This window comes from Gigantopelta aegis, chromosome 15 (genome assembly GCF_016097555.1).
Source record: "Gigantopelta aegis isolate Gae_Host chromosome 15, Gae_host_genome, whole genome shotgun sequence".
Lineage (NCBI taxonomy): Eukaryota > Metazoa > Mollusca > Gastropoda > Neomphalida > Peltospiridae > Gigantopelta > Gigantopelta aegis.
The window spans coordinates 30,154,512-30,224,932 of record NC_054713.1 but is presented as its reverse complement, the minus strand read 5'-3'; the positions used below and the strand labels follow the sequence as shown (position 1 = coordinate 30,224,932).

Below are 70,421 nucleotides of genomic sequence, written 5' to 3'. Positions count from 1 at the left end.
TATTGTTCATTAGTAATTTCGAAAATCTATACAATTTCAAAGCAAAACCTATTAGGCTATTATTATGCAACTTTGATCACTTAACTTTAAGGCGCTCATTACTCGTGCTAGATAATGTGGTGAACCCCATTGAGACTTCGTAACACAGACACACATCTGCAAGCTTGCACATATACGCACAACGTAACTTCATGCAGTTAAAAATGTTTACGTGCAAAACAATTTTTTTATACAAACAAAAAGGGTACTTGAACATTTTGAGGGAACTTGAAAAAAATGGGGGGGGGGGGGGGGACGCGTCCCCTGGTCCCCCACCTCTAGATCCGCTTCTGTAAACATTCAAAGTAAAGTTTGTTTTATTTAACGACGCCACTAGAGCACTAGAGCACATTGATTTTTAAACTTATCATCGGCTATTGGACGTCAAACATATGGTCATTCTGACACTGTTTTTTAGAGGAAACCCGCTGTCGCCACATAGGCTACTCTTCTACGACAGGCAGCAAGGGATATTTTATTTGCGCTTCCCACAGGCAGGATAGCACAAATCATGGCCTTTGTTGAACCAGTTATGGATCACTGGTCGGTGCAAGTGGTTTACACCTACCAATTGAGCCTTACGGAGCACTCACTCGGGGTTTGGAGTCGACATCTGGATAAAAAATCCCATGCCTCGACTGGGATCCGAACCCAGTACCTACCAGCCTGTAAACCGATGGCCTAACCACTACGCCACCGAGGCCGGTCACATTCAAACAAATCAATCTACGTCGAGCTATTCACGAGATATCTTCTTGATGCATATCATAAACATACACATAAAAATCAATGTAAATCGAGCTACCGATGAGATATCTCCATGATGCGTATCATAAACAAAAACAAAAATCAATCTACGTCGAGCTACTGTTTATATATTTATATGGTTATATAGTGTCAGACAAATGGTTAAAGACAACAGAGATAATTAGAAAAGAAACCCGCTGCTGCTACTCCGTGGGCTACTCTTTTTAATTGGTTGCAAGGACTCTTTTTATATGCATCATCCCACAGGCAGGATAGTAAATACCACAGCCTTTGTTACACCAGTTTTGAAGCACTGGTTGGAATGAGAAATAACCCAATGGGCCCACCAATGGGGATCGAACCTAGACTGACTGCATATCAGGCAAGTGTTTTACCACTGGCTACAACCCACCCGTGAAAAATGTTTTTAAAGTTTATTTTTGACACAACTAGAGAACATTGATTTATTAATCATCTGCTATTGGATGTCAAGTTTGCATTAGTATCAAAAGCATCTTTTACATACACTTTCCCACAAATAGGAAATTAGAATGCTCCTTTGGAAAAGATATTTAAAAAAAAAAAATTATGCTGGAATGTGTGTGTGTGTGGGGGGGGGGGGGGGGAGTTCCAACTTAAATATTAGGGTGTGCTCATATTTTATTTACATAATACCCAAGAGGGAATTATATGTATTGCAATATGGGAAGGTGTGTGTGTGTGTGTGTGTGTGTGTGTACAAAGAATTATGTAATGATTTCAAAACCATGTCATTTTTATTAATCAAATAAACAGAGGCGTGTATGAATGGAGAGAGAGAGAGAGAGAGAGAGAGAGAGAGAGAGAGAGAGAGAGAGAGAGAGAGAGAGGGGCAGAGATACATGTAGAGGGAGAAGAGGGAGATAGAGAGAGGGAAACAGATAGAGAGGGAGGGGAGATAGGAAAGAGGCAGAAGAGAGAGAGAGAGAGGGGGTGGGGGGGGGGGGGGGGAGATATGGAGGATGGTTGCTCCCACTGCAGAAAATGACAAAAATAATCCCTTAATCTGGTTCAGTTAAATCATTTTGAGTCATTCTTATATTCCAAATGAGTGTAATTTTTATTCATAATTCATTTTCAGAGAAATAAGGTTCTTAAATCTGTGGCAATATGCCTTTTAACTACTACAGTATATTTCATGTTTAATAATCAGGATGCAACAAAACCATATATATATGTACACAACCAAGCAAAAGGCAAAAAAATGCCAATATGGTGACAAATTTGTATAATAATCAAGTTTTATATTGTATAATAACCTTTTTAAAAATAAGATAGCAGGTAAATATACAAAATCTAAACGAGTGATTGAAATAAATTTTATTGCATATGTTATATATTATATAATTATACATATTATTCAAAAAGGTCTAGGTGTAAGTTATTCCAAGTCTATATTCCAAAGGTCCATTACTCCAAAGGTCCTAACCCTAACACTGGAGGAAAGCTATGTTGCAAAAGAGAAATAACAAACATTCTGTCCCTACTGGATCCAACCAATTTTCATATCGCCTAAGTTTAAGGGCCATAAATCTGTCAAAAACAGACAATTCCTCATGAAATTCAAACTTGATCTGTAACTCTAAATGATAAAGCTACACACAAAATTGAAGCTCAATATCTTGAAGCATTGCGAAAAATCTGGAAAGCCGTTTATGAGACAACAGTGTGTAGGGGACTAATAAGGGACCACTCACCAATTATATAACATTGTTGGGTTATTAATTATATAACACTGGTATAGGGTATCATGAGATGCACAGACCGGCCTCGGTGGTGTCGTGGTTAAACCATTGGGCATAAGGCTGGTAGGTATAGGGTTTGCAGCCCGGTACTGGCTCCCACCCAAAATGAGTTTTAACGACTCAATGGGTAGGTATAATACCACTACACCCACTTCTCTCTAACTACTACAATAACTCACTGTCCTGGACAGACAGTCCAGATAACTGAGGACAGCGTGGTTGAACCTTAATTGGATATAAGCACGAAAATAAGTTGAAATGAAATGAGATTTTTGTTCATAAAAGCAAAATGTAGCCAGTCATTGCTATTTTTCTCCTTATCAGATAATTTTTTATTGAGTATTTATTATTAATACAAACACACAGAAATACAAACAGAAAATCTAATAGTGGTCAAATTATTTCACTATGGCAGAGCAATAAACCTATTTCACATTCTTACTGTGCATGCGTGAATTGCTAGCAATTCGATATCAAGGAACTTACGTAAGATTACGCAACAGAACACATTGGAAAAGCACTGACAAGCTTTATGTAATTTTTTGAGTTAACGTGGCCTCAGCATCACAAAAGGATACATGGAGGAGTGGGTATTAAAAATGTCAAATTTTGCATTATGAAAATGTTGATTAGCCCTCATTGGACAATTGCTGTGAAATTATATAATATTTATGTCATACATTACTAATGAAGTTTGTGAGTATAGTGAACCTTTGGAATATTGGAATGTTCCCATACAAAATGCATATACAATTTCAAAATTTCAAACACACTTCATTAAATCACAAGCAATACATGACTGGTGAGCTAAAGCAGAGATGTTTATTGTGTACAATAACGTTAATAATATATTGATTAATTATTATATATATATATGACATACCAAGATAACTAAATCACAAACAATACTTGTCGAGTGAGCTAAAAAAATAAAAAAATCTTTTTTTGTTTAAAAACTTTAAACAAATAAATTGCTAAATTATTATATATTCAAGTTGTATGACATGGTCAAAAAAAGAAAAATATTATGCAATACAGAAAATGTAAATAACGAGAGCTCAACCACTTTGAAGTAAAACGATCCAAGTCCTACATGTTCAACATGTTAAAGCCCAAGGTTAAAGTCCAAGTCATTACTATTTCAGCCTATCACAGTCAAGCAATGGCAACTTCCATATAAGCTTTATTTTTGTACAACTCTTCGAACTATCTCATAGACAATATAATCATAAAACAACAGTGTCACACTTTGGTTTATAATTACATTACTGCAATGGTGAGTTCTATTAGGAGTATGAACAACAGTCGGTGACAGTATAGTGTCTTTGATGTATAGTATACAGTGTCTGTGATGTACAGTATACAGTGTCTTTGATGTATAGTATAGTGTCTGTGATGTACAGTATACAGTGTCTGTGATGTACAGTATACAGTGTCTTTGATGTACAGTATACAGTGTCTTTGATTTACAGTATACAGTGTCTTTGATGTACAGTATAATGTCTTTGATGTACAATATAGTGTCTGTGATGTACAGTAGACAGTGTCTGTGATGTACAATAGACAGTGTCTTTGATGTATAGTATAGTGTATTTGATGTATAGTATACAGTGTCTGTGATGTACAGTACACAGTGTCTTTGATGTATAGTATACAGTGTCTGCGATGTACAGTATAGTGTCTGTGATGTATAGTATACAGTGTCTGTGATGTACAGTATAGTGTCTTTGATGTATAGTATACAATGTCTGTGATGTACAGTATACAGTGTCTTTGATGTATAGTATACATGTATATGTATAGTTCTGCATTTTCAGTGTTAGAATGTATTTAAATTTTACTAAATTTCTATATTTTCGGTGTTACAATGTATTTAAATTTTACTCCATTTCTATATTTTCGGTGTTAAAATGTATTTAAATTTTACTCCATTTCTATATTTTCGGTGTTAAAATGTATTTAAATTTTAGAATAGGAGAGTGCATGTTGGAATCAGGGCTAGCTCTGGCAGTCGCCCAATTCGCCAATTGCGAATTTCGAAATCAACTGGCATATTTTATTTTAATGTGGTGAAATAATTTAATGAAATAATCAATAATTTGGTGAAATATTTTTCTGACCCAGAGCCAGCCCTGGGAATGTAGGATTGGAATGTAGTATCTGAATATATTTTAATCAGTGGCGGATCCAGAAAATCCATTTAGGGGGGCCCCAATGACATGAGGCGGAATGCCAATGGAACTTTGGGGGAGGTTTGGAGGGGATCGTAAAAAAAAAAGAGAAAATTAATATATAATAAAATTACAACTGTCACAAAATTTACGGGGTGGGCCGGGCCCCTGGGGGCCCCCTAGATCCGCCTCTGATAATCTAGAGAAATTAAGCTACTCTTATTGCTTCTGGTTTTAACAATTAAATGACAATTCACATATTTATTGTCTGTACAAATTAAAAACAAAACACCAATACTTGAATTTACTGAGCAGGAGGTAGTTCAGTGGTAATTAATTTAAAGCTTTTGATTTCAAGTGCAATAACTAGTAGTGGTTATCTCCCTTGATGGACGGATGTGGCTTTTGTTTTGTGGTATAATTTTTGCTTTGGGGGGGGGGGGGGAAGAGTGTGGGTAAATGGAGACATAAAACTAGTTTTGTACAAAGTAGACATTTAATCATTTATAAATGACCATAATGTCTGGCAAACATATTTATATTTTCATTATTATTACCATACTTTGTGGAGAACAGCTAGAGTACCATTCTCGGCTTGTTGGTATATTCCCCTGGTAACCTGAACAAACCTTCTCCACTTATTTCAATGCCTGTTTATCATAGGTGCAAGCCACAATAAAATATGTCCAATTATGTCCACGTTTAAGACTTACATACATTTAAAATAAATATGTTATAATCACCTTTCATAAATTCTGCCCCCAATATGTGAATCTAACAACTACTGATTATACAGTGTGCTGAGGTGTCGCCCAACATTCCTTTCATTTAAGTTACTTTAAAGTTCATAGCTTCGATATATAAATATTATTTAATGAGTGATAATTACCAGGAGCCTGTATATATATTAACTAAAGATGAATACAGTAAAACCCCTAAAAACCAGACCCTCTGTAAATCAGAATTCTATCAAAACCAGACCCTCTGTAAACCAGAATTCCCTCAAAACTGGACCCTCTGTAAACCAGAATTCCCTCAAAACCAGGCCCTCTGTAAACCAGAATCCCCATAAAACCAGGCCCTCTGTAAACAAGAATTCCCTCAAAATCCAAACATTTTTTAAGGTCCCTTTTTAAATATCATCACAGAAAATAACCTCTCAAAACTGGATACTCCATAAAACCAGATTTTTCTTGGTCCTGTGGGTGTCTGGTTCAGAGACGTTTCACTGTATACAAAGATACATACATCAGACTTAAAAAACGAAAGTCAGTGAATATAAATAAACTGAAATAAATTGTTCATATGCCAGGAATTCCTTCAAAAAACAGAAGGAAATGTTTTATTTAACGATGCACTCCACACATTTTATTTATGGTCATATGGCGTCAGAATTAAAAAACCAGATGTTTTTCATGGTCCTTTTTTATATATATCAGGACCGAAAGTAATATATATATATATAACCCTCTTGAAACCAGATAGCCATTAAAAGTGGACTTTTCACTTGGTCTTATGGGTGTCTGGTTTAGAGGGGTTTCACTGTATTAACAAGTGACTGTATGCAAGTTTTGTTGTGTGGGATGTAACTGAACATGGTAAAAAAACCCACATGTAGGGTAAAATTTACAGAGCTTGCTTTTCTTCAACACAAGTGTTTAAGCTATGTAAATGTATGCAGTTATATATAATAACATATCATTTTGTATGAACCAAAATAACATCAGTAAGAACAAGCATTCTGAGAGTATTGCTAAAGTAATACCCGTCTCCTACCGGGCAACACAAATGTTTGTATCACCTAAGTTCAAGGGCCATAACTCTGTCAAACATGGATAAATGCCTTTTTAGGGGTCAGTTATGGCCCTTGAATATATTCCCATGAAAATCAAACTTGGTCTGGCCATAACTGTCACAAATGGGTAAATGCCCATGAAAGTCAAACTTGGTATGTATCTGTTCATGATAAGGCGATAAACTGAAAGCCATAAAAAAACCTTTACCAGTTTAAAATTGAAATTTCAGAAAAAAACAAGTTCTAACTAAATCAATCCAAAAGAAATAGCCCAAACACAACAATACTGTATGCAGCAAATGATACCCATCTATGGCACGTTTTGGGGGGAACACGCGAAGTAGAGAAAAGCATGCGCCCCATGAACAACCACAACTGCATGTGCAATGAGGGTATGAAAACAGTTTAGACAGCATGTTAGACATCCACAATGATAAAAATATCACTATAGGAATGCCACGACTGACACCTGAACAATGCGAGCGAGCCCTGGGTATGGTACAGATGGGAGCCACCCATGCTCACATCGCAAGAATCTTCGGTTGTTCCCGTGTTGCTATAACGAACTTGATGCAACGTTACAGGCGGACATCAGGCAGACCCAGGGTGACCACGCCCCATGATGACCGGTACTTGCATACCTTGCATCTCCGGAATCGTTTCCTGACAGTGACGTGTTGCTGTAACGAACTTGATGTCATCAGCAACGAATGCCTTAGGTCATAGGGTTTGTCGACAGACAGTGGCCAGGCAACTCGGGGCTTATGGAATAAGGGCTTACAGACCACACAGAGGACAGTTATTGACAACACAACATCGTCGTTCGAGACTGAGATGGGCCCAGACTGTAAGACTTTGGCAGGGACGTGACTGGCAGAGGGTCGTCTTCACTGATGAAAGCCGGTTCTGTTTGTTTAGAGTTGATGGAAGACAGCGTGTTTACCGCAGATGGGGAGAACGGACGGCAGCTTGTTGTGTTCAGGTCGTGCCATATGGTGAAGAGAGTGTCATGGTGTGGGGAGGGATCTGTGGGCAGGAGAGGACATCACTGGTCATCGTTAATGGAAACTGGTCATTGTTAATGGAAACTGGTCATTGTTAATGGATAATTGACAGCTCAGCGTTACATGGATGACATTCTTCGTCCAATTGTCCTACCATTTCTCCAACAGCAATCATGTGGTGTCCTTTATCACCATGACAATGCCAGACCCCATACAGCCAGAATCATACAGAACTTCCTTGGAGCCAACAACATCAATGTGTTGCCGTGGCCTGCATGCTCGCCAGACGTGTCCCTGACAGAACACCTATGGGATGTCATGGATCGTCGTGTTTGACGTCAACACCCTCCAGGCAACCACCAAGAACTGATCCAGGCTCTCCAAGAAGAATGGTGACGAATACCACGTGACCTCATCAGATGACCAACTTTTTCTGTGAGTCAGAGTTTTTGCATGTATTGGGGCATGGGGTGGTCACACATGCTATTAATGCGACTTGTTATTGAACTTTAGCGATTCTCCGTGTGCTCTGCATATTGTCCATGACGTTGAAAGCTTTGGACAACTCTGTCATAATCGGATGCTGTATGACTGTCATTTTTAGTGTTGATTACGTTGACATACTGATCTTTTCAATACATTTTACTTCATGCATCTATCTTTTGTTTTTTGTTATTTTTAAACCAGAGTGATTTAAATCTATGGTACAGTTTGTTTTGGCCTTCAGTTTAGTACACAATTTCAGCTCAATATCTTGTGGCAGTGCAAAAACCAAAAGTCGCCTGTAAGCACTTAGGGACAACAAATCATATTTTATTTTTGGTTACAACAGTAAAATACAAACAATTAGAGGAATGTTAAAAATCTAACAGATAGGTTAAAAAAACAATCACATATTAGTCAAGTTTGTGCTGTCCACAGCCAATGCGCCAGCAGTATATTTACATTAATATCCAACATCTATGAAAAATAAATAACATTTGTGTAAATTGACCAAGTTTTCCTAATTTTTATTCTAATAAAACAAGTTCTGAAAACTGTATACAAAATAAATTTTCAAAAACTGTGCTAGTTAACCTTCACAGAACTCTGACTTGTAAGTATAGCAAGGAAATGTTAACAATATATAAAATAACAGATATACAATTAGAATATATATAAGAATTGTTTCTCATTTTTTAGGAATTTATCGATGTATAAAAGTCACAAATGGTATAAAATTACAAACAGTACAAGAAGTGTACCTTAAAACACTCAAAAATAATTTCTTTCATTCTTACCATCAGCCATGTTCTGTAAATAAGCATAGGAATACATGTATACATACTATTGGATGTTTTGGGTTTTTTTTTTAACAGAATAAAAACAAATAACAACTATATTGTAATTTTTTTTTTTTATAACATGAATATCTCATCCAGTTTCCCTTATTTTTTTAATCGAGAAAACAGGTCACTTCCTTGTTCTATTTTTAAAACGATCACCGAACTGGGTCATTGGGCTTCTCGCCCATCCAGCTAAAAATAGTTGCAATCGATCTTGGTTTTCCATGATGATGTATTTTTATGAGGTTTATGGAAGGATAACGCTTGGTTTTTTAGTGACGTCAGCCAATCAGAATACAGTAAATCATATAAATTCGGAAAGTTTGTAATTATACTTTAATAATAATAATACAATAATATACCTTTATTTGAAAGACGTGCACTATATATTAAAGTTTATTTGGTCATAATGAATTGAAATAAAAACCAAACATTTCATAGAATTAACTATCTCATTTACAATAAATTGACTTGGTGAATAAAGAAATAATTTATGAAGTAACATTTATGATTAATCCAATTCATTAAAAAAAAAATATAATAAAAAATAGATATAATATATATATATTAAAAAAAATAAAAAATTCAATTTATTAAATTTAAAATCTGCAGAAAAAACCCACACACACATTGACAGAAATATTAAAACACATTCAAGGACGGTGTTACTCAGAACTTCTAGAACACGGTAGTCCAACACCCATGGTGATGGCAACAGTTTTTTCATAGCCTGATGGAAAGTCAAAAAAGAAAGAAAAAAAAAGATAAAGATACATATAGAAGTATAGTAGGGCTAGTAGATGTTTTACTATGGCTAGTGGATTTTGAAAATCATTGATCCCATGGCTAGTGGATTTTGAAAATCATTGATCACATGGCTAGTGGATTTTGAAAATCAATGATCCCATGGCTAGTGGATTTTGAAAATCACTGATCCCATGGCTAGTGGATTTTGAAAATCATTGATCCCATGGCTAGTGGATTTTGAAAATCATTGATCACATGGCTAGTGGATTTTGAAAATCACTGATCCCATGGCTAGTGGATTTTGAAAATCACTGATCCCATGGCTAGTGGATTTTGAAAATCACTGATCACATGGCTAATGGATTTTGAAAATCACTGATCCAATGGCTAGTGGATTTTTAGAAAATAACTGATCCCATAGCTAGTGGATTTTTAGAAAATAACTGATCCCATAGCTAGTGGATTTTTAGAAAATCACTGATCCCATGGCTAGTGGATTTTAAAAATCATTGATCCCATGGCTAGTGGATTTTGAAAATCACTGATCACATGGCTAATGGATTTTGAAAATCACTGATCCAATGGCTAGTGGATTTTTAGAAAATAACTGATCCCATAGCTAGTGGATTTTTAGAAAATCACTGATCCCATGGCTAGTGGATTTTAAAAATCATTGATCCCATAGCTAGTGGATTTTAAAAATCATTGATCCCATGGCTAGCAGATTTAGAAAATCATTGATCCCATGGCTAGCAGATTTAGAAAATCATTGATCCCATGGCTAGCAGATTTAGAAAATCATTGATCCCATGGCTAGTGAATTTAAAAAAAAAATCACTGACCCCATGGCTAGTGGATTTTTAGAAAATTCTAGAAGCCCTATATAAATGCCAAACATATCCCTATGACCTTCGGAAAAGTAGCATCTCACCTTCTGATTTTGTCTTGGAGAGACAAAAACTTCAAAACTCTCCCCAGGAGAATATATATTTATTTTGGCCTGCTATTTTAAAAACAATAACAGCAGGTTACATTTTACTTCTTATTTCAAGCCCAGTGTCGATCCGTAACCTTTTCCCCAACACTTAATAACAGAGTAAAACGAAATGGTATACTGTCAAATAATTTTCTCAACTATTATATTGAAATCTTTTGAACACTGGATCCTGATAATATAGAAAGTGTAGCAAATTCACTGAGTTTATGGTTATAAATGCTGTTTGTGATAGCAGACGGTTCCAATGATGTTATAACATCAATAAACGAGATGTCTAGATTGTCACTAGCATAAATAATGTATATAATGTATAATTAAAAATATACCAGCTGCCCTCAAGGGATTCTATACAACATACTGATAAAAAAATATTCACTTTGGGCTTGGGGTTTTAAGACCCCATGCACAAAAGCCTATATTTAAAAAAACAAAAATACCCCCCCACCCCCCCACCCCCCCAAACCATCCTCTCGAACCCTAATATTTGGGTTTGCAATCTTTGGTATTTAAAGTTGAGAAATATGTTAAACATCAATCAGCAGAGGTGAGTTCAAGAGAGTGAGTGATTGCGGTCCCTCACTAGACTGGTTTCTGCACCCAACATTAGATGAATGTGATGTGACAGAAGACATGATACATGTCAAATTGTCAGCAAGCGCTCAGACTTCTGAACACGTCACAGATACATGCATGTGATATAATGACTTCCACAAAGAATATTAGACTAAATGTAAATTACATATAAAAGAAGCATAAAATTACACACATGAAAAAAAATTGGAATGTTGGTACAATTTCAATCATTCTGTTAGTTTGTTCACTGTAGGTTCACCGTCATCCACTTTTCTGAATTTAATTATTGTTGTTCTGTTTCTGCTCAAAGAACATGAAATCCTGAAAAAAGGGGGAAAGTTATAAATACTAATGTAAAAAACTAGTTCAACTAATCAGCTGAACCTCTTGTGACAAATTGGAAAAATTAAATAATATTCTAACAGAAGTAATTTAATCAGCATATACATATATTACAATGCGGAATTTGATTGGTTAATCAAATGCATTTGTTACATAAAAACACAAATTAACATAAAAATTAACAGCAAAATTTGATTGGTTTATTAATGAAGTTAACTTAGTTTTACTTAACATCATCACTAAAACACATTGATTTATTAATGATGGCCTACTGGATATCAAATGTTTGGTCATTTTAATGAATAGGCAGAGCAAACCCACTATATTTTTCTATTATTAGCAAGAGATCTTTTATATGCACCATCCCACAGTCAGGATAGCACATACCATGGCATTTGATATACCAGTCATGGTGCACTGGCTGGAATTAAAAATAGTCCAGTGGGTCCGCTAATGGGGATCTATCACAGACCGAAAATGCCTCAGGCGAGCGCTTTACCACTGAGCTATATCTGGCCCTATATTTACCTGTAAATGTGAATTCCTGACAGGTAGGAGATAAATGAGGTGTAATGGACGTATCTGTGTTAGTAGTGTTATATATACCTCACCAGTGGCAATAGTAATAAATAAGGTGCATCAGGTGTTTTTTTCACCTTGTTGTTGTTGTTTTTCTGGTTTTTGTTCAAATGTTTCGTTGCTGTTGTTTTGCTCTGTTGTTCTTTGCTTTCATATTTTTTTTTATTTTTTTTTCTGACAGGATGTACTCTCTGGATCAGTGCCTGAATGCTAATAAATAGCTAGACAAAACTGGTTTCTTTATGGATGTGCCTCTGACATACCAGTTGTGGAGCACTAGCTGGAATGATTGATCCTTGAAGCGAGTGCTTTACCACTGGGCTATAACCCGCTGCGGTTAATTAACCAAATGTATTTACTGCATAGAAACATGATTTAACATCTGTAAATGTTTAACTCAGGGATTCCATAACTCAGCCGACTCATTATTTAAATGTCTGCATGAAAATAAACAACTTACAATGAGGAAGACAGCTGCCAAGAGAACCGCCTTCATTTTCACATCAAGATCCATTGGAACTGAAAACAAAGCCAAACAATTCACAGCCACCAGCACAACACAACCGAATGAGATTCTGTATAGTGATGCCATTCTTATAAAGTTGTACACAATAACAAATGAAGCATTCTGAGAGTACTATAAAGCAGGGGACAATATTACAAAATCTTAGGTAAACGGAAGTCAGTTCACGTGAATTTTACTCAGGTAACCGATTGTGTGGTTACGTGTCCTGAGTAACCGATTGTTCTCATAACTGATGAGTTTGGCCTACCTAATCCTAAAACACTTGAACTACGGTTCTGTGCTACATTGGTTGTTCAAATGTATTTAAAAACATAAACTGGTTTCCACTTTCGTTACTGCTATATGGTACTTTTAATTTTAGAATGTAATTGTTCACAACATTACCGATTGGTGGTTCTCATGATTTTAAAGTTGTGTAACCGACACGCGAATAGAATAGTTCTTGTGATTTTAAAGTTGCGTAACCGACATGCAAACAGAACAACAGTTCTTGTGATTTTAAAGTTGCGTAACCGACACGCGAACAGAACAACGGTTCTCATGATTTTAAAGTGGCATAACCGACACGTGAACAGAACAACGGTTCTCATGATTTTAAAGTTGCGTAACCGACACGCGAACAGAACAACGGTTCTCGTGAATTATTGTGTGACGTAAAGTAATACATGTACATGTCCCTCCAGGACCCAACAAATTTTTATATCTCAGCCCAACATTTTTAATAGAATTATGACCAGATCATGTTTGACTTTCATGTGAATTTATTCTGGGCCTTATAACTATCAAAAATCATCAAATTCCCAAGAATTCAAAGTAAAACTATACATGATAAAATTACACATTCAGCACAACATCTTAAGGCACTGCAAACAACAAACAAACAAAAAGAGAAAGAAAAAGAAGAGAAAGTGTCTGAATACTATATGTGGAACAGACAAATGGACAGACAAAGACAAAACCTATAGTCCTCTTCAGTGAGAATGGTATGGGACTACATGTACTAACTAATACACCAAAAAATTACAAATACTTAACTGATGTCAGTATACTTTGATCTACCATATTCTATATTTAATACCTTATGACTCTCTTCCTTTTCTCTCAATTTTTGAAGATAAAATATATATATATATATATATATATATCAGGGGTGGGGAAAAGCCCTTTTCTCCCGGTCTGGGACCGATTCTCGATCTCTGAGACCAAAAGAATTTTTTTTAAACGTGTGTTTGCCACTCCCACTTTTGTCATTCTTGTCGGTCCGAAACACCTGTCCATTTCTATTACTGGCACAAATTCTTATCCGTCAAGTGGACCGGCCTGCCCAGACATGATTTAAAATAATAAATAAATAGTGGTCAATATGGCCTGTGTTTCAGACGTCTGTGATTTTAAAGTCTGCCTAAGTATATATCGTCAGTCACTGAAGTCGGACCTACAGTAGTGTCAATCCACAGCCACTAGACTAGACATTAATTTTGTCAAAGTTGCTGAGCCAGTCAAGAGATTAAATGGACGTTAACAATAACACCATTCTTGGTGAGAGAGCCATCAAGGTATTACACTCCAATTAAAACAAAGGACCCAGAGTTTGCAACTGGTTACAATCAACACCTGTCAACACCTATGTACAGAGCTTTGTCACGTCGAGTGTCCCAGTTCAAAGCAAGACTTTTGTGCAATACAAACTGCTTGAAATAGCATAAAATATACTGAAATAATCTATAAATGTATTTATTGTTGACTGTTCAATGTAGTCTATCCAATAATTATAAAGGATTTTAAAATTAACAAAAGGTTTCCAATTTTTTGTTAACAAGTGGGAGTAAGCAGAACAGCTACATGTACTGGTTATCTCAAGAGCCAGTAAAAGTCAAATTTCATCCAATCAGTGATGACATTATTAATCTCTTTGTCTAAACATGTGCTAACTCAGGCTGTCAAACGCTTCAATGGTGCGATCTTTTATTAATTTTCAGGACACAGTACTGAATACTGGTACTTTTTATACATATATGGGATTTAAATTCATAACTTTTATTCCTTTTTTTATATTATTTATTCCATTATGTAAAATATATACAATTTGTGGGTTTTTCCCCCCCCCCCCCCCACTCGAATCACTAATGTGATAAAAAAAAGTTATTATTTTTATTCCATTCTTTTCCCCCCTCTTCCCCCCCCCCCCGTTAATGATGACATCAAGCAGGACCGATTGATCATTTTATTTTTCCCCACCCCTGATATATATATATATATATATATATATATATAAACCACTTTATTATAAAATTTGACGACTTAGAAACGATGATTCAACGGGGGGGGTTTTTCCAGCAAAGAGTAAATATGAAACAAACTTGATGAAAATATAAATGTCTTACATGTAACACCAAAGTTGTCAGCATCAGTAAACATCTCTTTAATTAGCCCAGTCCACTGTTTACTGATCTTACCAACCTCTGTACTCTCATCTTTAGAGAAAACCTGAAAGTATAGAGAATAAACACTACTCAGTCATCTTACCAACAGACTTAAAGGTTGTTTAGTATAACGACACCACTAGAGCACATTTATTAACCATCGGCTATTGGAGATCAAGCATATAGTAATAATAATAATAATAATAATAATAATAATAATAAAATCTTTATTTATAGAAGGTAACTCAGTTAGTTCTAGACTATTCTCCCCTGAGGCCTTCTTACTAATTATAACAATAATTTCAACATACATGTAATTATAGTCATCAGAGGAAACCATCTACATTTTTCCTAATGCAGCAATGGATCTTTTACATGCACTTTCTCACAGACAGGAAAGCATGTATCATGGCCTTTGACCAGTTGTGGTGCACTGGTTGGAACGAGAAAAAAAACAGTCAGTTGAATGGATCCACTGAGGTGGTTTGATTCTGCGATGCAAGCACCTCAAGCGAGCACTCTACCAATAGAGATGTGCAATATTAATGGTATACTGATATATCATGCAAAAAATGATAACCCTACTGAATATATAATTATTTAAAAAGTATGTGGACTATAACTTTTATATTTCACACCCATTACTATATGGCTATTTGCCATGTTCAGTGAAAATATTCGGCCCATAGGTCAAATATTGTTAAAATAGCAACATCTTCAAAATTGTATGCAAAAAAATGCAATGTCAGACAGCATGGGAATAAGTGCAATGAGCGTCACATTGTTTTTACTTACAATTCTAAAGTACGTACTCTGGCTGGGTAAATATTGTAACGAAAACAATAAGAGCTAAATTTACGAAGCCTGTTTTTTTTAAACACAGATGATTAAGCATAGTAACTGTATGTAGTTACACGCGTGTAAAACATAAACAGGTGATTAAGCATAGTAACTGTATGTAGTTACACGCGCGTAAGACATACACAAGTGTTTTAAGCATTGTCAATGTATGTAGTTACACGCGTGTAAGACATAAACATGTGTTTAAGCATAGTAACTGTATGTAGTTACACGCGCGTAAGACATAAAGATGTGTTTAAGCATAGTAACTGTATGTAGTTACACGCGTATAAGACAAACAGGTGTTTAAGCATTGTAAATGTATGTAGTCACACACACGTAGAAGACATAAACAGGTGTTTAAGCATTGTAAATGTATGTAGTTACACGCGTGTAAGACATAAACATGTGTTTAAGCATAGTAACTGTATGTAGTTACACGCGCGTAAGACATAAAGATGTGTTTAAGCATAGTAACTGTATGTAGTTACACGCGTATAAGACAAACAGGTGTTTAAGCATTGTAAATGTATGTAGTCACACACACGTAGAAGACATAAACAGGTGTTTAAGCATTGTAAATGTATGTAGTTACACACGTATAAGACATAAACAGGTGATTAAGCAAAGTAACTGTATGTAGTTACACGCGCGTAAGACATAAACATGTGTTTAAGCATAGTAACTGTATGTAGTTACACGCGTGTAAGACATAAACATGTGTTTAAGCATTGAAAATGTATGTAGTTACATGTGTGTAAGACATAAACAAGTGTTTAAGCATTGTAAATGTATGTAGTTACACGCGTATAAGACAAACAGGTGTTTAAGCATAGTAACTGTATGTAGTTACACATGTAGAAGACAAACAGGTGTTTAAGCATTGTAAATGTATGTAGTTACACACGTATAAGACATAAACAGGTGATTAAGCAAAGTAACTGTATGTAGTTACACGCGCGTAAGACATAAACATGTGTTTAAGCATAGTAACTGTATGTAGTTACACGCGTGTAAGACATAAACATGTGTTTAAGCATTGAAAATGTATGTAGTTACATGTGTGTAAGACATAAACAAGTGTTTAAGCATTATAAATGTAAGTAGTTACACGCGTATAAGACAAACAGGTGTTTAAGCATAGTAACTGTATGTAGTTACACATGTAGAAGACAAACAGGTGTTTAAGCATTGTAAATGTATGTAGTTACACACGTGTAAGACACAAACATGTGTTTAAGCATTGTAAATGTATGTAGTTACACGCGTGTAAGACATAAACAGGTGTTTAAGCATAGTAACTGTATGTAGTTACACGCGTGTAAGACATAAACAGGTGTTTAAGCATTGTAACTGTATGTAGTCACACACGTGCAAGACACAAACAGGTGTTTAAGCATTGTAAATGTATGCAGTTACATGTACATGTATAAGACATAAACATGTGTTTAAGCATTGTAACTGTATGTAGTTTCATTCATATAAGATATAAACAGGTGTTTAAGCATTGAAAATGTGTGTAGTTACACGCATGTAAGACATAAACAGGCTTAGTAAACTTAAATCTTTATATATTTTTTAACAACACCACTAGAGCACATTGATTTATTAATCAACGGCTATTAGATGTCAAACATCTGGTAATTCTCATATATAGTCTTAGAGGAAACTAATTACTTTTTTTTCATTAGTAACAATAAAGGGATCTTTTACATGCACCATCCAACAAACAGAATAGCACATACCATGGCCTTTCATTTACCAGTCGTGGGGCACTGGCTGGAACGAGAAATAGCCCAATGGGCCCACTGACGGGGATCAATCCCAGACCGATCGCGCATCAAGAGAGCTCTTTACCACTGAGCTACATCCATCCCGCTCCTATATGTAAGTAAAGTTTCGACCTGAAAGTTTCATAATTTCCTTCAAATTTTCCCATAAAAACAAAAACTTTCCCCGAGACTTAAAACCATACATGTGATTGTTTCTGCCACATCCCCTGTGTGTTTCTTACATTGAATTCCTGATCCCAGGTGCAGCAAGGTCCCTGACAAATACAGCATGGGCCCTTAATCTGGAGAATCATATTCATGTCAGCATCAAGAAGTGCATACCGTGGTTCCCAGCAGCTTCCCCTGAAACAAACAAGTTACTCTTTTATTATATAATACTCAAGTCTTTGTTTTAATATGTAACACGTAAGTCTTTCTTTTATGATATAATACTCAAGTTTTTGTTTTAATAATATATAATACACAACATTTTGTTTTAATATGTAATTCACAAGTGTTTCTTTTAATAAATAATAGTAAATTTTTTGTTATAATATATAATACCATATGTAATACATTGATAAGTCTTTCTTTTAATATATATTAATCATGTTTTTGTTTTAATATGTAATGCATACATGTATGACCTTTTTTTAATATTCTTAATACAAAAGACTTATTTTTAATATGTAATACAAAAGTCATATTTAAATAAGTAATACACAAGTCTTTGTTTTAACATGTAATTAACAAGTCTTTGTTTTCATATGTAATACATTTATAAGTATTTCTTTTAATATACAATATGCATGTTTTTGTATAAATATGTAATACACAAAACTTTGTTTTAATAGTTCTTAATTCAAAAAACTTAATTTTAATCTGCAATATATGACACATATAAAATGTAATACATGTCTTTATTTTAATATGTAATACACAAGTGATATCTATAAATATGTAATACACAAGTCTTTGTTTTAATATGTAATACACAAGTCTTTATTTTAATATGTAATACAGAAATGATATCTAAACATGTAATACACAAGTCTTTGTTTTAATATGCAATACATTCTTCTGCATGACAAAAACTAGTTGAGAGGTGTTATGTTGATAAATGTATAATTCTGTACCTTTCAATTTTTAAATATCACCATTATATTACATTAACATGATTATACTCTATTAAACTGCAATGACATGTCCCATAAAGCTGACTAATGTATAGGTGTATGGACAAACTTACATCTGTCTGACATATCCGATTGGGTGTCCCACAGGCGACTCAACGGTCAGGAAGTGAGCACAGCAATCAATCCCAGCACACCAGGGACAACCCGCACAACACTTGAACTCCCTCTGTACTCGGATCACCTCCTAGAATATACAAGATAAACAATAAAAACAGCACAACACTTGAACTCCCTCTGTACTCGGATAATCTCCTAGAATATACAAGATAAATAATAAAAACAGCACAACACTTGAACTCCCTCTGTACTCTGATCACCTCTTAGAATATACAAGATAAACAATAAAAACAGCACAACACTTGAACTCCCTCTGTACTTGGATCACCTCCTAGAATACACAAGATAAACAATAAAAACAGCACAACACTTGAACTCCCTCTGTACTCGGATAACCTCCTAGAATACACAAGATAAACAATAAAAACAGCACAACACTTGAACTCCCTTTGTACTCGGATAACCTCCTAGAATACACAAGATAAACAATAAAAACAGCACAACACTTGAACTCCCTCTGTACTCGGATCACCTCTTAGAATATACAAGATAAACAATAAAAACAGCACAACACTTGAACTCCCTCTGTACACGGATCACCTCCTAGAAACACACAAGATAAATAATAAAAACAGCACAACACTTGAACTCCCTCTGTACACGGATCACTTCCTAGAAACACACAAGATAAATAATAAAAACAGCACAACACTTGAACTCCCTCTGTACTGGGATAAACTCCTAGAATACACAAGATAAATACTAAAAACAGCACAACACTTGAACTCCCTCTGTTCTGAGATAACCTCCTAGAATACAGAAGATAAATACTAAAAACAGCACAACACTTGAACTCCCTCTGTACCGGGATAACCTCCTAGAATACACAAGATAAATAATAAAAACAGCACAACACTTGAACTCCCTCTGTACTCGGATCACCTCCTAGAATACACAAGATAAATAATAAAAACAGCACAACACTTGAACTCCCTCTCTACTCAGATCACCTCCTAGAAACACACAAGATAAATAATAAAAACAGCACAACACTTGAACTCTCTCTGTACTTGGATAACCTCCTAGAGTACACAAGTTAAATAATAAAAACAGCACAACACTTGAACTTCCTCCCTACTCGGATCACCTCCTAGAAACACACAAGATAAATAATAAAAAGAGCACAACACTTGAACTCCCTGTGTACTCGGATCACCTCATAGAAACACACAAGATAAATAATAAAAACAGCACAACACTTGAACTCCCTCTGTACTCAGAAACACACAAGATAAATAATAAAAACAGCACAACACTTGAACTCCCTCTGTACTCAGAAACACAAGATAAATAATAAAAACAGCACAACACGTGAACTCCCTCTGTACTCGGATCACCTCCTAGAATACACAAGACCAATAATAAAAACAGCACAACACTTGAACTCCCTCTGTACTCAGAAACACACAAGATAAATAATAAAAACAGCACAACATGTGAACTCCCTCTGTACTCGGATCACCTCCTAGAATACACAAGATAAATAATAAAAACAGCACAACACTTGAACTTCCTCTGTACTCGGATCACCTCATAGAAACACACAAGATAAATAATAAAAACAGCACAACACTTGAACTCCCTCTGTACACGGATCACCTCATAGAAACACACAAGATAAAAATAATAAAAAGAGCACAACACTTGAACTCCCTCTCTACTTGGATAACCTCAAAGAAACACAAGAATTCTGTGGAATTGAAAATCTTGTCTACCATAAATTGACCGGTGAATAAAGAAAAGTTTGACTCATTTGTTTCATAAACGTGAAATGGAATATACTTTTATAAGTTGTGGTTTTATAACAAATAAAATTAAAAAATAAAATTCTAATGCATTCAGTCGCATTATTTTGTACTGTAAACATTGGACCATTATGTCATGACATCACTGACATTACTTCATGTAATGCACATCGGGTGGGTCCATTGGAGCTATTTCTCGTCCTAGCCAGTGCACCATGACTGGTATATATCAACGGCTGTGGTATGTGCTATCCTGCCTGTGGGATTGTGCATATAAAAGATCCTTTGCTACTAATGGAAAAATATAGCAGGTTTCCTCTCTAAGAACAAGAACAAGTTTATTCAATATTACGGCCATAGGCCCAAAATACACACAAAAAACCACATATATTTTTTCGCATGCAAGTGGTTAACTTACAAAACATCATCACTTAGCTTTCTTATTACAGATACCCGATATAAAAACAATGACAAAAAATTATACAGCAATAGTTCATTTGTAGAAGACATCAGCTTCACAAAAATAATCGAGTAATACATGTAGTTGGTCTTCAATAAAAAAAACCTCATCATTATTTCTACCAAAATGGCACCATCTTTGTTCATAGGTTATATTGTTAAATTTGCCAGTGTCTACAGCTAATCCAAAGTTACTGCATCTAAACTTTGACAGGGCCCTTTTGACATGTACCGCAAAGTTAAGTTGCAAGTACCGTTCGATATTCAAAAGAGATTTATATGTCAAAATAGCCAAATGTTGACATCCAACAGTTAATGATTAATAAATCAATGTGCCTCTAGTGGTGTCATTAAAGAAAACAAACAAACAAACTATGGGTACTTCATTAATTTAGTTGAGTATATAACACACCTGTCCCATGTTGTCAGTGATATGCATAATAAATCCTCGCTGTGGTCCACAACACTGTCTAGTGCACATATCAGATTCTGAAATAAGCAAAGAGAGATGGTAAACACTTTAAAACCAGCACACCGCTTGTAACTTCTGATACTCAAATAAGGACTGCATGTTTGTCATCTTTGGTGAATTTATTGATGTATCAGATTCTGAAATAAGCAAAGAGAGACGGTAAACAGTTTGAAACCAGCACACTTCTTGTAAGTTCTGATATTCAAATATGGACTGCATGTTTGTCATTTTTGATGAATTTATTGATGTACTAGTCACAATTTTTACACAAAATGTTTGACTATTAAAGAGACTTCCTGAGTTTGCTGCCATTGTTATATGTTTACGACTAACAGATCCCGTTTGATGACTAACATTACACGTTAAAGATATTTTCCTGTTTATAATATTAAAGATATTTTCCTGTTTATAATATTAAAGATATTTTCCTGTTTATAATATTAAAGATATTTTCCTGTTTATAATATTAAAAATAGTTATATGTTTATAATATTAAAGATTTTTTCCTGTTTATAATATTAAAGATTTTTTCCTGTTTATAATATTAAAGATATTTTCCTGTTTAGAATATAAGGACATGTATCTGTATAAATTAGGGGATAACCCTACGCGTTAGCGGAGCCAATAAAACGGTAAATCTGCTACTGTAACACCACCGATATACGTACGCAAATCAGAAAACACAGTAGGGTTATCCCTATTCTAATTAAACTGTTTGCTGGTTGATTTTAAATAGGAAATTGTCACATTTGTAGTAAGAATAAGCCTATAAATGTCACCAGCTGGTGACGTCATTAGGCAGCCCATTAACAGACAATGGGTGGTCGGACAGTTAGCGGCTCGAACATAGATATGTAATTTGACATACTTAATCTGCTCTCATGATTAGATAATGACTAATAAAGAATAACATGTTCATTTCTGACATAAAAACTTCTCAGTATTTAACGACTTCTGTACGTAATATGAACGCTACAGAAATTGTCTTTATGACGTCATTACAAAACAACCCTGTTCCTCGCTTAACCTATGACATATTTCTGCCAGAAAATTTGCGACTGGTATATCGGTGATTTTACCACCTGAAATTTTTAGCAGGGATCCAATCAGATTCGTTCTTACAAATGTGTTGAATTAGAATACGGGGTTTGTTGTCATTTCTAATGTAAAAATTTGTAGTAGCCAAAACCCGAGTTTACATTCCAGTCATTTCTGTACGTATGGAAAAATATATTAGGAAGAATATCATTAAAAGATTACTGCAAACATAAGCACTGTTTAACATACAGTAAAGTACATTTATAATGAACATGCTTTGAACAAAGTGATCGTAAAGTCCCGTTTATCTCCATATATTATATTAACATTTGTTAATATGTACAATATGAACTACTGCTATAACAAACTAACTATCATGGTCCCTTCCGGTTCGTTATAAGAGTAATTTACTGTATTAAAGATATTTTCATGTAAGTATGTGTACATGTATACATGTATATACACAACTGGTGTAACAAAGACCATGGTATGTACTATCCTGTCTGTGGGATGGTGCATATAAAAGATCCCTTGCTGCTAATGGAAAAGAGTAGCCCATGCAGTGGCGAAAGCGGGTTTCCTCTCTCAATATCTGTGTGGTCCTTAACCATACATGTATGTCTGATGCCATATAACCGTAAATAAAATGTGTTGAGTGCATCATTAAATAAAACATTTCCTTCCTTCCTTCCTGTATAAATAAGGGGTTCGTTGTCTTTCTAGTGTTTGTAGTAGCCCAAACCTGATTTTACATTCCAGTCATTTCGTATGTATGGAAAAATATAATATACTATGTACATATGTATTAAGAAGAAAATCAACAATGACTACTGATGTAACCATTAGCACACGAATGAAAACACATTAAATCTACACACACTGGTAAATTCTAAACAAGAAACTATCTTTACTATGTACGTTAGTTGTAGTTGCTAAACTGATTCTGCCAATGAGAAACATCTTACATTTATGGCTACGAACTCAGGACAGTCTCTTTATTCACTGATCATTTCACACAAAACATTACAAACAATTCTAACAATTACAAACAACTTATTTAGTTAAAAATACTCATAACTCAGTTTTAAACATCCTTTCCATATGACCTGTTTTATGTAATAATGTCCCATTTGACTTAATGACATCATTTTCTGAAGTTTATTGAAGGATAACATTCAGGTTTTATTTTGCACAATGTCGTCCCAATAAGTATAGAGTAAACAGTGTCGTAGCTAGGATTTTTTGTCGGGGGGTGGGAGGTGTGGGTGTGGGGGGCAACTGAGTAGTTAATAGTCTAAAATTCCTTAAATGGTTAAGAAGAGAATTTTCTTTAAGTTTCTATAATTTATTCCGGATTTTTTCCCCCACCGCTAGCTATGGTCCTGGTAAATTGTATTACAGTGGAAAGTTTACGGCTGATAAACCTTTTTTCTCCTATGCCTGCAGTACCCCAGAAAGAGCCCATCTCAGATAGAAGCCACTGATAATACATTGTCTTACATATTCCTTTGAGAAAACCGTGTGTCATATTTATGGTATCACACATTGATCTCCAATATATGTTGCAGACTGATTTAAAGACATTCGATTGGCTGTCAAATCCATCAATTTTTAATTATTGACACCAGTTGCCATCTATGATAAGTACAGGGATGTGAGAGGGGCTGGAACAAAAAATCTTACTGCGGCCCGGAGACCAGGGGCCACTCAAGGGCCCCTGAAGGAAAACTGTTGTTTGCAACCCATGGAACTGTCAAACATTGCATTCAATGCTAACAAATCTAAACTGGTTATAACTTATAATACAAGGCACACATCATAAACTTGAAACTGTGAAAATATGCAAATGAACCTCGTGTAGTCAACAATAATGAACATCATGTTTTTGGGTTTTTTAGACGAAATGGAAAAGTGCGTTTATGCGTTTCCACATAGCTCTCACATCCCTGTATGTATTTCAACCAGGTTGAAAACTGGCAGGTGCCCAGTCACCCAAAACCATGTTTATTTCCCTTACCTTCTGCTGCAAAATACACCTGCTGACCCAGATTGTTGACAACTTTGTATTTGTTAGCAGTTTCCCACCCAGTAACCACTGAAAAAATAACAGCAAATACAATTAATACACAGAAATGTTTGCACAGCACTTTTTTAACCACTGGCTATATTAAGCATGTAACACTACTCATTATTGTAAAACATAGTAAAACATAGTCTGTAGAGAAGACATTAATAATTTTACTCACTATCCAAATCTGAGTTACACTGTAAGCTGCATTAGTGATCAGTTATAATCACGACACCACCGAGGCCAGTCAGTCTGCAGAGAAGACATTAATAATTTTACTCACTATCCAAATCTGAGTTACACTGCAAGTTGCATTAGTGATCAATTATAATCAGAAGAGCAGGACATAGCCCAGTGGTAAAACGCTCGCTTGATGTGCGGTCGGTTTGGGATTGACCCCCGTCAGTGGACCCATTGAGTTATTTCTCATTACGGCCAGTACACCAGAACTGGTATATCAAAGGCTGTGGCACATGCTATCCTGTCTGTGGGACTGTGCATATAAAAGATCCCTTGCTACTAATGGAAAAATGTAGGTTTTTTTTCTCTAAGACTATATGTCAAAAATACCCAATGTTTGACATCCAATTGCCAATGATTAACAAATCAATGTGCTCTAGTTGTGTTGTTAAACAAAACAAAAGGAAACTAATATTGAACAGGTATTAAAGGTACAATTTGTGATTTATAGAGTTTATTCAGGTGTACATGACACGACGTGCTTGGTTCTAATGATTCAAATCCTTCTTAAATTTTATACATTTCCAAACCATCACATAATCAATAATCAAAAGGTGACTGGTTGGTACAAACCAATTATAACAGACGATGAAATTCCAACAGACTGCCAATATGAAGTTTCACTTTCTGATTTATGAGTTGGACAATTTCAAGTCTGTTTTGTTTAATGACACCACTAGCAGCGATAGAAATAACCAGAATTTTTTATTTGTCCACCGGACAAGCACATTGCTAAATCTACTTGTCCAGTAATATTTTCACTTGTCAAAAGTTTTATTTTATTCAAGTACAAGGACTGTAGTTTTGCTCAAAATGAAACTGCACTGAACATTTGACTTGTCCGCTGGACAACCATTGATGTACATCTTGCTTGTCCAAGCAAATATTCACTCATCAAGATAAACGGACACGTGCTTATTTCGAACACTGACTAGAGCATATTGATTTATTAATCATCGGCTATTAAATAATTTTGACGTTTTTCCCTTATAAGCAAGGGATCTTTTATATGCACTATCCCACAGACATGACAGCACATACCACAGCCTTTGATATATCAGTCATGGTGCACTGGCTGAAACGAGAAATAGCCCAATGAATCCACCAATGGGGATCGATCCTAGACTGAAAGCACATTAAATTTTATGACTAGAATTACAATTAACAATAACTATCAAAATACAAGACAAAACAGACACAACATCAAACTGTCTGTCTCAATCTCTACCTCTGTCGCTCTGTCTCTATCTCACTTTCTGTCTGTCATGTTCTCTCCCTCCCTCCCTCCCTCCCTCCATCTCTCTTGTTTGTATTAGAAAAATTACACCATCACATCATTAAAAGTATTTGTTACAATTAAATGAAATGTCTTGCCTACCATAAATGTTTTCGATGCACTGGGATGAACATGCATAGGTGCAACTATGAACCAAGTTTGAATGACCTGGGACTTTTAGTTTATGAAAAATTTATCTAAATGTGAAACTTTAATGTTAAACTTTAACACAAAAGTTGCCACAGTTAATGCTGCCATGGGAAAAGTAATATCTATATCTCACCTTTTAACTGCGTAAAAGTGAGACCCCAAAAAATTAAATAATAAAAAAAAAGAAATAAAAAAATGCACCTACTTTCGAGAAGTTCCACCTGTTGCTTGACGAGCAGCTGGTCTACTTGTGTGAGATACTCCAAGCCTGGCGGACAACCGGAAATCGCCTCAGGCTGATTCATCCACTTGACAGGTTGTCCAGATTGTCCAGGCATTGGTTGCACTGGTGTGCAAAAGAAAGGAATGTTTTATTAATGACTTATTGGAACGTTTTATTTAATGACACACTCAACACATTTTAATTTCAAAAGGTTATATGGTGTTGAACATATGATTAAGGATACACAGGTAATGAGATAATGAAAGAGGAAATCCATTGCCGGAATGCACTGGGCTACTCCTTTTTGATTAGCATCAAGTGATTTTTTTACATGCAGCATTCCACAGACAGGATAGTACATACCACAGCCTTTGTTACCGTACATCAGTTGTGGAGCACTCTGGAACGAGAAATAGCCCATGGGCCCACCAGCGGGGATCGATCCTAGACTGACCGCACATTGGGCAAGTGCTTTACCATTGGGCTAGATTCCTCCCTAATTCATATTGATACATCATATTTAATCACTTGGTTGAAACAAGTTGATACCAAATTTTACCTATCTATCCTTTTATATTTCCTTGGTTATTATTTTTATTTGGTTTTTCTTCTGATTATTCTTCTTACTACAGTGAAACCCCTCTAAACCGGACACCCTCAGGACCAAGTAAAAAGTCTGGTTTTAAGAGGAATCTGGTTTAGAGAGGTTCTATTCTGTACAGATATTTAAAAAGTCTGGTTTTTAGGGAATTCCAGTTAACAAAGGGTCTGGTTGTGAGAGGTTTCACTGTATATAAATACAGTGCTGTCCGGTGTATCGGCGCACCTAAACATTCAAAGACCATTTTCTATGTGACAACTGTGAAATACTTAATAAAATGTGTCTCTCACCAATGAAGCAGTGCATAATCTGACATACACTACAAATTGTTTTACGTCTGTAGTAAATAATTTTTTTTAAATTGTGCATAAATGTAAACAACCCCTTGTATATAAAATGATTTGCATGTCTGGTGATTCAGCGCAGTAGATGTGGATCGTTGACCCCACTATTTATAGACTGCTCATGACCTCACTCGATCTGTAGCCCATAAACGCTACACTACTGTCCCAGGATTATTTTAGTACTTTTTTGTTTTGTCTTGTTAAAAATCACACATGACACATTGGTTTCGGGATCGTTTTTTTGCGTGGCACAGTTTGTCATTACTGCAGACGGATGTTTATTGTTATGCATGCCTAAGATCCCTAAATGGATTTGTTTTCTCGGGTAGGATGTGCGCACACGTGGATCTTATTTTGCTTTTATTTTTTGTAACAATGTGACAATTAATTGTGAACTGGACTGACTGTCAAGTAAGGTGTTAAAACTTTCATTTTGTTTTCAGTTTTCTGAATTTTCCTTTTCAGTTTAAAAAAAAGTACTTAAAGGGACACACCCTAGTTACGGCTAGTTGTTAACCATTACGGCGTTGTTTTTCACTATTAAACCCATTTTTTTCACAAATAAAATTGCACTTTACTTACCATTTATTATTTAGGATATACATATCCATTCACCTGAAGTGTTTTTTGGTAATCCTGTTAATCCTGGTGTTTGTAATACCACAAAATGCATTTTTCGTATTTCTGAAAACGGACGCACGTTTGAGAAAAAAACGTTGGGCAGACAAGGTCTAATCTATTTTTAGACGGAATATTTCCATTTCAATGTCATAGACGTTGGTATACCACGTGACCGTTATCATTTTGGTTCGGTTTGTTTTCTCGTGCATGGTTCGCGCAATCAACATCCGATTTGTTGTTGTTCATTTGTGAGATTTTTCTTGATCTAAGTGTGTTACAGGTTTGTAGATTAACCAAATTATAATTTATTTTCGCTGGATGGAACTAGGGTGTGCGGCTTTAAGCGAAAAAAAAATTATACTGTTTACTATATACAATTTAAAAAAAAATTTAAATGCTGGGAAAGGTGTTTTTTGGACTGGTTTTAACATTCTTAATATCAATAAGGCTGAACTGCTTCACATTTATACACGAAAACACGTGAATGAATTTTTTTTTTTTATTATGATATAATTATTGATAATTCTAAAAAAAATTAATTTCACCATTAACAATAAATATGTTCATACTTGATTTGCTAAAAAAAACCCGACAACATGACAACTTCCTTAGCATAGTTAAGCAAAATACCAAGTGTACCGAATCACCGCATGTACCGAATCACTGGACGCACCAATACACCGGACATGGCTGTATATTAATCACCAATACTAGTGTTACTTATAATGGAATGTCAGGAACATTACTTATGGATAGGCGTGATATGAGGCCATATTTACTTTATCTTTTCATGGTAAAATACTAGGGTGTTTTACGAAAATCATAATTTACATTGAAGTATTTTTGTTGTCTAGCCAATCGTACTGTAGAATTATAATTGGCTGGACGATGAAAACAGTTTTTCTAGAATCTCGTGCTTTTTTTTTTTAATTCAGTTTGAGAAGTGTTCTCTCTTCACTTTGAATTTGGCTAACAAATGTGTTTGTATTTTTATTATTTGAATTTGCATGTGCTTGCTTCCAAGTGTGTTAAACTTTATTATCATCATTTGTGTAAAAGATTGAATATTTGGGTATGCAATGGGTATGGGACAGTTTTGGCATGCATGCTTCCATAAGAAAACTGTTCAAGCATGCCTGTCATGGGCATAAACTCTGACTTCGCCAGAGAGTTCTTTGCCATGAAAGTCAAACTTGATATATAACAGTACATGCTAAAGCTATACACAAAGTTTCAGCTCAATATCTCTAGGCATTGTGGAAAAAAACATCAGGACGAACAGACAGACAGACAGACGGATGGACGGACAGAGATGAAACCTATAGTTTCCTCCGTTTCGACCAGTAGGAGACTAATAATAATACACTGGTCTCCAAAGTTTTCTTGAATTACAAGAAAAAGAATAATTTCTGACAGTTAACATATTTCAAAACTCGACTAACTTTGAGGTTGACCCTGGGTATACTGCTGGTTCTGATACTGATATCCTTGAGGTGGTGCTCCATATTGGCCTGGCGGTGCTCCGTATTGGCCTGGCGGTGCTCCATATTGGCCTGGTGGTGCTCCATATTGGCCTGGTGGAGCCCCATAACCAGCTTGTGGGTTAGAACCTGTTGAATAGTAAATATACAGTATTGTTAGAATATTTAAGGGTGCAAAAACTAATTATATAAAGAGTTACGGGTATGGCAATTTCATTCTTTCTTTTAAACCTAGGAGAGTGACAACAAACATGAAGGGTTCACTTCTGTCTACTTGTTCCCTATCTATTTGCTGTCAGTAATAAATAAAAACTATTACAAAATAATATTATAGAGTTGGTCCTGAGTCTGCATCCATTGTAAGATGTTTTAGATTAACAGACCCTTTTTGATGACTAAAATGTCTTGTTCAGAGTACCAGAGGGCGGGATTTAGCTCAGTCGGTTGAGTGCTTGCTTGAGGTGGATCCATTCAGCTGATCGTGTTTTTTCTCATTCCAACCAGTGTACCACAACTGGATAAAGGCCGTGGTACATGTATGTGCTTTTTTGTCTGTGGGAAAGTGCATATAAAAGATCCCTTGCTGCTTATGGAAAAATGTAGCGGGTTTCCTCTAATGACTACGAGTCAGAATTACCAAATGTGCTCCAGTGGTGTCATTAAACAAAAGAAACTTCTTGTTCAGAGTACCAGTGTCTGCATAGCTAATGTGTATGCAGTTGTGTGCTAATGTTTGTAGCAGTCAACTAGAGCAAAATTATTAATTCATCTTCGGCTATTGAATATGCCAAACATTCTGTAATTCTGACATATATAGTCTTAGAGGAAAAAAAGAAAGAAATGTTTTATTTAACGACACACTCAACACATTTTATTTACAGTTATATGGCGTCAGACATACATTTGTATGGTTAAGGACCACACAGATATTGAGAGGAAACCCGCTATCGCCACTTCATGGGCTACTCTTTTCAATTAGCAGCAAGGGATCTTTTATATGCACCATCCCACAGACAGGATAGCACATACCACGACCTTTGATATATCAGTCATAGTCTCAGAGGAATCCCGCTACATTTTCCCATTAGTAGCAAGGGATCTTTTATATGCACTTTCCCAGACAGGACAGCACATACCACTGCATTTAATACAAGAGTCACTGGTTGAGATGGCAAAAATTAATGGATCCACTGAGGTGTTTCAGTCCTACCACCCAAACATCTCAAGCATCAAGTGTTTTACACAAGGGCGTTTTTCCCGCACCCAATTACTGGTCAGATTCTGGCTATGTTGGAAAATAACCCAAAAGATCCACTGATAGGATGTTTTGCATGAAATGCCATCTTCCCAACCATACTGTGACAGTAAAGTAAAGTAAAGTTTGTTTTATTTAATGACACCACTAGAGCAAATTGATTTTTTATCTTTATCGGCTATTGGACGTCAAACATATGGTCATTCTGACAATGTTTTTTTTTAGAGGAAACCCACTGTCGCACATAGGCTACTCTTTTATGACAGGCAGCAAGGGATCTTTTATTTGCACTTCCCACAGGCAGGATAGCACAAACCATGGCCTTTGTTGAACCAGTTATGGATCACTGGTAGGTGTAAGTGGTTTTCAGGCTTTCAAGCAAGATTTTGTGAAAAATAAGGGCTTTTTTAAGGGCAAAATTCTTAAAAAATAAGGGCTATTTTTAGGAATTTTTAGGAATTTTTTGACAAAAATAAGGACTGAAATTCAATAATCAATATAAAAGAAAAACATTCTGTACTCACCTCCAGGGAGACCATAAATACAAAAGCTAATTACCAACTCAGAAGAACATGCCAATGGTCATCAACAGCGATATTCAGCATATCAATACAACCAGATTAAAGTAATCTGATATGGTGCAAATCCATGCTGAATATGATGCTGATAACCACCAAGATGTCTTCTGAGAAATACATTAATTCAACATATTCATTATCTGAAAGTATATTAAGGCTAGATTTAATTAATTCCAACACTTATTTTATGTTGCATTTATCAAAAAATTTCAAAATTTAGGATTTTCACCAAAATTTTTGGGCTTTTTAGGATTTTGAAGCTTTAATAAGGAATATTAGGGCTGCTGTCCAAAAATAAGGAAAATTAGGAAAATAAGGGCCCGCTTGCAAGCCTGGGTTTTACACCTACCCATTGAGCCTTGCGGAGCATTCACTCAGGGTTTGGAGTCGGTATCTGGATTAAAAATCCCATGCCTCGACTGGGATCCGAACCCAGTACTTACCAGCCTGTAGACCGATAGCCTAACCACAATGCCACCGAGGCCGGTATACTGTGACAGTGTCTCCCTCCCACATAAACTTAAATAAACAGGAATATCAAACACTTTAAGTGTGCAAATCAACCAGAAAAATGTTCTCTTTTAGGATCCATCCATGGGTTTGTTTCATAGGCTATTGTTTATTTTGGAGCAGAGTTGTTGTTACTGGGTTTTCTTTGGGAGGGTACAGTTGTTGTGGGGGTTTTATTTTTTAAATATTTGTTTTTTTGTTTTTCCTGCCACATACACTAATAATTATGTGTATAGCAATGTCTTCATTTTAGCATGTTGGATATCTACCTATCTTAAATAATCAGCATGCAAGACTAACATAAATATGTTTGTACAAATATTTTGATGTAAATAAAACAAGTACTGTTACTAGGTAGATGTTTTTAGGTTAAATTATATATTTAGATGTTATTACAGCAAAATTTACACTTTATAATGCAATGTATATCAGGGGTGGCACAGAGTGAAAAATAGTGGTACGTCGGCTCGAGGTTGCCTGACTCCTTTCAAATTCACCTGTTTGAAAAGCAGTGTTTGTATGTTTAAATAAAATAATGATAATTAACGTGAGGCGAGATTGCAGCTTTAAAAACCCAAAAATTTCCATGCAAGAAAACCAAAACAATCAGGGTGGGTGACATCTCTTATATTTGTCAATTATAACAAAACGCAATATTTCAGCAACTTAATTTTTACATGTATCATTCTTTATTTTTAAACCCACGTATGTGGGCGTTTATGATGCCATGCATAAATTTCAGCTGAAGATCCACAAACAACTGCTTGCTGTTAGCTGAATGCACCGGAACTGGAGAGTGGTTAGGGGACGTAACTCTGCCTAATTTTCCTTGCTAGTTTGTAATAGAGGCTACATGTATAAGGCCCTGGTAGAGACATTTACAGGTAATGGAAAGAAATGTTTATATATATATATATATATTTAGAGAATAACTAACGAGCTATGAGGAATTACGGATTATCTGTCCCGAGTGAATTAATGGTGTAAACCCGAGCCTCTGGCGAGGGTTTTACAGCATTAATTCACGAGGGACAGATAATCCGTAATTCCTCGTAGTGAGTTGGTTATTCTCTTTATTATCCATTGTCAATCTTTAACGATTTTAAAAGTATATTTACGTTGTCGCTGCTGTAACAACTAACAAGCTCTACCAGCCATAACAATATATTCAACGTGCCGTTACCGGTGCACACCCAACAGTATCCACCAAAGAATAGTTCCAAAAAAACCCAGTCAAAATAATAAAATAATTTTTTTTTAAACATTTGTACATATATTTTGATTTTTAATTCCCTAAATGTTCGTATCGTAGAAAAATATTTGAAGTTCGTAGTAATAGTTTGACCGATGAATGGAATCATGAATGAACATAAAGTGGTCCCGGCAGTATGTAATTGCCAATCAAATCTTGTCTTTTTAAAGCCAGCCAATCAGTGACTGTAGAAGCAATCTGCACACTGTGCAGAGATCGAAAAAATATTACCCCGTATATTTGAGCCCATATGGGTAATAAATATATATATTAAATATTCAGTGTATATAAACAAACATTTCTTTCCATTATTATATATATATATATATATAAAATATATATATAATGATATAATGACACCTTAGCATACTCATCTGATGACATTTTGACAGTCGACAGAGAGAGAGAGAGAGAGAGAGAGAGAGAGAGAGAGAGAGAGTAAGAGAGAGAGAGAGAGAGAGAGAGAGAGAGAGAGAGAGAGAGAGAGAGAGAGAGAGAGAGAGAGAGAGAGAGAGAGAGAGAGAGAGAGAGAGAGAGAGAGAGAGAGAGAGAGAGAGAGAGAGAGAGAGAGAGAGTAAGAGAGAGAGAGAGACAGAGACATAGACATAGAGACAGATATAGAGCAAGAGAGAGAGATTAGAGAAGCGGTGGGGGAGAAAAAGGGATTTTACATGCACTGGAACAGAAAAAACCCCACCACCAGTCCAGGGCAATTATCCCATCGCACTTCAGGTGAGCACTTTACCACCTACATTGTAGCTATATCATCCCCCATTTACAGGAATGGCTGTGCATCCTGAGAAATAATGCTATGTGTACATTACCATATCCTGGTGGGCCCTGGCCCTGTGGTTGACTGGCAATAGGTTGTGACATTTTCTAGTCTTAGCAGTGCAACGATCTGAAAGATAAAATAAACATTAATTTACACACTGGGCGAGCAGAACATTTCACCAAATCATCTACAAAATGTCAAAAATGCCAGAAAACCAGTTATTTTCCAACAAAATATGAATCAATACATGAAATTATTTTGCAAAATCATAAAATTACATTAAAATATGCCAGTTGTCTTTACAATTTTCAATTTGGAGAGTCATATGACATTCTATGATTATACTAACTAACAGAGCTATAGTCCAGAAATTATAACACTGAGAAGAGGTGGAGCATACACATGTAGCTCTTTGTATGCCTAATTGATACAGCTTAAATTTCAACACAGTGGAGAAAAACTATTTACTGGTACTACAATGTATGTACATGTTAGATACTGATCAGAATGAACCATATAGATATCATAATCACAACATTCTAAATATACCTACTTCGTATAATCAAATCAATGACTGACAGAGCATCTAGAAAATGAGAGGTCTTAAATATGGAATAAATATTATGTAGGTATTAACTTAATTGACAAAAGAATTAATTGTCAGTTATTTTTTTTATTTTTTTTAATATTGCAGGGGTTAAAAAATCCCATCGCCCGACGCCCATGCCAAGTGGAATTTTCATGTCGGGCAAGTAATTATGTTAACTGCATATGCCCGATGACAAGTGATTAATGTAACACCTAAAACCTTTATTATTTTTTTTTACAAATATCGGTAAAACCTTTGCAAAGAGTTCCGATCATAGCTCTATAAGGAGAACTAACCCTAAATACTGGAATGATCGAAACTCTTGCCAATGTGTTGACACACCAAAATGGAAAACAATGTGTTCAAAAGTTCGATAACAACTTTAAAGTTATTCCCCTTTTACTATCGACTAAGATCGATAATTTCCGCCACTAAACGTTCGACTGAATTCATACAAATAATTGGTTCGATGATCTTCAAACTTAGAAATAACATCCAATACACTTTACAGCTTATATAAAAATAAAGTATACATGCCTTGTGTGTGCAATCATAATGTTTAATCTTTGCAAACATGGTAAATGAGGTGGGATACAGTTTAAAATTGTCATATCAATTCAAATTAAATTAGATGTTAACATGGTTCCGGAATCTGCTCTTTGCAAATGAACAGAGGCGTAAAGCAAGTTTATAATTTCCGAGTTCACTTGAACAGAGCCTAAATATTATGAACTGTATTCTTATAAAAGTTGCAAGACATTTTAGTTTAGATATAATAAACCTTGTAGCAGAAAATACATGTTTGTGTACTTAATGGGTTTTTTTCAGTACTTTACAAATGTAAATCTACGTTCATTAGCCCTATGTCATAATCGTGAAGGTGCGATGCCCTCTAAGCATACATGAATAATTTTGTTCTGCTTTATTAATAGTTTTTAACAAACAAATTATGCTCAATAAGTTAAAAATACAAGGCTGCAATCGATGTACACCCCCTCCCGGCTGTTGTTTACCAAGCCTGCACTATTTAAAAACATTTGAAAAGTAACAGAGCCCATGTTTACTTTGAGCCCAGTTTTCTCAGCTATTAACAGGGTGAAAACACCCCAGAGAAGTGTTTTGAGGCACAAAATGTTAAATAATATACACACAATAATGACACATGGGCCAAAATCCCTAAAAAAATTTGAACCCATGCCAGCCATAAAAGAATGGCTCACGAGTGGAAAGGGATCTCACAACATCTACGGCCATACAAGTGGTCACTAAGGCATACATCGACACAATAATTATATTTAGATGAAAAAGTGGACACTACCAAACAAATAACAAAGTTTAAATCAACAAATGGACACTATTTAAAAAATAAAGTTTAAATCAATAAATAGAGAAGAGAGTTGATACTACTGGATAGACATATACATTAATTACTTCCTGGGTAAGTGTTGTAACCTGTTGGCAAAATTCTTTATTTGTGCAGTTAAACCAATTACTTTCAAGATTATTACACTATTAAGCATTGTATTAAATTAAATAGTAACACAATTGGTTGCCTTAACAAGTATGGGCAAGTGGAAAAATATATGGGGCAAGTGAATATCTGACAGGCACTTGCCCTGTGGCAAGTAATTTGTTGGAACATTTTTGAACCCCTGTATTGATTAGCAACAACAGTTGATCAGTTGAAAATTGAATAGCAATTACTATTTAATGTTTTAGAAGTGTATTACATGATCTCCGAAATTTGAAGAAAAAAAATTCCGTTATTGTCTACAAATTTTATTAAATAGTTTATATGGTAGAAACAACAGAACACCTCACACAAAACAGAAAATTCATGAAACATCAATATTTTTAATGATATCTCAAAGCCATACAGTGATATATCATGGCCATACAGCGATATACCATGGCCATACAGTGATATAACATGGCCATACAGCGATATTTCATGGCCATACAGTGATATAACATGGCCATACAGCGATATTTCATGGCCATACAGTGATATTTCATGGCCAAACAGCGATATCTCATGACCAAATAGCGATATGCATGGCCATACAGTGATATATCATGGCCATACAGTGATATAGTGATATTTCATGGCCATACAATGATATAGTGATATTTCATGGCCATACAGTGATATAGTGATATTTCATGGCCATACAGTGATATAGTGATATTTCATGGCCATATACAGTGATATTTCATGGCCATACAGCGATATTTCATGGCCATACAGTGATATTTCATGGCCATGGCATACAGTGATATATCATGGCCATACAGTGATATCGCATGACCAAACAGCGATATCTCATGACCAAATAGCGATATCGCATGGCCATACAGTGATATTTCATGGCCATACAGTGATATTTCATGGCCATACAGTGATATTTCATGGCCATGGCATACAGTGATATCTCATGGCCATATACAGCGATATTGCATGTCCATACAGTGATATATCATGGCCATACAGTGATATATCATGGCCATACAGTGATATTTCATGGCCAAACAGCGATATCTCATGACCAAATAGCGATATTGCATAGCCAAACAGAGATATCCCATTGCCATACAGCGATATTTCATAGCTAAACAGAGATATTCCATTGCCATACAGCAATATCTCATGGCCATACAGCGATATCTCATGGCCATACAGCGATATCTCATGGCCATACAGTGATATTTCAAAACCATACAGTGATATCTCATGGCCATACAGTGATATCTCATGGCCATACAGTGATATCTCAAAGCCATACAGTGATATATCATGGCCATACAGTGATATCGCATGGCCATACAGTGATATCTCATGGCCATACAGTGATATCTCAAGGCCATACAGTGATATTTCATGGCCATACAGTGATATCTCATGACCATACAGTGATATCGCATGACCATACAGTGATATCTCATGACCATACAGTGATATCGCATGACCATACAGTGATATCTCATGACCATACAGTGATATCTCAAAGCCATACAGTGATATTTCATGGCCATACAGTGATATATCATGGCCATACAGTGATATCTCATGGCCATACAGCGATATCTCATGGCCATACAACGATATCTCATGACCACACAGTGATATCTCATGGTCACACAGGGATATCTAATGGCTATACAGTGATATCTAATGGCTATACAGTGATATCTCATGGCCATACAGCGATGTCTAATAGCCGTACAGCAATATCTAATGGCCATATAGCAATATCTAATGACCATACAATGCACACCCATAAATCAGATGTGTCAGATGATCAATAGTCTCACAACACAACCTCAGCTAAACCTGGTTTTTTTAAATGAGCACGCCATGTCAGCATAGTAAACAAAATTCAGCTTAGATTACATATATACTGTCCTCGAGATAAAAGCATAATGGAGTGGCTTGGTGTTTAAGTATTGCACAAAAAAACCCTGCTCAACTTACATGCCCTCTTTTCAAAGTTGGAAGAAACTATAGAGCAGAACTGAATATTTATCACGTCCGGGTTTTAGTTTGAAATTCAACAGATGGCTGTGGAATCATTTTATATATAAAATTGTTTACAGAAGTGTGTTAGAATCTTTTAAATTCAATCCAGAATTAATTTTAATGTGTTTAAAACATTTTGCTTGTTATACAATAAATAAAGTTTGTTTTGCTTAAGGACACCACTAGAGCACATTGAATTATTAATCATCAGCTATTGCATGGATATCAAACATTTGGTAATTCTGACTTATAGTCTTAGAGAGGAAACCCGCTACATGTTTCTAATGCTGCAAGGGATCTTTTATATGCACTTTCCCACAGACAGGATAGCACATATTATACCACAGCCTTCGATATACCAGTTATGGTGCACTGGCTGAATAGCCCACTGAGCCCACCGATGGGGATCGATCCTAAACTGACCACGCATCAAGCGAGCGCTTTACCACTGGACTACATCCTGCCCCTTGTTGTACAAAGTATAAAATATACTTACCTTGATATTAGCATTCTGTTGTGATCTTACCTTGATATTAGCATTCTGTTGTGATCTTACACAAAGCTCTTTACACTGTTGTTGAGGTTTTTTGTTTTGTTTTTACATAATTATATGTTTTATTTTTAATTTAATCTTATTCATGAATATACCTTTGTTTGTCACCCAATAGCTGATGCATATTTGTGTGCAGGCGTGTCGTTAAACAGTCAGTCATTCATTCATATACAACTAGGAAGTATTAAGAACATAAAAGACTAGCATATACAGTGAAACTCTTTAAAACTGGACCCTCTGTAAAGTGGAAGTCCCTCAAAGCCCGACAATTTTCACAGTCCCTATTTAAATATTAGAACACAACAAAACCTCTCTAAAGCAGGTTCCCTTTAAAACTGGAGTTTTTACTTCGTCCTGAGGGTGTCCAGTTTAATGGGGTTTCACTGTAGTAAAATAATACTTGGCCAAGTGCAGAGTGATTTTGATGCAATGATAAATATCAGAAACAACAATTTATAAATAGCCATGGGTCGACCGTCTAACAATTAGATAAAGTTAAAAGTTAAAGTCTGTTATGTTTAACAACATCACTAGAGCACACTGATTTATTAATCGGCTAGTGGATCTGACAATTACATAGTCTTGGAATTGTTAACCCCAGGGTGCACATTGGAAAGAATTTTGGCTTTGTAAATTTTTACATATATATTAAGAGAGTATTTCCTTGAAAATTATTCAAAAGTGGTTAATTTAAAGAAAAATTTATAAACTAAATATTAAATGTTGTAACCACTTTGCATGAAATTGAGCAAATGGCTAATTTGGCAAGAATTGATAAATTACATGTAGATTTATGTTTCTGCTTATATTAAAAATCAGGCATACAATCTTTTGTGAAATTGATCCCAGGTCATTACACTGACTTAAATATCGACGTACTGCTTCAGAGCAAATTATGTGACCAGGGCCGTAGCTAGAGGGTGGGGGCAAAAAAAATCCAGAAAAAATTATAGAAACTTAAAGAAAATTCTCTTTGACTATTAACTACTATTAACTACCCCCCCCCCCCCCCCCCAACAAAACATCCTAGCTACGGCCCTGGTGACATATTACAATATGTTATGGAAAGGGTGCGGGTGTTTGTCAAGAAATATTTTTTTAAATGTAATTTATATTCATAAACTTTAAAACAGGCATGCGTGGACAAGTTTTCTATTATAGATGTTTTGCTTATTTCATGATGTATTTAAAACTAATGAAACATATGTACACGTACAAAAAGTACAAATAAAATCTATTTAGATTGTGCTAATTACAGTGAAACTGGGAGAGAGAGCGGTGTGTGTGTATGTATGTGTGTGTATGTATGTGTGTGTGTGTGTGTGTGTGTGTGTGCATGTGCGTGACAAAGAGTGTTGTGTAATTTTCGTAGGAACAATATCTAAATTTGTGGCAATATTCTCTAATAGGGGGCAAAAGCCATCTTTTTGTATGAATATATAGTAGAACAGAAAAAAAACAACCCCAAAAACATTCGTATTTTTTTCCTCAAATGTGTGTGTGTGTGTGTGTGTGTGTGTGACTGTAGATGTGTGTGTGACTGTAGATGTGTGTGTGACTGTAGATACGTGTGTGGGGGGAAGCAGAGGCCCCACATGTTCCTACATGCCCGATTTTAGAGAGTGGTCTCATTGTTACAAGAGGTGAGACATAGCCCAGTGGTAAAGCACTCGCTTGATGCACAGTTGATTTAGGATTGATCCCCATTGGTGGGCCCAATGGGCTATTTCTCGTTCCTGCCAGTGCATCACGACTGGTATATCAAAGGCTGTGGGATGGTGCATATAAAAGACCTCTTGCTACTAATGAAAAATTGTATCGAGTTTCCTCTCTAAGACTATATGTCAAAACATTTGACATCTAATAGCCCATGATTAAACAGTCAATGTGCTGTATAGTGTTTTCGTTAAACAAAAACAAAAAACAAACATTGTTACACAACATTATATGTGAAGGGAGGGCCAAAGTTTACCAGACCAGACCCTAAAAGGGACATTCCTGTGTTTGCTGCAATGTTTAAGATGTTATCGACTAACAGACTTTTTAACAGCTGTAATTACCGGGTACATGTACATATCAAATATATTTTTCTGTATAAAATATTAGTGGCTGTATATTAAACATGTTTTTGGTCGTTCTAATATTTGTACTAGGTTAAATTTCATTTTATTTCCTAAAAATAATTTTTTTGTACGTATGAAATTATTTGAAGACAAAATCCAGTTTGCACTTCTTACAAATATTAAGACGACCGAAAACATATTGAATATACAGACACTGATACTTTAAACAAGAAAATATGTTTAATATGTAAGTTTAATGTTAGAAATAATTTATTAGTCGGAATCATCTTACAATGCAGCAAACTCAGGAATGTCCCTTTAAATTGAGGTTATAATTAAATAAGAGCCTGGGAAGCCATACAGTTCAGATTTCTAACAATTGTGTCAGTGAAGTAATTAGCAGCTAGTTTGTACAACAACTTTGTCCAAAGATTTTAGTCTGTAAAAAGTACGGTCAGTCTAGGATCGGTACCTGTCACTGTCAGTGGGGCCTATTGGGCTATTTTTTTTGCTCTGGCCAGTGCATCACAACTGGTATATCAAAGCATGTGGTATAGCTAGGCTATAGCTATCGTGTCTGTAGGATGGTGCATATAAAAGATCCTGTGCTACTAATGAAAAAAATGTAGCCAATTTCCTCTCTAAGACTTTGTCAGAATTAGTATGTGTGACATTCAATAGGCTGATGGGCGAGACATAGCCTAGTGGTAAAGCGCTCGCTTGATGTGTGGTCAGTCTGGGAGCAATCCCCATCGGTGAGCTGTTTCTCGTTACAGCCAATGCTCCACAACTGGTGTAACAAAGGCTGTGGCATGTACTATCCTGTCTGGGGGATGGTGCATATAAGAAGATCCCTTGCTGCTAATTGAAAAGAGTAGCCCACGAAGTGGTTACAGCGGGTTTAATCCTCTCTCAATATATGTGTGGTCCTTAACCATATGTCTGACATCATATAACCACAAATAAAATGTGTTGAGTGCATCGCTAAATAAAAACATTTCCTTCCTTCCTTTCCTTCTAATAGGCTATGATTAAACAAAAGAAACTTTAATTTTATTACTGAATTACCAAATGTTTAACATCCAATAGCCGATGATTAATAAATCAATGTGCTCTAGTGGTGTCATTAAACAAAACAAACTTTAACTTTGTCAGAATTACCAAATGTTTAACATCCAATAGTCAATGATTAATAAAAAGAAAAAGAAAGAAATGTTTTATTTAATGACGCACTCAACACATTTTATTTACGGTTATATGGCGTCAGACATATGGTTAAGCACCACACAGATTTTGAGAGGAAACCCGCTGTCGCCACTACATGGGCTGCTCTTTCTGATTAGCTGCAAGGGATCTTTTATTTGCACTTTCCCACAGGCAGGATAGCACAAACCATGGCCTTTGTTGAACCAGTTATGGATCACTGGTCGGTGCAAGTGGTTTACACCCACCCATTGAGCCTTGTGGAGCACTCACTCAGGGTTTGGAGTCGGTATCTGGATTAAAAATCCCATGCCTTGACTGGGATCCGAACCCAGTACCTACCAGCCTGTAGACCAATGGCCTAACCATGACGCCACCAAGGCCAGTCCAATGATTAATAAATCAATGTGCTCTAGTGGTGTCATTAAACAAAACAAAACTTTTAACTGGCAGATGAGTGGAAGTACAAGTCACAGGATCGAATCTCCTCAGTGGATCCACTGAGCTCTTTGGATATTTTTTTCTCGTTCCAACCATTGCACCACAACTGGCCAAAGGCCATGATATGTGGTTTCCTGTCTGTGGGGAAAATGCATATACAGGATTCCTTGCTGCCAATGGAAAAAATGTAGTGGGTTTCCTCTGATGACTACGAGTCAGAATTACCTAATGGGTGACCTCCAATAGCCAATGATTAATAAATCAATGTGCTCTAGTGGTGTCTTTAAACAAAACAAAAAACTGTTAACTGCTTTAGGGGTCTTCCTCCAGAAAGAAAATGGGTCAAGTTAGCGTTAGGATTAAGAAAATCATACAGTAATGATAAAGAGTAATTAAGTTTGTCAAAAGGTTAACTTAAACTAATAAAATCTGCAAAAAAAAAATGGCTATGGCACCATGCCCATTTTACCTCTGCTAGTGACAGACGAGTGGCAGTTCAAAGAAACAGGAACACAAAAATGGAAAACGTTGAAACAACACTTCTGACTTCACTTGCCTTGGTCACTTACTTGTACGTCCACAGCGGACTACTTAACAACGCTGACACTGTAAACAAAAACGTGTATTTCAAACTTTAGTTTGTCAAGAACATATACGCCTACTTACATTCACCTGTCTTCCTAATAATTACTGTTACGCAATATTTGTTATAGTTTGGCAATCAATTTATAACAAATGTTGCCTTCTGCTTTCGTTTTCTCTGTTATTTCCTCCACCTTTCTGAGCATTAGCTATTATAAACTAAAAGCAAGCGCAAGTGAACTAAATTATATACACTATACAGTGCAGTTATATGTGGTGACTCGTGACCATTATTGGGGGACCAAAGTTTAATGGTGGATTTTAGAAGAGAAACAAAATAGCCCCCGTGTACCTCGCGAAAGTTCCGGCTAACTCCACTTGAGGGCCAAATCCATGATTGCCACCCGGGCCATAATAAAAATCGGAAATCGTCCTATTTCGCGAGTTAGAATCATGAATAATGTATTTCTTCAATTTATTTCCGTGTTTATATCCAATTATGGTTCAAGCACGCTGTCCTGGGCACATATCTCAGCTATCTGGGTTGTCTGTCCAGGACAGTGGGTTAGTTGTTAGTTGGTTAATGAGAGAGAAAAGGATGTAGTGGCCTTACACCTACCCATTGAACCCTGAAGAACTCTCTAGGGGTTGGAGCCGGTACCGGGCTGCGAACCCTGCCCAGCAAGCATGCATCGTCGGCCCGCTGTTGGCGAATGGTCGGACATGAGCGGCTACCATCGGCACATTTTTCCTGCAGCGGCCCGCTGTTGGCCCGACGTAAGCGCGATGACAATATTTTCTGTGACTACATCAACACTAATTTACCATCGGGTATTAATTATAATCATGTAAATATATCCATAGTTTGTTTTAATTAAGAAAAAAGAACTAAATATATTTTTTTGCCTACAGCGGGCCTACGTCGGCCCGACGTTGGAGCGATGACAATATTTTCTGTGGTCAGATCAACACTAATTTACCATCGGATATAAATAATAATGTAGAGCAATATATTTGTTTCTCCACATTTTGTTTGAATTACAAATAAAAAAGCTTATAACATGTGTTTGCCTACATGTAGGCCTACAGCGGCCCGCTGTTGGCCCAACGTTGGCGCAATGATATTTTCCATGGCTAGTACAAGACTAATTTACCATCAGAAATAATAATTATGTACAGATCTGTCCATATTTTGCTTGAATTACAAAAAAATAATAAATAAAAAAAGATTTTAAAAAGTTGCCTACAGTGGCCTGCCGTCAGCCATACATTGGTGCAATGACAATATTTTCAGTGACTAAGATCAACATTAATTTACCTGGATATAAATAATAATTATGTAGATATATGTCTATATTTTGTTAGACTTAACTTGTTTTAATAAAATTTTAAAAAGCATGCACACAACAGCTCATCATAAAGAAATTTTGCCCACAGCGGCCCACTGTTGGCCCAACGTAGGGCCAGATCAACCATCGCTGATAAAGAAATTTTGCCTGTTGTTGGGACTGCTGCAGAACAAGTGTTCGTTATGAATGGTGTAGAATACTGAGATTAAGCTTGCCACCTTAGGCTTTATGGTGCAAATTCAAAGTGTAAATTATATATAATTCTGTTTTTAAAACAAATGTCTTTACACTATTGTGTGGTTCGCCAGACAGCGGAGGAATACAACATAAATAGGAAACAAGATGGCGGCGTCCATTCAAGATATTTGAATTTATAAGTTAAAATGCCAAGTTCTTTTCATCACGCACGTGGAATATGTCTAGCATACATGAAGACTGATTTTGTAAGTATCTGACTACATGTAGCACCTATTTTTTTAAATCTTAGCAGTTCATGTTTTCATTTTAAACTGATCATTGTCGGATTTTCCAAAACATTGATTGCGCTTTTTCAAATTTCAGTTAAAAAATTTTTTTTTACTAATATAGTAATAATCCTTTGTCTGATGAATTTATTTGATGTACGTCAATGCATGGTGGATAGCTATTTCATTTAGTATAAAGACAAGTACTAAAAGTTTAAAATAGTGCTAATTATAGTAATTTAGTCAGAAAAATGTTTCGATTTTTTATTTAATATATTTTTTTTGTTTGACAGGTAAAAAACGAATATATAAATAGATGTCTTTCGTTGTACTCAATAACTGTTTACAAATATCAGTTACTACAACTGCTCCTATTGCCTTGGGGTTTTAATTAGCACTAATGTGTGAAGTCCATTAATTACAGGTAGTCTGTGGGAAGTCTGCCAGATAAGACAGGTACAAAGTGATCAGGCTAGCACCACCTCTTAGTCTATAGAATTTTTATTACCCCAATTAGCAGCTTAATCCCTTTGTAAGTGGTTATCCTAGGACTTGCTGTGTGTGTGAATTGCAGAATGTTGCTGTTACAGAATGTAAGAAAGCATTTACTCATATTGTAAGTCAAAAACTACAAGATCAGTATATATACAAGCTTGGAATGATAATTTAAATTCATATCCGAAATGTTCCACATACAGAATTTTCAAATTGACTCTTTCATGCGAACATTATCTTCTATATTTACCTGAAAAACTGCGAACAATATATTGTCGATTCAGGACTTGTAATCACTATCTACCAATTGAAACTGGCCAATGGCAAAATATCGATAGACAAGAACGAAAATGTCCTCTCTGTAACACCACTTTAAGTGATGAATATCATTATTTATTTGAGTGTACATATTTCTCCAATGAAAGATTCATATATATCTAAAAAAATATTATTATGACAGACCCAATACTTATAAATTCTGTCAATTATTTAATTCGAAAAAGCTATCAACGACAAAGAAATTATGTATGTTCCTAAATGTGATTAACTCTGTTCTCAAAAATATCTATACAGCATAATTATAGACAATACGTAATGGTTAAAATCTAAAATATACTACTGTTTATAACACTGTTATATTATTATACCTATTGTTATATTATGTGTATATCGTGTGTGTATGTATATATATATATTTGTCAAGCGTTTACTGCAGCCGTCTGTATAATGTTTGTAAACCACCTCAATGCATCACCATTTGGTGATCTGAGTTGAATAAAGTTCTGTTCTGTTCTGTTACATAAATGATTGCACTTCTTTTAATTAAAATAGATGTGATGTTGTAAAAGTTGGTTTGAATGTACAGTGGCACAAATGTCCCTCCATTACTGGTCACCATGACTGAATTTATATAATTTAAAAAAAAGAAAGAATAGTATAACTCATTAATATATATCTACTTCCAAGCTATTAGTTGATTATATGGATTAAAAAAATTAAAACATTCAGTGTTTCTGCCATAATCTTTTTTTTGGGGTATGGCGCTATGGAATTGAATGCAACCACAGTCAACAAGGGGTATGGAGGGCCTCTCCCGGAAAGAAAATAGGTTAGGGTTAAGAAAAGCATACAGTAATGATAAGAATAATTAATTTTGTCAAAAGGTTAACTTAAAAAAAAAAAAATCTGCCAAAAATTTGTGTATGGCATCATACCCATTTTACCCTCTGGCAGAAACCCAGACATTAATTTACTTTTACATAATTTTATTTAGAAAATTCATGGGTTTTTTTGGTAATCGAGGGACATCACAATTATATTTTAATTACGTATCTATAATATTTAAAAGTGAACGATTTAGCTAAATAATTTGGACTCTAGTACAAATTTTCAACAAAAAAAAAGTTATTTATTTTTGACAAAAAGTAACTCTTGTTGAAGTCTAAAATACAATTTGTTAAAATAGCCATAACTTTTGAATGGCTTGGTATATTTTAGAACTGTCAACAGTTTTTGGAACTAGACATAATTACATGTAAATAGCTAAGTTATTGAATTCACAAATAATTTATTTTCTCCAATGTGGAATTTGTTTGATCTTGCTTGCCCTTAAGCATTATTGTTAATATAAAGTATACAGTAAAATACATTTAAACTGTATCTACATGTATCTCATAGTTTTTGACATGCAATAATATTTGTCTTTTCTCCCCCATTTTCTTCAGAGAGTGTTTGCTTGAATCCAGAGACAAACATAATGGTATGAAGCATCTTCCCATGGAATTACCATTCTGCATGTCTTACTGAAGTATTTATCATTTCTGTAAGTGGCTCTGTCTTTGCTGTTTTACTGCATATTTCATTATGGCATGTTTTGTTTTTTAAATTTGATTAGAAACTTAATGTACTAGTTTAACTATTTAGAATCATATAGCAATATTGAACAAAATGTTTGAGTCCAAAGTTTGAGCCCTGACGTTTAATTATAGTTTGTTGGATTCAGTGGGGTTTTTAACATTCAAATATGCATATTTATAAAGACAATTCCTCATGCTAATATTACATTTTTCTATAGTTATTTGTATGATTGCTGACACTTGGGAATAAAAAAATCAGCTTAACCCATTTACGAGATACACAAAATTAAATTCAAGTAACCCATTGTCTTTTGTGTAACCCATTATACCCATATAAACAGATGTTCATGCAGATAAAAAATAGGTTATGCAAAATTAGATTTGCAAATGAAACCATCATTACCACAAATAATAATATTGTTTTTAAATTTAAAGATATTTTAAGTCCATTAATCCATTTTATAGCTGTCCTTTAATAAATGTTCACCAGATATAGAATTACAAAGAATAAATGCTTCTCAATGAAATGGTATTTTTACATAATTTGTGCATGTATACCTTGTGATATTTGTTTGAATGCTAATCCCTCATTGATAATTAAGGTACAATGTATGGTGTTAATATTTAAGTTATTAATTATTAGTAAACCTATGAAAGTGCATAATTTTTACTAAGTGAGGCTTTGGTATCAACTTGTTTAGGTCAAATGACATTTATAGTTAATGGTAATAGTCACCTTTAATTTCATCTTCATCTGTTATTTCATGTCTTAATAACATCAGTGCATGTTCAACTTTTATATACCCAAAGGTCTGATTTGTTGAACTCAGACACAGTACATCATCATGTTTGTACAATAAACACAATCATTAATTTGTTTGAACATAGTATTATAATTTTTACATTTTAAGAATTAATCTTCCTACATGCATTTGTTACTCATTGGGAGCTGGATGTAGCCCAGTGGTAAAACACTCACTTGATGTGCAGTCAGTTTGGGATTGATGCATTTATTACTCACTGGGAGCTGGATGTAGCCCAGTGGTAAAACACTCACTTGATGTGCAGTCAGTTTGGGATTGATGCATTTATTACTCACTGGGAGCTGGATGTAGCCCAGTGGTAAAACACTCACTTGATGTGCAGTCAGTTTGGGATTGATGCATTTATTACTCACTGGGAGCTGGATGTAGCCCAGTGGTAAAACACTCACTTGATGTGCAGTCAGTTTGGGATTGATGCATTTATTACTCACTGGGAGCTGGATGTAGCCCAGTGGTAAAACACTCACTTGATGTGCAGTCAGTTTGAGATTGATGCATGTATTACTCACTGGGAGCTGGATGTAGCCCTGTGGTAAAACACTCACTTGATGTGCAGTCAGGTTGGATTGATGCATTTATTACTCATTGGGAGCTGGATGTAGCCCAGTGGTAAAACACTCACTTGATGTGCAGTCAGTTTGGATTGATGCATTTATTACTCATTGGGAGCTGGATGTAGCCCAGTGGTAAAACACTCACTTGATGTGCAGTCAGTTTGGATTGATGCATGTATTACTCATTGGGAGCTGGATGTAGCCCAGTGGTAAAACACTCACTTGATGTGCAGTCAGTTTGGGATTGATGCATTTGTTACTCATTGGGAGTTGGATGTAGCCCAGTGGTAAAACACTCACTTGATGTGCAGTCAGTTTGGGATTGATGCATTTATTACTCATTGGGAGCTGGATGTAGCCCAGTGGTAAAACACTCACTTGATGTGCAGTCAGTTTGGGATTGATGCATTTGTTACTCATTGGGAGCTGGATGTAGCCCTGTGGTAAAACACTCACTTGATGTGCAGTCAGTTTGGGATTGATGCATTTGTTACTCATTGGGAGCTGGATGTAGCCCAGTGGTAAAACACTCACTTGATGTGCAGTCAGTTTGGGATTGATGCATTTGTTACTCATTGGGAGCTGGATGTAACCCAGTGGTAAAACACTCACTTGATGTGCAGTCATTTGGGATTGATGCATGTATTACTCATTGGGAGCTGGATGTAGCCCAGTGGTAAAACACTCACTTGATGTGCAGTCAGTTTGGGATTGATGCATTTATTACTCATTGGGAGCTGGATGTAGCCCTGTGGTAAAACACTCACTTGATGTGCAGTCAGTTTGGGATTGATGCATTTATTACTCATTGGGAGCTGGATGTAGCACAGTGGTAAAACACTCACTTGATGTGCAGTCAGTTTGGGATTGATGCATTTGTTACTCATTGGGAGCTGGATGTAGCCCAGTGGTAAAACACCCACTTGATGTGCAGTCAGTTTGGGATTGATGCATTTGTTACTCATTGGGAGCTGGATGTAGCCCAGTGGTAAAACACTCACTTGATGTGCAGTCAGTTTGGGATTGATGCATTTATTACTCATTGGGAGCTGGATGTAGCCCAGTGGTAAAACACTCACTTGATGTGCAGTCAGTTTGGGATTGATGCATTTGTTACTCATTGGGAGCTGGATGTAGCCCAGTGGTAAAACACTCACTTGATGTGCAGTCAGTTTGGGATTGATGCATTTGTTACTCATTGGGAGCTGGATGTAGCACAGTGGTAAAACACTCACTTGATGTGCAGTCAGTTTGGGATTGATGCATTTGTTACTCATTGGGAGCTGGATGTAGCCCAGTGGTAAAACACCCACTTGATGTGCAGTCAGTTTGGGATTGATGCATTTGTTACTCATTGGGAGCTGGATGTAGCCCAGTGGTAAAACACTCACTTGATGTGAGTCAGTTTGGGATTGATGCATTTATTACTCATTGGGAGCTGGATGTAGCCCAGTGGTAAAACACTCACTTGATGTGCAGTCAGTTTGGGATTGATGCATTTGTTACTCATTGGGAGCTGGATGTAGCCCAGTGGTAAAACACTCACTTGATGTGCAGTCAGTTTGGGATTGATGCATTTGTTACTCATTGGGAGCTGGATGTAGGCCTGTGGTAAAACACTCACTTGATGTGCAGTCAGTTTGGGATTGATGCATGTATTACTCATTGGGAGCTGGATGTAGCCCAGTGGTAAAACACTCACTTGATGTGCAGTCAGTTTGGGATTGATGCATTTGTTACTCATTGGGAGCTGGATGTAGCCCAGTGGTAAAACACTCACTTGATGTGCAGTCAGTTTGGGATTGATGCATTTATTACTCATTGGGAGCTGGATGTAGCCCAGTGGTAAAACACTCACTTGATGTGCAGTCAGTTTGGGATTGATGCATTTGTTACTCATTGGGAGCTGGATGTAGCCCTGTGGTAAAACACTCACTTGATGTGCAGTCAGTTTGGGATTGATGCATTTGTTACTCATTGGGAGCTGGATGTAACCCAGTGGTAAAACACTCACTTGATGTGCAGTCATTTGGGATTGATGCATTTATTACTCACTGGGAGCTGGATGTAGCCCAGTGGTAAAACACTCACTTGATGTGCAGTCAGTTTGGGATTGATGCATTTATTACTCACTGGGAGCTGGATGTAGCCCAGTGGTAAAACACTCACTTGATGTGCAGTCAGTTTGGGATTGATGCATTTGTTACTCATTGGGAGCTGGATGTAACCCAGTGGTAAAACACTCACTTGATGTGCAGTCATTTGGGATTGATGCATGTATTACTCATTGGGAGCTGGATGTAGCCCAGTGGTAAAACACTCACTTGATGTGCAGTCAGTTTGGGATTGATGCATTTATTACTCATTGGGAGCTGGATGTAGCCCAGTGGTAAAACACTCACTTGATGTGCAGTCAGTTTGGGATTGATGCATTTGTTACTCATTGGGAGCTGGATGTAGCCCAGTGGTAAAACACTCACTTGATGTGCAGTCAGTTTGGGATTGATGCATTTGTTACTCATTGGGAGCTGGATGTAGCCCAGTGGTAAAACACCCACTTGATGTGCAGTCAGTTTGGGATTGATGCATTTGTTACTCATTGGGAGCTGGATGTAGCCCAGTGGTAAAACACTCACTTGATGTGCAGTCAGTTTGGGATTGATGCATTTGTTACTCATTGGGAGCTGGATGTAGCCCAGTGGTAAAACACTCACTTGATGTGCAGTCAGTTTGGGATTGATGCATTTGTTACTCATTGGGAGCTGGATGTAGCCCAGTGGTAAAACACTCACTTGATGTGCAGTCAGTTTGGGATTGATGCATTTGTTACTCATTGGGAGCTGGATGTAGCACAGTGGTAAAACACTCACTTGATGTGCAGTCAGTTTGGGATTGATGCATTTGTTACTCATTGGGAGCTGGATGTAGCCCAGTGGTAAAACACCCACTTGATGTGCAGTCAGTTTGGGATTGATGCATTTGTTACTCATTGGGAGCTGGATGTAGCCCAGTGGTAAAACACTCACTTGATGTGCAGTCAGTTTGGGATTGATGCATTTATTACTCATTGGGAGCTGGATGTAGCCCAGTGGTAAAACACTCACTTGATGTGCAGTCAGTTTGGGATTGATGCATTTGTTACTCATTGGGAGCTGGATGTAGCCCAGTGGTAAAACACTCACTTGATGTGCAGTCAGTTTGGGATTGATGCATTTGTTACTCATTGGGAGCTGGATGTAGGCCTGTGGTAAAACACTCACTTGATGTGCAGTCAGTTTGGGATTGATGCATGTATTACTCATTGGGAGCTGGATGTAGCCCAGTGGTAAAACACTCACTTGATGTGCAGTCAGTTTGGGATTGATGCATTTGTTACTCATTGGGAGCTGGATGTAGCCCAGTGGTAAAACACTCACTTGATGTGCAGTCAGTTTGGGATTGATGCATTTATTACTCATTGGGAGCTGGATGTAGCCCAGTGGTAAAACACTCACTTGATGTGCAGTCAGTTTGGGATTGATGCATTTGTTACTCATTGGGAGCTGGATGTAGCCCTGTGGTAAAACACTCACTTGATGTGCAGTCAGTTTGGGATTGATGCATTTGTTACTCATTGGGAGCTGGATGTAACCCAGTGGTAAAACACTCACTTGATGTGCAGTCATTTGGGATTGATGCATTTATTACTCACTGGGAGCTGGATGTAGCCCAGTGGTAAAACACTCACTTGATGTGCAGTCAGTTTGGGATTGATGCATTTATTACTCACTGGGAGCTGGATGTAGCCCAGTGGTAAAACACTCACTTGATGTGCAGTCAGTTTGAGATTGATGCATGTATTACTCATTGGGAGCTGGATGTAGCCCTGTGGTAAAACACTCACTTGATGTGCAGTCAGTTTGGATTGATGCATTTATTACTCATTGGGAGCTGGATGTAGCCCAGTGGTAAAACACTCACTTGATGTGCAGTCAGTTTGGATTGATGCATGTATTACTCATTGGGAGCTGGATGTAGCCCAGTGGTAAAACACTCACTTGATGTGCAGTCAGTTTGGGATTGATGCATTTGTTACTCATTGGGAGTTGGATGTAGCCCAGTGGTAAAACACTCACTTGATGTGCAGTCAGTTTGGGATTGATGCATTTATTACTCATTGGGAGCTGGATGTAGCCCAGTGGTAAAACACTCACTTGATGTGCAGTCAGTTTGGGATTGATGCATTTGTTACTCATTGGGAGCTGGATGTAGCCCTGTGGTAAAACACTCACTTGATGTGCAGTCAGTTTGGGATTGATGCATTTGTTACTCATTGGGAGCTGGATGTAGCCCAGTGGTAAAACACTCACTTGATGTGCAGTCAGTTTGGGATTGATGCATTTGTTACTCATTGGGAGCTGGATGTAACCCAGTGGTAAAACACTCACTTGATGTGCAGTCATTTGGGATTGATGCATGTATTACTCATTGGGAGCTGGATGTAGCCCAGTGGTAAAACACTCACTTGATGTGCAGTCAGTTTGGGATTGATGCATTTATTACTCATTGGGAGCTGGATGTAGCCCTGTGGTAAAACACTCACTTGATGTGCAGTCAGTTTGGGATTGATGCATTTATTACTCATTGGGAGCTGGATGTAGCCCAGTGGTAAAACACTCACTTGATGTGCAGTCAGTTTGGGATTGATGCATTTATTACTCATTGGGAGCTGGATGTAGCACAGTGGTAAAACACTCACTTGATGTGCAGTCAGTTTGGGATTGATGCATTTGTTACTCATTGGGAGCTGGATGTAGCCCAGTGGTAAAACACCCACTTGATGTGCAGTCAGTTTGGGATTGATACATTTGTTACTCATTGGGAGCTGGATGTAGCCCAGTGGTAAAACACTCACTTGATGTGCAGTCAGTTTGGGATTGACGCATTTATTACTCATTGGGAGCTGGATGTAGCCCAGTGGTAAAACACTCACTTGATGTGCAGTCAGTTTGGGATTGATGCATTTGTTACTCATTGGGAGCTGGATGTAGCCCTGTGGTAAAACACTCACTTGATGTGCAATCAGTTTGGGATTGATGCATTTGTTACTCATTGGGAGCTGGATGTAGCCCAGTGGTAAAACACTCACTTGATGTGCAGTCAGTTTGGGATTGATGCATTTGTTACTCATTGGGAGCTGGATGTAGGCCTGTGGTAAAACACTCACTTGATGTGCAGTCAGTTTGGGATTGATGCATGTATTACTCATTGGGAGCTGGATGTAGCCCAGTGGTAAAACACTCACTTGATGTGCAGTCAGTTTGGGATTGATGCATTTGTTACTCATTGGGAGCTGGATGTAGCCCAGTGGTAAAACACTCACTTGATGTGCAGTCAGTTTGGGATTGATGCATTTATTACTCATTGGGAGCTGGATGTAGCCCAGTGGTAAAACACTCACTTGATGTGCAGTCAGTTTGGATTGATGCATTTATTACTCATTGGGAGCTGGATGTAGCCCAGTGGTAAAACACTCACTTGATGTGCAGTCAGTTTGGGATTGATGCATTTATTACTCACTGGGAGCTGGATGTAGCCCTGTGGTAAAACACTCACTTGATGTGCAGTCAGTTTGGGATTGATGCATTTATTACTCATTGGGAGCTGGATGTAGCCCAGTGGTAAAACACTCACTTGATGTGCAGTCAGTTTGGGATTGATACATTTGTTACTCATTGGGAGCTGGATGTAGCCCAGTGGTAAAACACTCACTTGATGTGCAGTCAGTTTGGGATTGATGCATTTATTACTCATTGGGAGCTGGGTGTAGCCCTGTGGTAAAACACTCACTTGATGTGCAGTCCGTTTGGGATTGATGCATTTATTACTCATTGGGAGCTGGATGTAGCCCTGTGGTAAAACACTCACTTGATGTGCAGTCCGTTTGGGATTGATGCATTTATTACTCATTGGGAGCTGGATGTAGCCCTGTGGTAAAACACTCACTTGATGTGCAGTCAGTTTGGGATTGATGCATTTATTACTCATTGGGAGCTGGATGTAGCCCAGTGGTAAAACACTCACTTGATGTGCAGTCAGTTTGGGATTGATGCATTTATTACTCATTGGGAGCTGGATGTAGCACAGTGGTAAAACACTCACTTGATGTGCAGTCAGTTTGGGATTGATGCCCATCGGTGGGCCCATTGGACTATTCCTTGCTCCAGCTAGAGCACCACGACTGGTATATCAAAGGCTGTGGTATGTGCTATCCTGTCTGGGATGGAGCATACAAAAGATCCCTTGCTACGAAATAACTAATGGAAAAATGTAGCAAGGTTCCTCTAAGACTGTCAAAATTAACAAATGTTTGACACTGGCCAGTAGCCAATCATTGATAAATGAATGTGCTCTAGTAGTATCGTTAAACAAAACAAATTTGAACAAACTTAACTTATTACTAATTAGAGATATATCATGTTTGTAGTTGGGTTGTGGGTTTGTTTTTAGGCACATGTATGTAAATCAGATGAATTATGCAGTATTTAAACATGATCGCAAAATCCATAGTGATACATGTACATAATATCATGTATTATATCCATTAATACAACTGTATTTTTTCTGTTATATTTCAGAGGTCATTTCCATAGTCTGAAGTCATTTAAAAGAATCAAAAAGTGGTTTTGAACTTCCATTGTTCCAATGTCAGAAATGATAGGGATAAAAAGACACATTAAATACACTATATTTAACTGAATTTCCTAAAATAAAATTAATGTTTTAAATATATGGCTTTTGTTTTCTGTGATAATTACTAATATTGATGTCTGTCTAATTGTGGACTGACATATACTGTTTTATGCTTGTTTACTGACATGAGCCTCTTGTGGTCTGGTAATATGTTTGCAGTGTATGATGATATTATATCATATTCATATTTGTATATTTGAGAATCTTTTTATATGATATTTATATTTGCTGATGTTGGGCTGGCATTGACTCGACATTGGTTGATGTCTCCCAACAACAGGCCACTTTCATATGGATGAGCAAAATGGATTGGCAACAAATACTGTTCATGACTACCATTCTGACAATCAACAGCGGGCCAATATTGGCAACCGACAATGCCGATGGTGGGCCGTCGATGGGCCGACATCTATTTGATGTTGGGCAACGTTGATCCACTTTTGTATGGGCTGATGTTGGCAACTGACAGCATGCCAATGATTGAGTCGATGGTGGGCTATTGATAGGCTGACATCGGTTTAATGTCATTAACCGACAGCGGGCCGACATTGGCAACAGACAAAATGCCAGTGGTTGAGCCTATGGTGGGCCGTTGATGGGCCGACATCTATTCAGTGTTGTTTGCCAACAATGGCCCACTTTGTATGGATGAGTGAAAAGGACTATGGGCTGATGTTGGCAACCGACAGCATATGTCAACGATTGAGTCGATGGCGGGCCATCGATGGGCCGATATCGGCTTAATGTCGGCAACCGACAGCGGACCACTTCCGTACCGACGAGCAAAAAAGACCGGTCCGACATCGGCAACCGACAGCGAGCCAACGATTCAGTTGACGATGGGCCATCGATGGCCCGATGTAAAAGGTCTGCTGGGTGCGAACTCTGCGAAGACCGATGGCTTAACCACTGCGCCACCGACAGTCAAACTCGCAGGCACCAATCAGTTTGTTAACTAAACACCCATTAAAAAGTAATGTGTTCATACCGTGATAGATGCCACTCAGTTGAAATGGATTGGGGGGGGGGGGGGGGGGGGGGGTAGGCTGTCTTAACGATATTCGGTGACTAATGACAAAAGTTAAGGCTTTGACCATGTATGGTGCATAACTATAGTGTAAATTATTCCTATCACAGTTATAACAACCTGTGTTTACTGTACCAGATACCTCTCAAACATGGTTTTTATACGAACATTGCTAATATTTTATCCTTACAATGTTATGTACAGAAACCTATTGCGTTTAAATACAAAGAAACTGTGTGTAAATATAACACAGGTTGTATTTGTTTATCTTATGCTCAATACAACAAGTCTGTAATGAGGGGTTCGAAGACGTTTATTCCGGACTATTTTAAAACCCTATAAATAAAACAAATATATTCTTAACCTTCTGACTACTGCAGGCGAGATATCTCGCCCGACGTCACGTCAGTCGATATACTGTACACTGTACACAGTGCATTCCCCAATTCATATTTCCCGCCGTTTTGCACACGACACTCACCGGAAACGGAAATATAATTAAATAAAAAAGATTTTTTTTCAAAATGGTGGTTTTTGTTTTGATTTTTTCAATTGAAAATACATTGAAATTTTGAGTTCAAAAAGTGGTTTTCGGCAAGTATTTTCGCTTGACAACAATGGCGGCACGTCGCGGTAATTTTCAGGGATCGATAGCTGATTGTAACAGCTTATTTGATAATAAATTTGATCGTTTTACCAACAAGGAAAATTACCAAATATTGCAATATGAATCGTAGTTCGGTTTTTTTTAAAAATTCTGGTCAGAAAACCACTGTTATCGGGAATAATGGGCATAAATACTGGACAGCTGGCCACAAATGCCCGTAAGTAAACGCAACATTTTCGATTTTTTGCCTAATTTTAATCACCATTAGCCGATCTAAAATAATAAAAATTACAAAAAAAGACACGAAAATAATACTTACCGATTCATATATGAACTTTATTTCATGTATTTATGAAACATTTAAGTGAATATATGTGAGTAAAAATTATAAACTTGTACCCACTCAACGTGGTTTTTGTTAAAAATTAATCCAGTAGTCTAAAGGTTAAATACATATACGATATTAATACTCATATATATAATTTATATGTACTTCTGGTAAGTATTCATATATTTACATATTCACATATACAGGTTAACTGCTTAAAATAATACAATATCACAATATATCTCATACACTAAATTTCATCAGTCTACAATCATAGAATGACATATTTACTAGTATTATACATGGTTAAATAAATACAACATAACACTTGGTTCATATTTTAATACAATATTACTAACACAACATAACATGATGTGCGTATATCATCACAATAACATAAATACACATCATTTGATAAAATGTCATATTCAAGTTTATACACTCTTGTAATATTAGTATATTACTAATAACATACATAATAATAAATAAACAAAACCTAATGTATAATTGAGTCCATAACTTATCTTTGGGACAAAGGTTAGCCTGGTGTAAAACTGAAAATACTGTGCAACAACTTCCAAGAACACTCAAGATCACAAACAGCAGCAGAATGAAGCAGTTTGGGTGTTTCACATAAAATAAAGACTCTTATCAAAAGCCAAGCTGGAACAACCAGTAAGAAGAAAAGACACCTGCAGATTGAGACAAACTCAGCTTCTATCAGTAATGCAGAAACAATAGAAAGACAAGCTATTATAGCCAGATTGAGAAGAAACAGAAGAATAAACAAGTTAAAACTTCAAGCTTGGATACTGAGTTTGAATTACATTTAGACTTGTATTTAGAATTAGTTTATACTATTTTATGACAATAAAAGTGTTAAAAACCTAATTTTAGTGTTAGTTATGTTTATAATATTTTATGACAATAAAATTTTAAAAACCTAACTGTTGTTTATAAAAACTATATACACATTCTGCTACATAAACACATAGAAACAAACTTTAACTTTCATTCCACTTGTATAGATCGAAAGGAAACTATTTTACACAGTAGATTAAAGGGACATACCCTGGTTTTTAAACTCTAAGGCATAATTTTCACCTAGACCCAAGCTTCAACCTGTAAAAATGGACACTATATTTTGTTAATTTACAAACCTGTAACAAATTTTAATACAACAGAGTGAACCAAGAGTCTGTGATGTTGAAATACACTTAAAAATATACTAAAACGTGACTCCATAACCGTTACTTCTCAGACGTACGTGCGTTTTTAAAAATATTAAAAAAATTCATTTTGTGGTATTCCAAACACCAGGATGTCAAGAAACACTTCGGTTGTACGGAAATGGATAATCTTAACAATAAAATATAAGTAATGTTTGATTTCAGTGATCATAAACGGTTCTTAGTAGTGAAAAATGTGCCTTAATGTTTAAAAACTAGGGTATGTCCCTTTAAGACACGCTTGTAACGCTTGTAGTACGGTACTTTAAATGCTGATTTATATCTCTGTGAACTTTGTACTGAACCCTCTTGTAATTGTGGATACTGCTATAAGTGCCGCTACCAAGGTAAGAATAACTTTGATGAAACAAATTGGTAAAAATGTTACATTATTTCATGAATTTATACTAACAATTATAAAAATAGTGGTGTTGTTAAATAAAACAAACTTTAACTTTTTGATATACAAGTTGTAGGTCACTGGTTGTTTAACGACTCCACTAGAGCACATTGATTTATTAATCATCGGCTATTGCATGTCAAACATCTGGTAATTCTGACTCGTAGTCATAAGAGGAAACCCGCTACATTTTTCCTAATATAACAAGGGATCTTTTATATGCACTTTCCCACAGACAGGATAGCACATACCACGGCTCTTGACCAATTGTGGTGCACTGGTTGGGATGACCGGCCTCGGTGGCGTCGTGGTTAGGCCATCGGTCTACAGGCTGGTAGGTACTGGATTCGGATCCCAGTTGAGGCATGGGATTTTTAATCCGGATACCGACTCCAAACCTTGAGTGAGTGCTCCGCAAGGCTCAATTGGTAGGTGTAAACCACTTGCACCGACCAGTGATCCATAACTGGTTCAACAAAGGCCATGGTTTGTGCTATCCTGCCTGTGGGAAGCGCAAATAAAAGATCATTTGCTGCCTGTCGTAAGAGTAGCCTATGTGGCGACAGCGGGTTTCCTCTAAAAACCAGTGTCAGAATGACCATATGTTTGACGTCCAATAGCTGATGATAAGATAAAAAATCAGTGTGCTCTAGTGGCGTCGTTAAATAAAACAAACTTTACTTTGGTTGGGACGAGAAATAGCCACCGACAGGGATCGATCCTAGGCGAGCACTTTACCGTTGAGCTACGTCCTGCCCCAGTATTGGATGGAGAAGAAGTTTGTTTTGTTTAACGACACCACTAGAGCATATTGATTAATTAATCATCGTCTATTGGATGTCAAACTTTTGGTAATTCTGACTCGTAGTCATCAGAGGAAACCCTCTACATGTTTTCTAATGCAGCATGGTATCTTTTATATGCACTTTCCCACAGACAGGAAAGCACATACCACGGCATTTGTCCAGTTGTGGTACACTGGTTGTGACGAGACAAAACCCACTCAGTTGCAAGGATCCACCGAGGTGGTTCGATCCTGCGACGCAAACACCTCAAGCAAGCACTCAATCAACTGAGCTAAATCCCGACCCTTCCTAAATACGTTACCACACGAAAATACAGTTCGGCTTTATTTCGCATATTGGGCTGTCGGTTTTCTTCGTGCAGTGTTGGTACTGGTAAACAACATGTAAATTTAAAGGCAATATTTTACTCGAGAAATATCAAACTAAAGTTCTGTGGAATCAGATGTAACAAAACAAATGTGTATTTTTGATACATTAGCTGGAGACCATAAATTGTGAATGTTAAAATGCCGATTTTATTACATAGATCTTCATCTAGCTGTTATTCCTAGTCTGGGCTTATTCCAACCATGCGGTTGTGTTTTAAGAACGTTACGATAGCTCTCCCCTCCCTCGTCCCCCTGGGGGTACGATCAACGTGCTTGGCCGTTTGGTCAAGTACCGTGTTCACAACATGACGGAACGCGGCTATTGTCACTCTTATATACGGGGGCAAGGACGTAGCCTAGTGGTAAGGCGTTCGCTTAATGCGCGGTCGGTCTGAGATCGATCCCCGTTGTGGGCCCATTGGGCTATTTCTCGCTCCAGCCAGTGCACCACGACTGGTATATCAAAGGCCGTGGTATGCGTTATCCCCACTGTGGGATGGTGCATATAAAAGATCCATTGCTGCTAATCGGAAAGAGTAGCCCATGAAGTGGCGACAGCGGGTTTCCTTTCTCAATATCTGTGTGGTCCTTAACCATATGTCCGACGTCATATAACTGTAAATAAAATGTGTTGAGTGCGTTAAAGAAAACAAACTTTTTAATATATTTCTCGAATTTGACATCTTGTTTTGAAGTTTTTATAACATAGATTTTATAGATAGGTCGGACTCGGGATAGGCGTGTTCGAAACCCTAGTGGTATATGGACACGTTAAACTAGCTATCTATCTATCTATAGATTTTAAACTACTATAGATTTCATACTATATACTGTACTACAAGTTATTTATTTCTCAGCCGAATGATTTCAAAATTGCAACCAAAAAATAGTGTGTGTGTTGTTGTTTTTTGTGGGGGGTTTTCAAAAACACTTTTACTTTTCTTCTTACGTCAAACCAAACTGAAATTATTTACAAAAAAAAATGTTGATGGTTGGGACGGACTATATAGTAACATTCCTATTATTTAAATGGACAAAATGTTTCCTCGTTAACACTTATACGGCAAAATTACCAAATGTTTGACATCCGATAGCCGTTGATTACTAATTAATGTGCTCTAGTGGTGACATTAAGAAAAAAAACCACGACGCCACCGAGGCCGGTAAAACATCTTACAATGCAACAAACTCAGTAATGTCTTTTTAATACGAACAAAAGAAGAGTTAGTGCGTTTGTTTTGTTTAACGATACCATTAGAACACAATGATTTATTAACTATCGGCTATTGGATTTCAAACATTTGGTAATTCTGACATATAGTCTTAGAATGGAAATCCGCTACATTTTTCGATTAATAGCAAGGGATCTTTTATATTCATCATCCCACAAACAGGATAGAAAATACCACGACCTTTGATATACCAGTTGTTGTGCACTGGCTGGAACTAAAAATAGTCCAATAAACACATTTTATTTACGGTTATATGGCGTCCGACATATGGTTAAGGACCACTCAGATATTGAGAGAGGAAACCTGCTGTCACCACTTCATGGGCTACTCTTTTCTGTCAGCAGAAAGGGATCTTTTATATGCGCCCTCCCATACACAGGATTGGACATACCACGGCCTTTGATATACCAGTCGTCGGGCACTGGTTGAAACGAGAAATAGCCTTATGTGCCCACCGTTGGGGATATATCCCAGTCCGACTGCTCATCAGGCGAGCGCTTTACCACTGGGCTACGTCATTTCTCTGTTGGAAAGAAAAAAGAAAGAAGTGTTTTATTTAACGACACACTCAACACATTTTATTTACGGTTATATGGCGTCAGACATATGGTTAAGGACCACACAGATTTTTTTTAGAGGAAACCCCGCTGTCGCCACATAGGCTACTCTTTTACGACAGGCAGCAAGGGATCTTCTATTTGCGCTTCCCACAGGCAGGATAGCACAAACCATGGCCTTTGTTGAACCAGTTATGGATCACTGGTCGGTGCAAGTGGTTTACACCTACCCATTGAGCCTTGCGGAGCACTCACTCAGGGTTTGGAGTCGGTATCTGGATTAAAAATGCCATGCCTCGACTGGGATCGGAACCCAGTACCTACCAGCCTGTAGACCGATGGCCTGCCACGACACCACCGAGGCCGGTTTCTCTGTTGGAGTCACGTAATTATCATACGCTCGCGCGCACAAACACACACACAAATAAGAAGAAATAATAATAATAATAATAATAAATAATAATAATAATAATAATAATAAATTAATTAACTAATTGAGCAAAAAATAAAAAAAACCTACTAAATGTTGTAGGTCTCAAGTACGCAACGCACACACATCACCTCCACCCCACACCACTAGAGCACATTGGTTTATTAATCATCGTCTATTGAATGTTAAACATTTGGTAATGTTGACATATAATATTAGAGAGGAAACTCGCTACACCTTTCCATTAGTAGCAAGAGATATATTATATGCACTATCCCACAGACAGGAAAGCACATACCACGGCTTTTGATATACTAGTCGTGGTGACATCTATTTATTACATCTTATTATATAACTTATTACACACCAGGGTAAGATATTGCTCATGTCATAACAATCACTCAATATATCTAACTAGGGGCGAGGCGTAGCCCAGTGGTACAGCGCTCGCTTGATGCGCGGTCGGTTTTGGATCGATCCCTGTCAGTGGGCCCATTGGGCTATTTCTAGCTCCAGCCAGTGCACCACGACTGGTACATCAAAGGCCATGGTATGTGCTATCCTGTCTATTGGATGGTGCATATAAAAGATCTATTGCTGCCAATCGAAAAGAGTAGCCCATGAAGTGGCGACAGCGGGTTTCCTCCTTCAATATCTGTGTGGTCCTCAACCATATGTCTGACGCCATATAACCGTAAATAAAATGTGTTGAGTGCGTCGTTAAATAAACCATTTCTTTCAATCTAAAATGTGCAATATCGGCGTGACGTAGATCGCTTGCTGACCCAGTTCGTAGACAAATAACGTGTAGTAGGTCTCGCCATCTGCTTACTTCTGCGTTGCATTTTGTTTGTAGCTGGTTTGTAATAAATAAAATACTAAACTAACTTGCCTGTCATACCATTTGTATGAAACTCGTGAACAGTGTTCACTCTTTCATAAAAATGGTATGACAGGCAAAAAAGTAAGGGAACCTGAAATATTAATGTTAATATCAACTATTAGACTGAACATACGTTTTGACCGCAGACATTCTAGTAAAGAACATTCAGGTCTGTTTATCAACACACCAAAACACATTCCATAGTTTGCACATGCATCACGCAGTTGTCTCGTACACCTGCGTGGGGTGTCATTCTCGATTTTAACAATTTTCAGGAAGGTCATCTGATCACTGTGAAACATTATTTCTGTCAATCTTTTTTCATTCTGTTGATCATGCAGTTGTTATTGTTTTGTTTTTAGTAATTTTTATTGTTTGAATTTGCGATTTACTCATAAAAAACCGTCAACTTTCAAATTTCACTTCTGACCCCAATCGTCCTTCAAGATTTTTGGTGGTCATAAAACCTACTGTAATACTGAACTACCGGTTGTAATGTTTACCCAATTAATTCACTATTATCATATAACCATTCCCCACAGCTAATATACTTTACCATTTTGGCAATTGTAAATTCTTATTAGAGTTCCCCTACGTTTTTTGAAGAGTACATATGTAAAATTACATTAATTTATGAGCAACTTCTTGCTACTATGAGAGTTCGTTTTTTTCATTTCAATTTCGTGCTTGTACCCAATTAAGGTTAAAGCACGCTGCCCTGTGTCCACGACAGTGCAATAGAGGTTGGCGATTAGTGAGCGAGAAGGTGGTGTAGTGGACGTTTACCTATGCGTTCAGTCGTTAACATCGATGTGGATGGTAACCGGTTCCAGGATGCGAACCCAGTACCACAACCGATTCTTGATTTTGAGTCAGGTTCTGCACCATCTATATTACCAGTTGGTGAAATAAAATAATATAATTAGGTATAAAAAATAAAAACATTATATTGTTCATAAACATTTATTATAATTCAAAACAAAAACGATATTGGTCCAATCAGAGGCTACCAAAGAATAGCAACGACCATTGCGTAACGGAACTCCTCTTGTTTAATGTAAACACATCTAGCTACGACGATAGATTGCGTAACGGAACTCCTCTTGTTTAACGTAAACACATCTAGCTACGACGATAGATTGCGTAACGGAACTCCTCTTGTTTAACGTAAACACATCTAGCTACGACGATAGATTGCGTAACGGAACTCCTCTTGTTTAACGTAAACACATCTAGCTACGACGATAGATTGCGTAACGGAACTCCTCTTGTTTAACGTAAACACATCTAGCTACGACGATAGAGAATATAACGTAACTCCTCTTGTTTAACGTAAACACATCTAGCTACGACGATAGAGAATATAACGGAACTCCTCTTGTTTAACGTAAACACATCTAGCTACGACGATAGAGAATATAACGTAACTTCTCTTGTTTTAACAACATAAAACAATCTACCAACCCTGAGATAAATACATAAATAACCAACGACAGTTAAACACACATATTTTAACATAATACAATAATCCACTAACCCTGAGATAAATAAATAATAAATAAATAAATAAATAACCAACGACAATTAAACACACACACACACACACACACACACACACACACACACACACACACACACACACACACACACCACAACACACAATCAATAAATCAAAATCAACTAATTAAGAACAAATACTGAGCCACTGAAAAAGCTATAGGAGAGAGAGAGAGAGAGAGAGAGAGAGAGAGAGAGAGAGAGAGAGAGAGAGAGAGAGAGAGAGAGAGAGAGAGAGAGAGAGAGGGGGGGGGGGGACGAGACAGACAGTGACAGACAGAGGCAGACAGAACAAAAACAAATACCAAAAAAACCTGAAACACAGAGCCATAACAAAAAGGTACAGGAGAGAGAGAGAGAGAGAGAGAGAGAGAGAGAGAGAGAGAGAGAGAGAGAGAGAGAGAGAGAGAGAGAGAGAGAGAGAGGGGGGAGACACACGCCACACACACACACACACACACACACACACACACACACACACTCACAAACACGGGATGGAGGTAGAGAAGTGAGGTAGGAAGGAATTCAAGATGATACAACCAACAGAAATATAACAACAATAATGTAAATTACATATCAGTTGTTCTTCCCCACATTTTATCATAGAATAAAACAACATATTTTATCTTCTTTTTTCTTTTTTTAAAGACATCCAATTGAAGGACACTTCATAGTCTGTACTGGCGTCCACAATTTCGCTAATCAGTGTAATTCCTCATTCCAATGTTTGGACCTTGGTCTTTACACTGACCCCATTCCGTTGGAATCTGCCAGCGAAAGGTCAACTGCAGATCAGTGGTGACCTTTACTTGGACATCTTCTCCACGAACCCGGAAAGCATCCACTGCAATCTAATTAAAATTAGCTCCACTATTACATGTGGATCTAAAGACAGCCAGTTGGAGCTCATGTCCACCAATCAAAACCTTACTTGCAGAATCCTGCCAGTGATTTAAAAATAATTTGAAAACATTCCTAATTATCCTGAGGGTATACGACATGTTTCGTGTGAATTACGAATGCCTTAAAACATGTTTTATTTTATAAAATAAATAATTTGTAATGTAAAACTGAAGACTGATTTAGTTTTTTATTTATTTTATAAATAAATAAATAATTTTTAATATAAAATTGAAGACTGATAACCCACCCCGTACGTATTGGTATGGTTCGCTGTACTGCGGCCACTAAAATAGACTCGCCCGATATTTTTTTTGAATTTGTATGCTCCCAAATAACGTTATAAAAGGCGAAGTGTGATTGGTCAATATTTAAATTATTATTTACAGACGAAATGTTACCTGGACATTGGGGACTACGCAGTGTTGTTAGTTTTAAATCACTGGCAGGATTCTGCAAGTAAGGTTTTGATTGGTGGACATGAGCTCCAACTGGCTGTCTTTAGATCCACATGTAATAGTGGAGCTAATTTTAATTAGATTGCATCCACTGCTGATGGCAAAACGATTCACATCCTTATTGGGTTCTTCTGCCAGTGACTTTAATGTCAAGTAATGTTTGATTCAAGACACTGTGCCACGTTAGAGCAACTGGGACTCCGTTTTATATTAAGAGAAAGACAGATTCTGTGTCTTATTAGATCAAGAGGTATGTGGTGCAAAGTCAGAATGATTCCTTCCTTTATTAGAGCGAAAATTGTGTGATGTTGTAGGAGAAAGACCTGTGATCGATGTTAGCTCAAGAAGGTTTTTGTGCGTTGTTGGATCAAGAACTCTTTTGAGTTTATATCAAGGACTTCGTATGTTACTAGAGCGATGACAACACTGGCGATTGTGCGTTGTTAGATCGAGAACTTTGTTATTTAAGTTCAAGGACTCCTTGCGTTACTAGAGCGATGACAACACTGGTGACTGCATTGTTAGATCAAGAACTTTGTCATTTAACTTCAAGGACTCCTTGCGTTACTAGAGCGATGACAACACTAGTGATTGTGTGTTGTTAGATCAAGAACTGTGTCATTTAAGTTCAAGGACTCCTTGCGTTACTAGAGCGATGACAACACTGGTGACTGTGCATTGTTAGATCAAGAACTGTGTGATGTTAGATCAAGAACTTTGTCATTTAAGTTCAAGGGCTCCTTGCGTTACTAGAGCGAGCAGAACACTGATGACTACTCGTTGTTAGATCAAGAACTTTGTGTTGTTAGATCAAGAACTTTGTCATTTAAGTTCAAGGACTCCTTGCGTTGCTAGAGCGAGGAGAACACTAATGACTACACGTTGTTAGATCAAGAACTGTGTGATGTTAGAACAATGACCCCGATTGCGTTAGCAAATCAGGACCTGTGTGATGTTAAGTCAAGAAGGACACCGTGTATTAGTGCAGAGTGTAGTGCAAGAACTCTGTAGTGTTAGAACAAGAACTCTGTGATGTTAGAACAAGAAGGATATTGTGCTGTATTATATGGAGGACTCCGTGATGTTGTACAAGAAGGATATTGTGCTGTATTATATGGAAGACTCCGTGATGTTAGAACAAGAAGGATATTGTGCTGTATTATATGGAGGACTCCGTGATGTTAGAACAAGAAGGATATTGGGCTGTATTATATGGAGGACTCCGTGATGTTAGAACAAGAAGGATATTGGGCTGTATTATATGGAGGACTCCGTAATGTTAGAACAAGAAGGATCTTGTGCTGTATTATATGGAGGACTCCGTGATGTTAAAACAAGAAGGATCTTGTGCTGTATTATATGGAGGACTCTGTGAAGTTAGAATAAGAAGTATCGTGTGGTGTATTATATGGAGGACTAATATGGACCAGACAGACAGAGGACGTGAATCAAGAAAGACAACTGTCTAGGAGAAGCAAACTCCAAAATTAAAACTGGGCTGGAGAGGCTCAGCATCCTAGTAAGGAAACTCTTCCAGGAGAAGGAAAACTCAAAACTCAAACCAAGTCCACTGAAGTCAGAGTACAGAAGCTATGCATAAGCATTAGCGTGGAAACCGAAAGGAAATGTCCGTACATGCACCAAGCTCTATGATCATCATAAATACGCTTACACGCCGTGTAAACACAGTCTCATTCAGTTCGACTCGATTCGTGTCTTTAACACAACGAGGGTCGGGATTTAGCTCAGTCGGGTGAGTGCTCGCTTGAGGTGCTTGCATCGCAGGATCGAACCACCTCGGTGGATCCATTCAACCGATTGGGTTTTGTCTCGTTCCAACCAGTGCACCACAACTGGTCAAAATCCGTGGTATGTGTTTTCCTGTCTGTGGGAAAGTGCATATAAGATCCCCTGCTGGTAATGAAAAAATGTAGTGGGTTTCCTCTGATGACTATATGTCAAAATTACCTAATGTTTAACCGACCGCGCATCAAGCGAACGCTTTACCACTTTAATACAGATTCAGACCATAGGTATCCAATGTGATGGGTAGTAGTCAGCCATGTTGAATACCTTACTCCAGAATTGATCTTTTTCGTCATACGGATTTTTATAGTACAACACAGTCCCTCCAGCTAAATAGCCTCCCCACCATCCAAATGTCCCCACTGTCATAATAGTGTGATTGCATAGAGACAATATGGCCATATCCACTTGCGGAGAGTTCGTTTCTGATATCAGTTCCATCCCTGAATTTGTTTTTACGTGTTTTCCCACCCACGTCATGGTATCACTACAAACAACAAAAACACAGTTTGAAAACCTAGACACATAATACGCCATTGCATTTTTTATATATTCAGGCGGAGCGACGTAATTTCCGTTTTTTCTGGCTATTTTGGAGTCTTTATCACCTCTTCGTATATGAACACCTATTAGAGTTATCTCCCCTGGACTTTTTGACTGATATTTTTCACGAATTTCACGAATTCGTTTCTCGGCAACGGACTTGATGTGATCTTTAAATCTTAACTGATGACGAATATTTGATTCCACGTGGCTAAAATACTTCCACGATTGTAACAGACTGTCAATTGTGTAATTACGATTTCGAGGCATTTCTAGAAACGTTTCGTCATACATACAACATTTCTCTGAAGTTACTCTTTTGAAAGTTTTGAACATGATTGTTTTTGGAAAAAACATTGCTTTGAGATGAAACATTTTCCTAAGAGGATGGTTTGCTTGTAGAGCTACTGTCATATTCCTGCTGTTAGCTAGGCCTACCAGCGATGCATACATATATATTAAGTTTCCAAGACCGACGCCTTTAATTATATTAGTCGCAAGATAGAACGTGCCGTGGGAGAAACTAATCTGTTGTTTTTTATCGGTGACATTTAACAACTGGCTGATGCCTTTGGTATTTATTACACCTGTGTTGATGTTGTTTGCTAATCGATCGTCGTTCCCAGTTTTAACAGGCGTGTCACTGGTTTGGTTTGTGTTGTCCTGAACTCTTGGCAACCGGCGATTGTTCTCGTTATTGATCTCGTGCTCGTGTGTTTGTTTTTCATGGAACCTAGAGCTGTCTTTGGCTGCCACGGAAACTGAACGCGACCCACGCCAGTTCCAGTTGTACGCACTGACTGCTATAGAAATTAGTCCGCATACCAGACAACACTTCAGAGTTCTTGCTGCAAAATAACACACAAAAGAGTTTTATTATAATCATTAATAATGTCCGTAGCGTTAACGGAATCTAGCTTAGGCGGCAGATCACTCACCAGAAATGCGTAAGTCGAAGGATTGAAACCCGATGGAGGACCCTTTCTCTTTTTCCCCTTCCCCTGAGTTGAACATTACAAAAATTGCAAATATCTGTGTCTATATATTTAATTTTATGTAAAAAAAATTGTTATTAATATTCTATGTACAATTTTATACTGAAACCATAATGAGGAAGGGTCTTTTAAAACTCTAAATGGTAAGCTATAATAATGTTTCTACTTCTGTGAAGAAAAAACATAACCTAATTCAGAGTATTTAGTTTGTGAAGTAGGAACTGCATTGGTCTTTTTCAACAGTTTTTATATTGCTTTACTTCCTTTTTTATCTTTCAAAAATATTCTTAAATTAAAAGGGAAAATTGGATTATTCATGGGTACAAAAAGTTGGATATCAAATTTTTATATTGTCTATAAAAGTTTTAATAGCTTTTATTAAAGTTGCATATTCTAAGAAATTTGATTTAATGTTCTACTTTACTTTACATGTGTTGAAGTTCATAAACTGTCCATTCTCATTAAGTAAATCTTATATAAAAATAATTTGTTTTTCAACATAATGTTTGTACAATATAGGTTTGTGATCTTTAATTATATAACAATTTAACCAAATATTTGTACTCATTATTTCATCGTTATTTTCCAAAGTTTGTTTTTGTTGAATTCTTATCCAGCTCTGTAATACATTTTTCCAGAATATATTTTTAATTTGTTTTTGTTTTCTTTGAATAAAATTTTCTCCAAATTTAAACATATCTTCTGTCTCTAATTTTGTTACTGCTTGGAATAAAGTTACCCATCTTGAATCTGAAGTGAAGAGTCTTTTTATCAAGAAAGCTTTTAAAGCCATCATAAAATTTGAAAAAATTTAACATTTTAATGCCTCCTTTACTATAATCTTGTATCAATATTTCTCGTTTAATTTTTTACAGGTTTATTTTGCCAAATGAAATTATATAATAGTTTATTTGTTTTGTTATTATATCTGGCGGGTTTGGTAGTAAAATAAGTAAATGAGTTATTTTTGGTACTATTAGAGTTTTAACAACAGTAATTTGACGTAAA

The 70,421-nt window shown here is 36.6% G+C and overlaps 2 protein-coding genes and 1 long non-coding RNA gene across 6 annotated transcripts; 1 reads left to right on the top strand and 2 right to left on the bottom strand.

The window, feature by feature from the left end:
• Window positions 1–10,377: 10,377 nt before the first annotated feature.
• LOC121390191 (phospholipid scramblase 2-like) lies at window positions 10,378–43,196 on the bottom strand. Of its 4 annotated transcripts, XM_041521949.1 has the most exons (11): window positions 43,098–43,196; window positions 34,115–34,191; window positions 29,657–29,824; window positions 26,631–26,771; window positions 24,709–24,786; window positions 21,594–21,670; window positions 18,914–19,044; window positions 17,907–18,027; window positions 15,014–15,116; window positions 12,564–12,622; window positions 10,378–11,503 (listed from the first exon to the last, which is right to left on the bottom strand). In XM_041521949.1, the coding sequence occupies exons 2-11, from the start codon at window positions 34,164–34,166 to the stop codon at window positions 11,462–11,464; spliced, it is 972 nt and encodes a 323-aa protein (XP_041377883.1). In that variant the 5' UTR covers window positions 34,167–34,191; window positions 43,098–43,196; the 3' UTR covers window positions 10,378–11,461. The 4 variants fall into 4 exon arrangements, with proteins under 4 accessions (XP_041377883.1, XP_041377880.1, XP_041377882.1 ...); XM_041521946.1 differs by lacking the exon at window positions 10,378–11,503 and having other exon boundaries at window positions 12,027–12,622; window positions 42,901–43,173; XM_041521948.1 differs by lacking the exons at window positions 10,378–11,503; window positions 43,098–43,196 and adding an exon at window positions 38,698–38,798 and having other exon boundaries at window positions 12,028–12,622.
• Window positions 43,197–44,681: 1,485 nt separating this feature from the next.
• LOC121390470 lies at window positions 44,682–55,322 on the top strand. The gene is made up of 3 exons (XR_005960214.1): window positions 44,682–44,805; window positions 47,046–47,143; window positions 55,173–55,322. It is a non-coding gene; the product is annotated as an uncharacterized LOC121390470 (long non-coding RNA).
• Window positions 55,323–67,965: 12,643 nt separating this feature from the next.
• LOC121389756 (galactoside alpha-(1,2)-fucosyltransferase 2-like) lies at window positions 67,966–70,156 on the bottom strand. The gene is made up of 2 exons (XM_041521405.1): window positions 70,153–70,156; window positions 67,966–69,266 (listed from the first exon to the last, which is right to left on the bottom strand). Exons 1-2 carry the CDS (start codon window positions 70,154–70,156, stop codon window positions 68,092–68,094), a joined length of 1,179 nt encoding a protein of 392 aa, XP_041377339.1. The 3' UTR covers window positions 67,966–68,091.
• Between the last annotated feature and the right edge of the window lie 265 nt (window positions 70,157–70,421).

Coding starts and splice junctions, on each gene's coding strand:
- LOC121390191 (XM_041521945.1), bottom strand. CDS start 34,166: ATGTCACAACCTATTGCCAGTCAACCACAGGGCCAGGGCCCACCAGGA. Junction 26,772..29,656: donor TACCCAGGGTCAACCTCAAA/GTTAGTCGAGTT, acceptor TTTGCACACCAG/TGCAACCAATGCCTGGACAA. Junction 12,623..15,013: donor TGACAACTTTGGTGTTACAT/GTAAGACATTTA, acceptor CTTTGTTTTCAG/TTCCAATGGATCTTGATGTG.